Genomic DNA, 72,089 nt, shown 5'->3' with positions numbered 1-72,089 from the left:
AGAGAGCCCCTGTGAAGGTTATCATGACTTTACCAGATCTTGTGTGAACAACTTTAGATTTCTTTGGCAGGGAGGGGGAATTACGATGTTTCAAATGTTGGCTTAGCCGTTTGCTTCTGGGCTTGAAATGGTGGCTTTCATCCCCTATGATAAAACGGGACAGAAACACATACTCTTCCTCGTGGTACTGCTGCAGATCACTCAGACATGACGCCATTCTTTAAACCTTTCGTCCCCCCGTCAATTGATACGGAAACCCTACTTGCAAATTCTGTGGAAATGCAAGGGATCTTTGATAATGGCATGCAGAGAGCCATGGCTAATGCCTCCCTGAACACGAATTTCTTCCTCCATGATTCGTTGGTTCCCCTGGATAAGGCCATCAATCCACCCTATCACATCAGGAATAATGGCTCGATGGGCCTGTCGTGGGTATGCTCGTCATGGACATGCAGTGTTCATCATACACAGCAGACAGTTTCGCGTACTCCAGCGCCCTCAGCCACTAGAAAACGAACCACACTTCTCTGCTCTTCTTTGCTTGCCTCTATTTCTACTGCTTGATCAACACACTACACCAGTCTGAGCACCAACAAAGACATAATCCAACAACTGCGTACACCTGTGATTTGTCTCTATGCAGTTCACCTACAGCTAGTATCGTTATGTAACTACAGTGTTGCCACCTTTCATGCAGAATATGTGTTATGGCGGGAGTTTGGTTTAAATTTGACTGCCCCTTATACTTTCAGTTGAGCAATCAAATGAATGAATTGTCATGTTTCTGAAAATCAAATCCACCAAAAACATTGCAAAAGTGTTCCTTAGACAGTCCTCTGTTGGATAACACCTTCTTAAGTTCGATGTCACAATATTTAAAACTGGTTTCATTCAATTTGCTGAGGGAACTGACTGACTGGTGTAGTAACTCCCCCTCCTCTAAGAGTGCAAGCACTGTTGTGGATGAACCAAGCAGAACACAATCAAATGCCTTCAAAGGCTTGGTTAGAATTGTCAGATGGATCTTTGTAACAAATCTCTCATTAGAGCAACAATCACCACCATCTGTTCTCTTCATAAGTGGAATGTTAAGATAGTCTTTGAATCTCAGCACTTTTCTCCCTAACACAACAATCCCTGTCACCTTCGCTTGAATTCATACATATTCACATGTCTTAATCTTTTTACTTACTCCTCTGCAACCTATTAGACTCCTCTCCTGTGATATTCTGTTGTGCATGTGCAGCAGGTTGTGTAGCTGATGCCGAGGATTCTGTTCGCAACTCTGGTGCCGGCATTGGTTGTTCAGGTAGTGTTGGAATTTCCGATTCGAACCATAGAGTTTGTGTTGGTGGTCTATTTATTACTCGGTCTGCCCGCGACAACCCTGGAAATGGTGTTGGTGGTCTGTTTATTACTCGGTCTGCCCGCGATGACCCTGGAAATGGTGTTGGTGGTCTGTTCATTACTCGGTCTGCCCGCGATGACCCTGGCACTGGTGTTGGTGGTCTGTTTATTACTCCGTCTGCACATGACATCCACGGCACTGGTGGCCGTGGTCTGGATATCGGAAACTCCGGAAACTCGGGCAGCATCCACGGTGGTGGGGTTGGTGGTCTGTTTATTACTGGGCCTGCATACGACATCCACGGCACTCGTGTTGGTCTGGATACTGGAAACTCCGGCATTAACCACGGTGCTGGGGTTGGTGGTCTGTTTATTCCTGAGTCTGCGCCTGGCAACCGTGGTGCTTCTATCCATGGTCTAGATTGTACTGGGCAAGGTCTTGGCAGCTGTCGCACTGCTGCTGGTCTGGATGTTGATGGCCCTGGTCTTGGCTAAACAAGAGAAGAAATCAATGTTAATCCAAATGTGACACGAAGGTCAGATTCTTTCTCCTAGTGATTAGAAATAATAACAATTAGGCTACATTAAATTTACTTAACTATTTGACTATGATACTAGATTTTCCAAAATGTAATATATTCTCTTAAACTTCTGCCAATAGTTCCTGGGCAACATCATTGGTACTGGTATCTTCCATAGTAAATTAAGTCAATAAGTAAAGCAAGTACTCTAAGACAGAAGTTGAGCATCAGTAAATGACTCAACCCTGCTGGGAGTCAACAACTTCAGGATAAGGAGTCTTCTTAGATGGAATGAAGAAAATATACTCGTATTATAATAATAATCCTAGTGAAAGGATTATTCAAACTCAGCCTTTTTACATTGAATTCCAACACATTACTTTGTTCTTAGAATGGTAAATGGTTATACACATGTTATGGAGGAGCCCCCCTTCACATTCTGAGGTGTACCGAATCTCCTGTTCATCAGTTGATGATAGCGGGTTAACCATCTGGCAGGTGCGCATGGGTATAAAATGCAACAGCATAGCCGATTTTATAATATCTCTTGTTATAATTGGCGAAAAAGTGTTTCTGTCATAGTATGTGTAGCCTAAGGGATCGTCTGCCAGATCACCATTGTTTCACAAACTTCGTCACGCCAAGTATAGCTACTACTATCGTGGAAAAAGTTTAGACACCTGAATTAATATGTTAATACATTTTAATCCTTTGTCCCACATAGAAATAAGCTAACCCAAAATTTAGCTTATTCCACATTTAATTACATGGAATACATTTTTCATCATACCCAGTTAAAATTTTAACACAGGTTGAACAAAAAGTTGCTGTTTTTGCCATTTCCAATGGAGAGCTCGATATGAAAATTCATAACTTTAAAAGTATTGATCTGATCATTACAAAACTTCTCATCTGCTCATGGAAGCAAGTAAGTAAATCCGCTCTCCGTTTAAGTGAATTTTGTAGGTGAACGGAAGCAGTGTGTGGTGTGGAAAAGTGCAGATCTGTGGAACTTGTGCCAGGGTTCAAGTTGAGACCAGTTTTTAATTGATTTTGTTGTGTATATCAGCATAATATTAAAAATGGGTCGTCATCCTAATCAAGCTAGCAGCGGTAGTGCCAGCAGTGGTGCCAACGAAATCGAACAGGTGGTGAGAAAGGTACTGGACGAGGCCGTGCTCTCCGAACGCTTCGTGGAAAGTATTGTAAGTGCAGTGGCGAGGCAGGTGACGGAAATTGTGGTGAAAGAACTTGAGCGTAGTCTCCAGTTCAATGCCGAATTGGTGAATGACCTAAACAAAAAACTCGAGTACCGCGAAAGAGATATAAAACATCTCAAAGAAGAAGTTGAGGCAAAGTGCGACTCCCTGGAACAGTACCAAAGGAGGTCAAGTTTACGTCTGTTTGGTATTGATGAAAGTGAGGGTGAGAATACACATGACATTTTTGTGAGCCTCTGCAATAAACTGGACGCCAAGGTAACCAAAACTGACATTGACAGGAGCCACAGAGTAGGACCAAAGGTGCCTGAAAAACCTCGGCCCATCATTGTGAAGTTCACGTCCTTCCGCTCCAGGCAAGAGGTTTTCACATGGAAGCGCCAACTGAAAGGAACACCTACCACGATACAAGAACACTTGACTGCAACTCGTCTAGCAATTCTGAAGGCAGCCATCACTGTTCATGGGCTAAGGAACACTTGGACTGATCACGGGGATATCATAATTAAGTTGGCAGATGGTACAAGGCGTCATATCAACCGCATGTGTGATATTCCTAGATTGTAATCTGCAAACATCACCACATCAATACCGAACTACATTTGCTTTTAATGTGAGTACCGAAATATTGTCTTCCCTTGCTTTCATGGTAGGAATTCACTACAGTTAACTTTTACTTTCTCTTTCTCCTCTCTCTCTCTCTCTCCCTCCCTCCCATTCACTCAATCTCCCATAACACACTTCCTATCACATCTTTTACTATACCAGGTATCTGTTTTCCAAGTATAATATCGCTAATTAGAACCCTCTAATTTAAAATCAGATTCATTTGTGTTTACCTTGTATAATCTGTTTGTAGTGTGTTCTGTCATTGTTATTAGCTTTGCACTGTCTTTTATTTCTCCAGTAATCAGTATTGCTTGAACTATATTTAACCGTAGTCTTCTCGTTAGTACTGTTTTATATTTAATTTTCTGTTCTGAAGATGGCATACCTTTTAACACAACAAGGACATGCTTCTGACGACAGCAGGCCTAAGTTCATTCCTGTAATTCCATCCCCTTCCCGCCCTGTTCTGTTAACAACTCCCTTCACTCACATAGGTGCTACAGCAAACCCAGGTCCTATTTCAGCCACTACTATCTTGAAGGAAACCGTGGAACAATTTCCAAGAGCTCTTAATGTTTGTCACTGTAATGTGCAGTCTCTGCTCTCCCGAACGCACATGGATGAAATGCATAACCTGTTTTCTTTGCGCCAGTTCCATGCAGTTCTTATGTCTGAAATGTGCCTGAGCAGCAAATGCCCCAGTTCAGCTGTTGACATAGACGGGTACGTCCTTCTACGAAATGACCGCGAGGGGAAAGGCAGTGGGGGGGGTAGCTGCTTATGTTGCCAGAGACCTCAACCCTCAAGTAATTAGCCATTCATCTTCACACTATGAACGTAAACCACAGATTTTGTTTGTAGAGATAACACTGTCTAGAACGAAATGCTTGCTAGGAGTGGTTTACAACCCTCAGAAAGTAGGGTATTTGACCGACCTTGAGACTGAAATACTAAACCTTCTGCCAGACTATGAACACGTTATTGTAATGGGCGACTTCAACACAAATTTGTTAGACAGTACCGCATCTTCAACTCGACAGTTTCGTAACATTTTCGAAGCATCTAACATGACAATTTTACCTCTTGGACCAACCTACCACACTAATAGCAGTTACACCCTTCTCGATCTAATAATAACAAACAATTCAGCATAAGTCCTGCAACATGGACAGACATCAGCCCCGGGTCTATATGGACATGACATAATCTACCTGTCCTACCAATTACAAACTCCGAAACCAAGGTCGAAAGTATTATCATTCAGGGACCTCAGATTAATTGACGCAGATAAATTAGAAGAAGATGCTCTTTCCGTGCCATGGATGGAGAAAAATCGCGCCAATAATCTACAGGAAATGGTCTCAACATTTAATAACCTAGTAATGCAACTCTACGATCAGCACGCCCCAGTGCGTACGGGAAAAGGTTCCAGAGCTCCTAAACCATGGATAGATGACGAAATTCGCCACTTAATGGCTAAACGAAACGATGCTCATAGACGATACAAGCACTACCCAACGGAAGTGAACCATCAGACTTATAAAACACTGCGTAATAATACGACCTCTAAAATTCTAAGTGCTAGACTACGTTACGCCCACAACTTGATTAGACCTGACGTACACCCTGCAACGATGTGGAAATCTATGAAATATTTTGGCATCAATAACCAGAAATCTAACGATGAACTAAATGTTAACGTAGATGAATTAAACGACCATTTCATTTCGCCAATGGGAATTAATCCAGTCATAAAGGAGAAAACTATTAATACATATGATAATATGCCATCTCTACAAAGAGACCAATTTTACTTCAGTCACGTCACACCGCAAGAAGTGATTGACTCAATAAAACGCATCAAGACCAGGGCTAGGGACATAGATAATATAGGCCATGAAATGCTCATGAAAATTCTCCACCACATCATTTATCCATTGGTGAAAAAATAAATTACTCACTGCAACAGGGGACTTATCCAGAAATATGGAAAATGGCCATAGTTCGCCCGCTTCCGAAAATAAAACTGGCGAAGGACGTTGGTGACTATTGGCCGATTAGCATCTTATGTATATTGTCAAAAGCTTTAAAATTCATAGTTCACAAGCAAATTACCGACTATCTTATTCAACACAATCTTGTGATATCCACCAGTCTGGCTTTAGACCGAGACACAGCACTTGCAGTGCATTAACACATGTGACTGATGACATAAGGCAAGCTATGGACAACAAACAACTGACAGTTCTAGCATTATTGGACTTTAGTAAAGCTTTTGACACTGTTGACAGGGACATACTTATATCCAAATTAAATAGTTTAAATTTCTCCGCGAGTGCACTCCAGTGGATCAGATCCTATCTCACAGGTCGCCAGCAGTGTGTGCTTAATAACAACAATGAATATTCAAATTGGCGTACGGTCAACGTAGGAATACAGCAAGGATCTGTACTGGGCCCCGTATTTTTCTCTTTGTATATAAATGGCATATCTTCTGGATTAAAACACTGTAAATACCACTTATACACTGATGACCTACAGATATATATATACACAGCAAACCCGAAAACCTACACTCAGAAACACATCACCTGAATGAAGACTTGATGACCATAGATATATGGGCCAGAAATCACGGATTAAAGTTAAACCCATCAAAATCCCAGGCAATAATTATTGGTTACCCTAAATTACGTTGCAAACTCAATCAAACAGCGTTACCACAGTTGTCCATAAGTGATACTCCGATACAGTATAGCCAAAATGTAAGAAATCTTGGTATAATATTTGACAAACATCTGTCCTGGTCTGCCCAAACTATATCTGTGTGTAGAAAAATATACGGAACGCTACGCTGTCTCAGTAAATTCAAATTCACTTTCCCTTTTAAACTAAAGAAAATTCTTGTTGAATCACTCGCATTACCTCATTTTGATTATTGCGATATAGTTTACAACAACCTAGGGGAAGGAAATTACAGTTTGCTCAGAATGCTTGTGTAAGATTTATCTGTGGACTTCGTTACGCTGACCATGTCACACCGTCTTACACGCAGCTCGGGTGGCTTCGCTTGCAAGAACTTTGCCAGGATAAATAAAACATATTACTTACTTACTATGTCTTAATGTAACTTACTGTTGACCTGTATACCAAGTTTTCATTCCAACTGATATTTGTGAAGAAGGTTGATGTTAAGTTTTTGGAACATTTTCTCATTAGTGGGTGAAAATAGCTGTAAAAAATCAACTTGTTATGAAGCTCATGAGAATGTCTAACTAAAAGTAAAACTGCTTACTTACAATGTTGACTGGTTAGGAGTTTTAATACAGTCCTTTTTTTTCAAATGAAACTGGGAAATCAGTATGGATAATGAAAATTATAAACTCTAATGAGAAACCTCCCAACTTCTTAGCACTTCTTTTCTCTTTTAGCCTGTTCCCAGAAAAAGAGGAAGAAAGATATATGTTATCTTTAAAACTGAAGTTTATTTTAGAGAATGCAAAGCCAAAGGTAAAGGTTCTACTCATCTGTGTAAATGATATGCAAGTTTCAATCCGTTCTTCAAAATTGCCATATCACCCCATTATCAGTATGTATATATTGAGTACCTTGAAGCATACCTACATACATACATACTGCACCAGGTAAAATTAAGGATATGGGCATGAGAATCTTGCAAAGGAGTGTATGGTCCTTACGGAACAGATACAGAGAGAGGTAGATGCTGAGCGAAATAATGGATAGATTTTAAAACTTAATTTATTCAGCTTGAGAATTTGATGAATAAGTTCCATACTATTTCTGACTTGTAGCATTAAATCAAATTACAATATTTTCTAAACAAGTTAACATCGCCTGGCTAATTGAAATAAAATCAATATTTATGATTGTCTATGTCTATCTTTTAACATGAAACAATGATCTTTCATTGAAAATCAATAAGTTCTTTCCTGATAAAATTCTTCAAGTATTTGTTGAAATTACAAAAAATGAAATTCAAAATAACATCTTTTCACTTGAAAATATCTCTTGTTGTAATTGGCGAAAAAGTGTTTCTGTCATAGCATGTGTAGCCTAAGGGATCTTCCACCAGATCACCATTGTTTCACAATATAGCATTTCTAGCTATAGCCCAACAATGTAATTTCCACTGCAATTCGTAATACCACTCCTCCCAACAGGGTTTCCAGAGGCCACTGATAGTGGGTGGACATCTTTCGTGAGGCCCTTTTCAGAAGTTCAAACGCACAAAAGTCCATAGATGATCAATTGGGTGTCTTCACATATTTTAACACCTCAAAATATCGGACATTTTATCGTCTTCTAAAGTTCTGTGCTATAGTCTATTTTTAGCATTGTCATTTAACACTTATAAAATGTAATGTGAATTCCAATGAGTGAAATAGTTCATTGAATTATGAATAAAATCACTGATTCTAAAGTTCAACTTGTAATAAAGTTAGTCTGTTTAAATCTCAAGTTTGTTTAGAGAGGCACTCATATCACCTGAATTATCTAGATATCAGGACTGGAAACGCAGAGAAATGCAGTTCAACGAACAGCATATGAAGTCCTTGGCAGCTGGTGTTGTGATGCCATCCCCATTGTACCATGTTTGATTCCCGCATAGTAACCACGTTCCAAATCCAGCGTCGAACCACGTTCCATTCCCATGTAGTAACCACATTTAAATTTCATGAAGTCACTACGTTCCAATTCCCACATAGTCAAAATTATAGCAAGTTGGTATGACAAAATAGGCACTCGGTCAGGGTTTCAACGTGTCACTTCTAAACTTTATAAACACGAGAAAGTTCAACTGACAAGATTAACTTGCAAGTGTCCTATGCCTGTAATTCATAAAATTGGCACTGTATTTAATGAGGTACATTTCCTCTAATGTTTAATCACTGGTAGAAAATTGTTATTGCTCATTAGATTGGATTCACTGTTCATGTTGAGGCACAGTATAACATATTTACACACGAAAATCAAAGTCTTATTCGCCAAAACGAAATACTTAATTCGCAGATATTTACAAGGTCCTATGACGGCAGTGTCAAATACTGTTCACTTGTGATGAAGGTTTAGCCTTATTAAAACTTCAACCAATAGTTATTACTAGGGCTCGGATGTTTAAGACCTAAAACTAGCCCAAATAAGCAAGCAAATATGACCTCAAAAGTGATGAAATATGACATAAACATTACAAAATATGATCCAAAAATGATTAATTAAAATACGGCCATTTTAAAATAAATTATAAATCGAAACATTTGTTAACTAAATTCTTTATTCTTACTCAAATATTAGTTTTATGAATATACATGTTCAGCAATTAATCACAGCCTATTATCCTTGATTCACTAATCAAACTTTTGTGAATACATACTAATAAGTACGAACTTCACTAAGATTATCAGATCACACAACATTTTAAAAGTCAAAACATGTTTGCACTCTGCATTGGTGGTTTGGAAGATGAGAAAACTAGAAATCAATCTATTTAAAAAATATATATTTTGGAACATTTACATCCAGATTTCATTAACATTATTCAAATGCATTAAGTTTAAATTGAGAACCACGAAACGAATTAACTAGGTGTCTTTCAATACATTGTGGTAGGGCATCAGGGCCTATAGTGCAAACTCACATACCTTTTTCATTCTTCTCCGCGGATGGAATTGAAGTGTATGACAAGATTCGTTTTAAAAGCATCAGGTGCGAAAGACCTCCGATTATCACTTAACACATTCTTACAAGAAGAGAAGCTGCTTTCTACTTCACAAGATGTTATTGGTGCATATTTAAATAATGTTAAATCACTGATGTCGAGTATGCACTCATCTTGAAGTGTACTGGTACCTTCTCCTCTAAGAACATCATTTATCTTGCACACGAGGTGAAAACCATCATTTCAATTAAGTACATTACGAAGTTTCCACTTTACACTGTCACTAACTATGATAGGGTAAAGATTAAAGTGAAGGAAAAGAAAATGGCATGGAAAGCATGGAAAACATCTAAGACTGAAGAAAATAGAAGAAAATATGTGGAGGCAAAGAATTTGGCCAAGAAAGTAGTGGAGGAAGAAAAGAGGAAAAGCTGGGCCTTATTCACACAGACATTGAGAGATGATATGCAGGGCAGCAAGAAATTACTGTATGGTATCTTAAGAAACAAAAAGAGAGATCAAGTAAACACCAGATTTGTGAAGGATGAAGGTGGCATAATTTTAACAAAGCCAGAAGAAATAAGAAATAGATGGAGAGAATATTTTCAGAAGCTGCTGAACATAAGAACGGATGACAGTCAGTCAATGGACGACCAGGAAAGGCAATTAGTTGACGAAGAAATGGATAAAGAAATTACAATGAATGAAATTTAAATGGCAGTAAGAAAGATGAAGAATGGAAAAACTGCTGAAATAGATGAAATTTCAGTGGAGATGATAAAGGCAGCTGGAGCTGTAGGTCTGCAGTGGACATATCGGGTTCTCAGGAATGTCTGGGAGAATAAGGAGGTCCCTGAGGATTGGCAAAAAGGAATAATCATCCCAATTTTCAAGAAAGGTGATAAGAAAGTTTTGAAGAACTACAGGGGAATTACTCTAATATCCCATGTTGCTAAGATAATGGAAAGGATACTGGAAAGTAGAATAAGGTTGAGGGTTGAGAAGCAGATACAGGAAAATCAGTTTGGTTTCAGAAGTGGAAGGTCAACAATAGAGCCCATTTTTATTATGAGACAACTAATGGAAAAGCATTGGGAGTACGGGAATGATATGGTGATGACATTCATTGATATTGAAAAGGCATATGACAGTGTCCCTAGGACAAAAGTTTGGGACAGTCTGGTGCAAAAAGGAATTGGACAGGGATTAATAAAAATGATCATGGCATTGTATAAGGAATGTTGTAGTTGCGTGCAAACACAAGTTGGCAGGACAAGTTGGTTCAAAATCACTAGCGGGCTGAGACAGGGAAGTGTTCTATCACCAATCCTGTTTACAATAGTAATGGATGACATCATGAGAACGGCAAAAGCAGCATATGGAGGAAGAGAAATGAACATGATGTTATTTGCAGATGATATTGTGATTTGGGGAGAAGACGACAGGAAGGTTCAAGAACAGTTGAATGTGGTGAATGGGAAGATTGAAGAATGTGGATTGAAAATAAGTGTAGAAAAGAGTAAAACTCTTGTTATGACTAGAGGGGAGAAAGAAGGGAAAGGTCAGATTAGACTTGCAGACAAGCCCTTGGAAGTAGTGGAAACGTTTAAATACCTGGGGAGTGAATTAATGGAGAATGCTCGACTGGATGCTGAGATTAGTAAAAGGATTCAAGCTGGAAGTTGTTTCTATCATAGTGTAAGAAATATGTTATGGGACAAAGATGTGCCAATGGAAGCAAAGGATACTATGTACAAGATGTATTACATACCCATAACAACTTACGGAGCAGAAACTTGGACAGTGACAAAGAAGGATGAGAGTCGAATACAGGCAGCCGAAATGAAATTCTTGAGGAGTATGATACAGAAGAGTAGAAGAGACAAAATAAGGAATGAGAAAATCCGGGAAGAAATTGGAGTGGAAAAAATTAATGATAGAATAGAGAAGAGCCGACTAAGATGGTTTGGGCACATAAAGCGAATGAGCGACGAAAGAATGACGTAGAAGGTGATGGAAATGCAAATCCAAGGAAGGAGAGGCCGTGGACGACCACGATTGAGATGGAAGGATACCATCCAACGCAGCATTATAGAAAGAAACCTGGACTGGGACACAGTGTTGGAGGAGGAGTGGTGGAAAGACCGAAGAAAGTGGAGAGGAACCATATTTGCCCCTACCCGGCTACAGCTGGATAAAGGGAAATGATGATGATGATGATGATGATGATGATGATGATGATGATGATGATGATGACAATGACTAACTATTCCATGTGATTGTTGTACTGAATGTTCAACACTTCTCACAATGTCAATACTTGCATGAATGTCTAAGCTAGCAGCTTCTAAACGATTAATTGCACTCTACATAATTCCAAAGTTTGACTTTCTGCTAAACTGTTGGGAAACAATTCCTGCGCAATCTTGATAAAAGAGGCATCATCTTTGTTGAAGCCGTTAACAATGTTTTTGATAGTGGAGTAGTTTTTGCAATACGTGGGAGCATCGAGCCACATCCCCCACCTAGTAAGAACTGGCTGTGGAGAGAGTGGTGTCAAAGGAACTAACTCCTTGAAAGTCGCAACCCATAGTGGTGCTTTAAAAAAAATTACGTTAGATATTGATTTATCGACTTCAGAAAAATTTCCACGAATTTCTTCTCCCACAATATGCACAGCATGCGGAACGCAAGTGAGGTGAATCATTCTTGGATAAAACATTGTGAGACCTTCAGCAGCTTTCACTATGTATGGAACAGCATCAGTAACAAAGTGAAGAACTTTTTTCTGCTTAATTTCTTCCTTCCACAACATTTTAGTGCATTATCAAAAAGAAGTGCAATCGTTGAATGATTTGCTCTCTCTAAAACTTCTGAGGTTATTAGAAAAATATCCTCAAGGCGATCAGCATGGAGTGTTTCAATAATTACATTCCCTATATATCTACCTGCAGTGTCCGTCGTGTCATCAATAGATATCCAAATCTTATTGTCTGCTTCACTGTGTCGTATTTGATTTAGTGTATCTTCATAGCAATGTGATAAATAGTTTTTTCACAGTGTTGATTCTGTAGGAGCATATTTTTTTAGTGTATTTCTCCAGAAAATCCTTGAAATGGGGATTGTTCACCTTATTTAGAGGAATGTTTGCAGACACCATGATCTCACAAAGTTCCTTTGAAAAATCCGAACATCTGTCCGTCGCTGAAGATGTAACAGCCTTATCGAATATCAATTGCTGCCTCTTCTTATCGACATGTTTTTTTTGACATTGCTGCTGTGTTTTGCTGTGTTACAATGTTGTTGCATGTTATTCAGCCACGACTTTCACTTCACACAACTTGCAAAATATAACTAATCCGTATGTACATAAATAATACTCTTCTCCAAATTCCTTAACAAAGCTTCGTAACTTAACACTAGTAGAAGACTCTTCCTTAGGCATACTGGAAAGTGTGTTGGGATACGATTTACTGTAAAATGACATTTGTATAAGTGAAAGGTGGTTGAAGTACTAATACCTGAACAAAGACAAGTGAGCAATTGCCAGAAGTAATTAGCTCACTGCTGGGATGGGATTTTCCGGATTATTTCTGCCTCTAAGTGAGAGACCAGGTTGCCGAGTACAGCGGGTTGGGTAGGGTGAGGTCTATGACCTTCACTGCATACAAAGGGTATTCCACTTTTATTAACTGCGTGATACCGAGAAGCAGTTTTGTGAAAACTAGTTCGCATTTGGTAAGTTGAAGATGATTTTGTACAACTCCAGCTGTCGTCAGACCGCCGAAATATGACCGAAATATGATGTTTCTACTAAAATACAGTAGTTCAAAATTATGACCTTATGGCAAAAATAGCCAAAATATGCATTTATATGACATATGAAAATCACTTAATTTTGACGATAATCACCTGATTTGTACCAAAATCTAATCAGACAGGAAAATAGAGACAAAGAAAAAAATATAACTTTTCCTAAACATCCGAGCCCTAGTTATTACACACGTATCTAAGGTAATGTTATGAATTGATTAAAAGTTTAATTATTTCACTTGAAAATCATCTTAATATTCACACGCTTATTTCGCATGAATGTTTAAAGTCAGTTTCATTCAAACATGAACACAAGTTTTAGTCAATTAAATTTGTTCGATTTGCAGTTGAAAATACTAAGTCCGAAAAGTGATTAAATATCATAAGTCTTTGACAACACTTTGAAATTATTAAGTTAGTATCATATCACTCAAAAAGTTTCTAAGTTCCAACACGAGTTATTAAAAACTTTACCATAGAGTTTGTACGATGTGATGTTTTGAGTTCAAACCTCGTGGACCCGTTCACATGAGACAGCATGACTACACGACGGCAGTGAGTTGAGAATTGAACTGCCTTTGACCTAGCAGAACCCCGTTCTTTTATATCAATCTGTCGAGGTTAGCTTCCTCCTCTCGTGGCAAAATCAAGTTTCTTTACGCCTGAATTACTCTTAAGTCCATAGGCCGATATTAATGAAATTACAATATGTTTGCCTCTAAATAATGGGCTATATAATGATGTATCTCATTAATTAATAACTCAGTGGGTTCCAAAGTTAGTAAAATTTCTTCTAGCATGTTCGACAATATCAGATGGTGTACACGTGATAGTTGCATCACCCTCCTGCGTGACGTAACTTGCTTGCTGTATGCATGCCTGAGCCATTCCATACATACATACGTACGTACATACTGTAGTCAACAAGGACATGAAGCAAGGACTAGGGATCAAGAGAAAGCACATTTATTTGTCGGGAAACAAGTAAGCGGTAACTCGAAGAGTGGAACGCCAAGCGTGAAGCCAGGGTGTGTCTCCACCAAGCTGAGCTGCGGAACCCCAGAATGAAGAGAGGGGACGGGGTTATCCCGACTACAAGTCATTTGTGAGTGGGAGAGCTAAAACTTTTCATCATCGTAATCATGGAACCATCTTTAAAACAGCATGATCAACTTCGTTTTTTATATAAAGGAAATTAATGATTTTAATATTATTGCATTGTACAGGGATCCAAAAAGCTGTTCGACATCAGTGAATTTTATTAGGGTTTGTGATGTTTTTTATGTTGATAATTTCCTGCAAAAGAAAGTGGTTATGTAAGAGTGGAAATTTACAGAAGGCATGTGTTTATTTTCTCAACATCAACTTGACAGGGAGATGTCCCTTGAGTGAGCTGAAAATGACAGATATTTATTTATTATTCAGGATTGTGCAATCAGATTTCATCTGGGCAAGTCTTAATCATCTTATAAGATAACTGGTCACCTGATTATTGCACCCCATAAATAGGGTGTATGGAACTTTTGAGAGGGGGGAATCTTCCTAGTTGATATAAGATGCGGGAAGCGTTGCCCTAGAGCATTCTTCACGTTCATCTCGTGAGGGACAGATGTGTGTCAGTCCCAGGCTACAGTTTTCTTTGTGTGTGAACTTTTAATTTAGAGAATAGTTGAAATGATTTAAAACAAGTGGTGTCTGAGAAGAGCTAATGATGGTGAAATAACAGAGTTTGCGTTCGGGTTATTTGACCGTCATTGAAAGCATGAACTAGAATTGATATTATTATTACCTTCATCATCCAAAACAAAGAAGGCACTATTAGAACCATTACAGTAATTAGTATAGTGAGCAGAGATACAGACGTGTCACTACTATACTACACATGGGTGTTTAATTAATAATTCTGTATTAGTATTTCTGATCCCAGGACATTGGCATGTTTAAAGCAGACATGTGTAACAGGCTTAACTGTGTGTGTATGTTGTGTGCCATAGTTACCAAAGGAGATTCCTGTGTCAAGGTTTATGGAGTTTCATCCTAGGACTTCCAGTTTGCACCTGATCATCATAGTCATGGAGAATGAGGCTGAGTACATCCATTTTATTAGCATGACTCGTATAATAATGGAATTTCTATTTAAAGTTCAATAATATGTAAATAATAATTGATAGGATCTGTTTTGTTTAAAATGTAAATGTGCTAATTAAGGGTACAGTGTTCAGTCAGTATCAAGTCTGAGTGAATTCGATTTTTGTAAATACGGGAAGATTTGTTCTGAGAATTTATTTTTTATTTTATTCTTGAGAATTTTCTCAGATCTGTTTTTTGTAGTTTACTTTGTGTAAAATGGTGAGCACCAGTATTCCACAGGAATGTTCATTTAAGTTGATTGGTACTCAACCAGTTGTACTATCATGCATACGAGTTATATTTATTGGAGGTTAGTTATCGTGGATGAAAGGGGTGCTGTAGTGAATCTTCAGAGATCCGAACCGTTATCCTGCATTGAATAATAGTTAGGCCCCTGTTTCTTTGGATTTTAGAGGTGACCACACATTTGTATTTGTCTATGTAGTAATATTTGATTCTGTATTTGTTAAGAATTAGTTGTAAAGATGGATTTGCATTATTATGTAGGAGTGGTATCATGCTGGCCAATGATCTAGATTTTAGGCCCCTTTTGAATAACATACAAGATGGTATTTGCTGTTGTATATTTTGTTCCTTTTTGAGTTACTCAGTTGCCATCTTATGTGAGAGCTGAAGAGAAAGAACCATCTCGTCAGCTGAAAAATGGGTTAGTCCTTGATGACAGAAGGTATTGAAGACTGGACTCACATGGTGGGTCGAGATATTCAGGGTCTTATTAATCAGATGAAATGATTGATGAATTGTGTGTTGCCACAATGAAATGAGTGAGCAAATTAAGTTACATGACTGAAGTCTAGAAAGTGTCATTAGAGATTTAAGGAGACGACACATTAAGGAAGGTGTGGAGAGACTCCCCAAGAAACTGTGAATTATGTGACTGGGAACGCCAATCGGCTATATAAGGCGAGGGGGAGAAGGCTCTGGGTCAGTCGCAAGCTGGGACAGGAGGCAGAGCCAACTAAGAAGTGTCAGGTGCGGAACGTCGGGCACTCCCACGCACCAACCCAGCATTCACTACAGCACCCCTTCCATCCACGATAACTAATCTCCAATAAATATAAATCGTATGCATGATAGTACAACTGGTTGAGTACCAATCAACTTAAATGAACATTCCTGTGGAATACTGGTGCTCACCATTTTACACAAAGTCAAACTACAAAAAACAGATCTGAGAAAATTCCCAAGTATAAAATAAAAAATAAATTCCCAGAACAAATCTTCCCGTATTTACAAAAATCGAATTCACTCAGACTTGATACTGACTGAACACTGTACCCTTAATTAGCACATTTACATTTTAAACAAAACAGATCCTATCAATTATTATTTACATATTATTGAACTTTAAATAGAAATTCCATTATTATACGAGTCATGCTAATAAAATGGATGTACTCAGCCTCATTCTCCATGACTATGATGATCAGGTGCAAAATGGAAGTCCTAGGATGAAACTCCATATCATAAAAAGAAAGAAAGATTCCACCTAATCAATACTTATTTATTATCACATGTATGATGGAATATCACATGTATAATAGGACCAGTTTCGACCTCTTACAAGGTCATCCTCAGCTGCATTAGAATCCTATGTTTGCATTTTGTATGAATTCATAATAATTCATGAAATAGCCAGAAAAAATTGTTATAAAAAAGAAATGGTTAACTCCATTATTCAAAAGATCAAATCCCAACCCAAAACTACACTGGTGAAACTAGATCAACCCAAGAAAGTTTATGCAACTTTCACTTTTAATAACACATGTATATATTCTCTAACTAATATCTTTAAAAAGCATAATCTTAAAATAGCTTTCAGAACTACACATAATAGTAGGCACAGCATACATAACACCAAGACAGTTAACAGTAATAATAAATATCTGCAGTCAGGAGTTTATCGAATTAGTTGTAATAACTGCTTTACAAGTTACATAGGGCGTACTGGTAGAAATTTTATGATCAGATATAATGAACATGTCAATGCCATCAAGCATAATCATTTTTCTGCAATAGGTCAGCACATGCCTGAATACAAGCCTAAATTCACGGATATAGGTAATGATTTGAAAATATTAAATACAAATCCTAAAGGTCCTTTTCTTAATATAAACGAAGAACTGTACATAACATTTGATCAATATACAAACCCCAATTACAATATTAATGAAATAACTGAGAAAACTAATATTTTATTTAATAAGATTATTCCCATCATAAAGAATGATTACCTCAGATTAGTCAACAAACAACGTCATACGCAAGCTATAGCGCAGACAGCGGACATACATGGCTCCGCACATACACATGCCCAAGCTTCCCCCACTCACCCCTCCACCCCCCTCACAACAGGCGACACCAACACCAGAAGTATGAGATACAATATGCGACAGACAGCCAAGCAGCATACATCTCAACCACTCCACAACAGTAAGTAGATTATTACAGAACTCATACAATAGTACGCAACTTATATTCAAAATTTCTAATTCGTTTATTACGACTTACAGACATTTATCAACACCAACATCATAAGAAAGGAAAGAGCCACCAACAATTACGACCTTGTCATTCAAATTGAACAATTTCCAGAACTTCAGCCAAGTCAAACAAGCCAGGTTCAAGTCATGAAAACAAAATTAGAAAGATAAAGTGGTTGAGTTTTACACAAAGTGTATCGGCTAAGGCTTATGCAAATTCAGACTTTTAACTCGCATGTTCATCAGTCCTTTTCTTAAACAACATAAGAATGTGCTGTCACTTGTTAATTTAGACTACAAATAGACATTGCATCTAAGGCACACCTTGCAATCTTTTAAATACTTTAATGTGTTTATATGTTTGTATAATGGGCAAATTTCACATTATTTCAATGTAATATGTAACGCAAAACAACGCAAGATTTATTGTTATCAACTGTTTTAGACTCTCAAAAGAGCATTTAAGCACGTTCAACCATGTTTGCTAATATTTTAATGTAGATATGTAATATATTTTATTGAGCCATCAGCATATAATTACACTTGACTGGCATATTTTACTGCTATAATATTCACAAATATCAACAAAGCTCGCCTCATATATGACTAAACATTTATAAGAATGGAACTTGTTTTAACTGAATAGGCTAAAGCCTATGGTAAATTATTCTTACATTATGCATTAGAAAGAAAAGACGAATCCATTTTATTATAATTACATGTGTATATTGAGTCATTATATTATGTAATAAGAGTATTTAACTTGTTATAATTTTAGCTATATTGAAATATTGGAACTCTTAGCAAAAGTGTAATCAACATAAATGTTGTTAAATTTTTAATTTGTCATAAAGCTTTTAGGAATGACGCATAATACAAAATGCAAACATAGGATTCTAATGCAGCTGAGGATGACCTTGTAAGAGGTCGAAACTGGTCCTATTATACATGTGATATTCCATCATACATGTGATAATAAATAAGTATTGATTAGGTGGAACATTTCTTTCTTTTTATGATGATCTCAGCAGGAACCGTTTCTAAGTAGAATCTGTGAAAATGCTCTTAATGGTTCAATATAATCTAAAGGAATTTACATGTGTATCTTCTTATAAGTACATGTTAGACATGCCAAAACTGAAGGCAATTGAATCTTCATAAAAGTACCAGCAAGGCATGTAAATTAATTTCATTGTTTAAATTTTGTAAGAATTTACTGTATGATATAGAAATGGATACATTTTGTTTATGTATGTCAACATTAGAATATGTAAGTCTAAATTCATTTATGTATGAGAAAATTAGGATGTATAAGCCCAAGTTCAGACACACAATGCATGATTTTTTGTCCTCTTTTTTTTTCTGGCAATATCCTCCATTTTAAATAGCTTTGTCCTCTTTCCTTTTTATCTATTTGTATCTGGTCACCCTACATACATACATATATACATACATACATACATACATACTGACTCCACCATCATTATAAGGAACAAGTGAGCTGGGGTACACATGTAATTTAATCCCATGCAAACTAAGTTGGTAATATATTGTCTCGTGTGGTAGCGAAGTGGAAACCAAGGTTTTTCTGCAATCGAAGGTATTATCTTACAAGTGACGACCCTTAATTGCAGAACTACTCCAGTTGGCTTGCCACATCTGCCAAAAAGAAGTAAGTATAAATAACCACCTAATCGATTACGTGGTTATTTATACTTACTTCTTGATTAAACATCGATACGGTCATGAAATGGACAACTTGTAATACATCTGCCAAATACGTATTTTGCAAACATTCCAGTAATTGGTGTATGCTAGAGCTGAATTAAAAGTTAATCTGTGGCCCTTTGCTGCTAAGTTTGCTAGAGAATCGGCATGACAATCACCAGTGATGCCAGGGTGGCCAGGAACCCACATTAGTATTACCGTACCTCCTGATAAATGTATGTCAAAACAAATCTTATGAATATTCTGAATATACCAGTTCTGGCTAACACAAGGGTTCTCGAATGCCCGGGAAGGGAGTCAGTTTCAATATAGGCTTGTTTGAGATGAGAATGCTTTATTATTAAGAATGCTTGTCTAAGGGCAAAAGGGTCAGCAGTGAAAGAGAAATGATTTAGAAATATTTAATTCTGGTGTGTACACGGCCGCACCCACTCCCAGTGGATTGAAGTATCGGTATAGAGGACTGGAGAAAGATAATGGACATCCTGTAACAATGACAACCATATGGTTTTGGATAGGATAGACAAATTTCTAGGGGCTAATGGGTTATTTGTACCCATAGGGGGAAGGATAAACAGAAGGACATAGAAATGAGCACAAAGCATGTGGATATATTAGAAAGCGATTGAATAATTGATGTACGAGGTACATAATTCTGAAAATGTTTTAAATGCCTATAAAATCACAGGTAACATTACAGGATACTCCATTCCTGGTAGTATCACAATAAAATAATTAGTTTCGGGAGTAAGGGGTGGGATACAACTGAGAGTAACTTCAGAATACATTTTGGAGCTATAAATTTCCTTCTGAAACATAGAGAGGAAATTCAGCTGCTTCCACAAGTATGGCATTATTTGGGGAAGAATGCAGAGCACCCAGAATAGTTTTAACATACTCAGACTGAATGGAATCAAGTTTAAACCTATAGTTGTTTTTGCTGCCATGTCTAAAAACATAGAACCGTAATCTGATACAGAGCGAATTATATTCTGGTATAACATTAATATTATGCACAGGTCTGAACCCCAATTTCTCCTCGTTAACAAAGTAAATAATTTTCTTGTAGAGAGAAATTTGGCTTCTAAGTTGTTTCCATAAAAATTCCCTATCCAGAAGAATGCCCAGATACAAAGTATTTAGAAGATGTAGTGACCAGTATAGAAAAACCACTGACATGAAACGGACGATAACTGGTACGGTAAGCCCAAGAAAAACACACAGCCTTAAATTTTTTGTGTGTCACTTCTAACCCATGTTCCTGAAGCCAACCAGCCATTGTCAGTAAAGTAGAGTTCAAGGAGTTGTATATATTTTCGATAGACAAATGACTAAAAGTATACCACTAAGTCATCCGCAAATTGTAAGAAACGAGCCTGATGCGTTATAATTTCCTCCAGTGATAGAGAATAAAGGTTGAAAAAAATAGGGCTTAAAATATCGCTCTGAGGCAAACCTTGTGAAGTATGTTCCTGGATGTTCGGAAGATGTTTCGGTTTTAACACCCTCTCAGAGAGCATGTTGAAAAGGAGTGCGATAAAAGGAGGGGGAAAATTATAAAAATAATTTTTGTAGCAATAAGTGAATTTCCACATTATCATAGGCCCTTCTCAGACTGAAGAAAATAGCCATCAGAGACATTTTACGACACCAAGCTAATACGATGCCCGTTAGCAAGATATTAATAGCATCCATTGTGGATTTACCTGGTAAAAAAGCAAATTGGAATTTTGGAACTAAGTTGTAATATTTGGATTCCATTTTAATCTCTCTAAAATGATTTTCTGAAAGATTGTACAGAAACATTGACCTAGGTAATTACCCTTGTAAATGTCAGATAGTAATGGATTTTTCCTCTTTCGATTGATGAGGTACCTTAGTCGATAATAATGTACTATTATATATACAGGGAAGAATAGCCATGATGGGTAGTTGTTATAAACCTATATGATATGTCATCTATTTATAATATGAGTAAGCAACTGGCATCACAGATAAGGCTTTTTACAGAGTACAAAATAAAGCTACAATATTGTGAGCGACTACAAAAAGACCTGGACAAAGTTGTTTGAAGGACTGCAGACAATGGTACAATAATTAACGGGGTGAAAAATCTAGTTGCAAGTTTCACAAAGAGATCTCCTCTCAGTTGTAACTACTGTGTGGATGGCATGACAGTAATTCATGTGGTTCACTGTAAGTACAGAACCTAGGAAAGATCTTCAATGAGGTAATCACATAAATGGAATTGTAAATAAAGCTTACAGATCACTTCATATGGTTATAATGGTATTAAGGGATTGTATAAAGATGTAAAGATAGAGCGTAGAGTATGGTTCTAGTGTATGGGACCCTCACCAGGATTACTTGATATGAGAACTGGAAAAGATTCAAAGGAAAGCAGCAAGATTTGTTCTGGCTGATTTCCGATGAAAGAGTATGTTACAAAAATTTCACAAACTTTGAGCTGGGAAGACTTGGGAGATGAGGCACATTTTAGATTTGAAGACTAGAGAAAACATAAATTTAACACTGGATTTTAATGTCAATTGTTCAAACTGCAGCTTCAATTGAGTGCATTACAATAAATATTGTAAAAGAATTAAAATCATGAAACATAAATTAATTTAGAACAGTTAAAATCACAATCAAAGGGTAGGAAGGGTCCACCTATTCAATACTATTAGTTTGTAATTGTCTTATAACACTGGGACTAGTTTCGACCCCATATATATTGGGTTGTCTTCAGCCATGCTCCAGTTGGAAGACACAAGCACACATATAACCAATAATGTTATAAACACTGATATGACACAATTTATAGTCTTAATTTAAACCATTGATGAAGTCTGAATAACATATCCAGACTTTAAACTAAGTAACACATCAAGAGTGTTGTGCTTGATGGAGAACTATTTTGTCATTTCTACCGCAGCCATTGTTTTTGAGTTGATCTGGGAGTTAGTATCCTTTTCTGTGTAGATGAGCAATTTGACTGATATTCATGTTTGCTCCATAGAAAAATGGGTCAAGACTTATGTAGCTTTAAGGGGAAAATTCATACTTTGAATTTTTCCTTATCAATGTAGTGATCTATTGTTTAATTTATTTGGAGGTGAATGTCCCTATGTTGTTTGTAAGTTTTTTGTTTTTTTTTAGCTAGGGGCTTTACGTCGCACCGACACAGATAGGTCTTATGGCGACGATGGAATAGGAATGGCCTAGGAGTTGGAAGGAAGTGGCCGTGGCCTTAATTAAGGTACAGCCCCAGCATTTGCCTGGTGTGAAAATGGGAAACCACGGAAAACCATCTTCAGGGCTGCCGACAGTGGGATTCGAACCCCCTATCTCCCGGATGCAAGCTCACAGCCGCGCGCCTCTATGCGCACGGCCAACTCGCCCGGTTGGTTTGTAAGTTACGTGCACTTGGTACGGATACCAACACCAGACTGATTGTTGAGAGGGAGCAGGAGAATAGCTTATGATGGCAGGAATTGTAGGAGGGATCCCTCCAATTGGAAGACATAAGCACACATATAACCAATAATGATATAAACACTGATATGACACAATTTATAGTCTTAATTTAAACCATTGATGAAGTCTGAATAACATATCCCTGCCATCATAAGCTATTCTCCTGCTCCCTCTCAACAATCAGTCTGGTGTTGGTATCCGTACCAAGTGCGCGTAACTTACGAACGACATAGGGACATTCACCTCCAAATAAATTAAACAATAGATCACTACATTGATAAGGAAAACTTATTCAAAGTACGAATGTTCCCCTTAAAGCTACATAAGTCTTGACCCATATTACTATTGAACAAACATGAATATCAGTCAAGTTGCTCATCTACACAGAAAAGGATACCAACTCCCAGATCAACTCAAAAACAATGGCTGCTGTAGAAACAACAAAATAGTTCACCATCAAGCACAACATTTTTGATGTGTTATTTAGTTTAAAGTGTAGATATGTTATTCAGACTTAATCAGTGCTTTAAATTAAGACTATAAATTGTGTCATATCAGTGTTTATATCATTATTCGTTATGTGTGTGCTTATGTCTTCCAATTGGAGCATGGCTGAAGTTGACCCAATATATATGGGGTAGAAACTAGTCCCAGTGTTATAAGACAATATACAAACTAATAGACTAATATTGAATAGGTGGACCCTTCCTACGCTTTGATAGTGATCAATTGTTGATATGGACCATAATGAAATTCATAACTCATGAGTTAAAATCACATAGAATCAATATTAAACAAGTTAAAAAAGCATAACTACAAGAGGGCAGGCAAGTGAAAAACAGTGAGAATCCTACTGGTATGAGGTGTGCGATAAAAATTTTCATGAACTGAAAAATTTGAGAAACAGTAAGTTTCCTAAGAGCACTATTTATTTAAATAACATATTTATAACATAAAATTTAAAACAATGACAAAGGAAGACTTACATAACATCAGGGTGAGATATCCTGAAATGATTATTTAAATTTACAAGAAAACAAATGTAAGAGCATCCTTCTCAGTCTGACAGACTGAGGAATAACAAATGATGCAAAGAGCACCAACCTACAACTTGGGTTATAAAAGAGAAACCACATTTAAAGAAGGCTAAAAATATTACAGCATGTGCACAAAGTCTATTATTATCAACTTCGATTGTTGACAGCAGTTGGTGCCAAGATATTGAAACAATGGCTGATACGATTGAGGAACGTTTGCTGGCTGCTGTGTGGATTCATAAGCATAAAATTAGTGGCAAATCAATTAAGAATGTAAGGGACAATTTTGTTGTGCAGTTTGTGAAAGCAGTACCAACAAAGAAGACATTGGTAGCATGGGAAAAGAATGCTTTTTAATGGGCAGTGTTCGTGACGCGCCGAGAAGTGGAAGGCCATGCACCAGACTTGAACTTTATGCTGATGTGGAAAAATCTATCAAACAATCTCTGGTCAAATCTATACAGAAACGTGCATCAGAGTTGGGAATACTGGAATCAACCATGAGGAAACACATCAAAATGGATCTGAAAATGAGGTGTTGGCATCCACTGGTGTCAATGAATTATCAGATGATGATTTGGAGAGATGTGTTGATGCTTGAGGTCAGATGCTGCAAAAATTCCAAACAATGGCTCAGAAGGCAGAAGTTGTGTTCACTGACAAAGGGTGATTTATCACAGTTCCCGTAGTTGCAATGTTTATTTCTGATTGCTCTGTTAATCAGAACAGTTACCTACAGATGATTAATGTCTGGCTCATCCCGAAGCTGCAAAATGCGGGAATCTTAGACGTTGTTTGGTTTCAACACAATGGGGTGCTGGCTCACTTCGCAGTGGCTGTTCGACAAAGTCTGAACGTAGTCTTTGGGAATTGCTGGATCGGTCGAGGATCGGACAATTAGGAAGCTCCTCTTCCATGGCCACCAAGGAGCTCTGATCTAACACCCAATAACACACTCTGGGGTTACATCAAGGAACAGGTGAGGAAGCAGCTGTATGATGGAATTGCTGATCTGAAACATTCAATGCACGAAGCTTTCTAGACAGTGACCCCACGGATGTTGCTTAATATGTGCCATCAGAACATGGTGACATACTGAGCTGTGCAGAGACCATGGAGGGATACATGCATACCTGCCAATCCTTCCGATTTACCCGGAAACTTTCCGTTTTTTAACTCATCTTCCGATTTTCCGATTTATTTAAAATCTTCCTACTTTTTTTACCAATATAACCTCCAGTACCGTCAATCCCTACTCGTACCCTAGGATAAAGGATAAATTCTTATGTGCTTGTGTAATTTACCCAACTTCATTTTCAAGCGTTTTTATTTGATGCTTTATTTCGCGAGTGTATCGTCCGTCGCCTTCGTGTTCGTGTGTCGTGTTTCCTGCTCGCTACAGCAGCATGTGTGCTTTATGGCTGGGGATTCGGAACGGCAATCATCCTACAAGCAAGAGATGCTAGCGAGCGCTATCGACTCAGTTCATCGGGACGAAAGAATGAGTTTCATATTGTGTGGTTCGCGCACTGTTAACATTGTTTCTGTGGGGTATGCCGCGTGTTTTTTTTCTAGCGGTTCCGTGGTTTTTCCCCGTGTCAAAGTCGTATGTTAATAATGTATGAGACATAGCGATCTGTTTTGTATGTGGTAATTTAACGCATTTCAGTGCATTTTTTTTATTCTTACTTCATTATTTTAATGAGTTGAATGTATTTCAGGGAGTTGTGTCGGTGACAGTTTATGGTATTTTCTCTTCACGTTATCGCCAAAAAACATAACAAACGTTACCTTCAAGAGTTCAGGGATACCTATAAAATTAAATTTCCGTTATTTTACAGTCTAATAAAGGAAACTATTATGCGAATCGCCTTGGGAGATAAATTTTATTTCAAGTTTTCGAAATTTCGAGATATAGAAAATAACTTACAGTTTTTGAGCATGTATAGCACATAATTGAATCATGTATGTACAGGCTTTTACTGAATGTATTATGTTTAACGGTACTTAAAAATATACAAAGCAACTCTATTTTACGGCATCACTTTAATTATAACACTTATTATAGTAACTTTTTAGGAGACAGGACACAGTACATAAAGTAGGTACCGTAGTGAAACAATAAACATAGTTCCGTTAACACATTTGGAAAAAAATCCGTTAGTCACTCTAGTTAGTCTCATCTGTTTGTTGCGGTTAACCTTTCCTCCCTTCATGTTGAAACTTCTTGCTAATACACGCAGCCGAGTTTCGTAAATGGAGCTCTTATCATCCGCGACTTCTGGGCTTGCTTTCGTACGTGACCGGTAATTAATTGACACCCGAGACATGGCGAGGATTTGCCGATCACTAGAAGTTTGCGTTTTTGGTTGCCGTCATATTAGCTTCCAGCTTCACTGGAACCCTTTCTTTACTTGTTAACTGTTCATCACAAACCGCGAATGCCGTATTGTACCAGTACAGTTAATGTTGCACACAGTTCGAGTTACAGAGTAATTTTTGCTTCAAGGGAGGAAATGTTTGCTTCGAGAAATCGAGAAATTCGTATAACCGAATTTCGAGAATAGAGAAATAAATACACGTCAAGAATAGGACAAACGGCCGGAAAATCTTAGTTTGAGATAATGAAAATTCTAGTTATGGAGGTTAGAGATATCGAGGTTCGATTGTATTATTATTCGTGAGAGTGATTAGGTATATTTTCTTGTAACCATTTAAATGTGTTTTTAGTTTAAGATTTTAAATTTAATGGTCAGTTCACATTGTAACTGTAGATATGTATGCTTTCTATTCTGTCCTTTTTTTCACTTAGACCGTGATGCAATATGGGTGATGAAATCCAAGAATTAAAAATCTTCCTATTTTTGATTTCTAAAAGTTGGCAGCTATGCATATGGATGTTTTAGATTCCTAAGATGTAAGTAGAAGTAAATAAATAATGAGTCTATGTACTTTTATACCGTGTCAGTTTTAGGGGTATATGGACTTTGTGCACACTCTGTACATTTGTTTGAGCAAGATGGCTATGTAGGTTGCATTCAGTAGATGGTGGGTTCAAGCTCCACTCTCAATAGTCCTGAAGGTAGTTTCCTGTGGTTTCCCATTTTTATATCTGGCAAATCCTGGGGCTGTGTCACAGTTGCTTCCTTCCTAATCCTAGCTCTCTCCTATCCCATCATCTGCCTGTTGAGTGCGACAAAACAAATAGCATAAAATACACTTAAAATTTTTACTGCACCTCATTTGTTTACAATTAATCAAATTTTGTTAGCAAGCAGCAATTTCTCATAGGTGTTTTTTTTTTTTCTGTTAATGCCTTGTACTTTTTGTTTTTGTTTTGAAAGATTGGTATTTTAGTGTGTAGTTTCTTTTATGTGCATTGTTATTTAACCCTCAATGGTCACACTGGGGTCCGTCAGACCCTGGCGATTTTTGTTTTCATAACGAATTGGATAGCACGGGAATTGTGGCCTTGCCATTCTACGTAAATTAAGTTGGCCACATTGTGGAGCCAAGGCCAAACCAGCAGCTTCATTGTTTAACTGCGTTCCAGTTAGTAGGGGGTTGAATCGAGCGTGGGGTTGGTCGGACCCCAGTGTGACTTTTGTGGGTGAGTTTATATATTATGTGAGTTGGAAATTTACTCGATTTATTCCTGTTTTGCTATCTGTTTTCGTTACTAGATTGGAGCGAAATATTTCTAACGAGTGTTGTTCAAGATTAGTGAAACTGAATATTGAAGATGGCGTCTTCGTTTCAAGGTGTGGCTCTTATGTCAGATGAAGATATCCGTAAGGTGCTTTTAGAAGATAACGATGAAAATGTGAGTGATTTTGGAACAGACTATTCTGATGCTCATGTTGATTTTGTAGTTGTGCAATGGAGTTTGGAGAGTGAAATGAGTGTGGTAGAGGATGAAGAAGTACCAGCGAGAATAAGAAATACTTCTGTCTTGAAGGGCAAGAATGGTTATTTGTGGAGTGCAGATGAACCAGGTAGACAAGGAAGTGTTGTTGCAAGGAAAATTGTCACTCATTTTCCTGGGAGCAGGGGACCTGCGAGACATGTAAAAACACCCTTACAAGCATGGGAACTTTTGATAGACGATTACGTAATAAAGAAACTGGCTTCGGGACTGATTGAACCTTTCCTAAAAGAATGTCTGGTTGTACCCACACTCAGCAGGTCTCTTCGGTTGTCAATCAGTGATATTTTGAAGATGAATCCCAAAACTCCACCACGTGACGAACTAGCTCGTAAGCAGAGGCGCTCCTTCTGTCCACGGGTAAAAGATCGGAAAACAAAACTCATGTGCTCGTCTTGCCGACGAGTGATATGCGACGAACATCGGGCAGTGTTGTGCATTGATTGTAGTGAATAAACGCTCAAATTTGAACACCCCTGTAACATTATGTAATAACCTAATTACGCGCATTGCTACTTTTACTAGACCAGTGGTGATTGTTAGCAAAGTGCATACAAGTGAATTGTTTATTACTGAGGAAAACCGCAAAAAATTAGAATGTTTTCAGTATTCTTCATTAGACATGAGATTATTTCAGTGTTATAATTATTTTTATTGTAGTATTGATTTCATATTAAAAACAATGACACAAATCACTAAGAACATTCTTAATTAGTCTCTGAATCCATCCATGCATTCTATTTTGCAATATGTTGCAAATTTTTTTATTTAGAATTCATTAAAATATTGGGGTTCGTCAGACCCCAATGTGACCTTTGAGTTTCATTTAAGGAAGTGTGACCAGCAAGGGTTAATAGTGGTGTAGCAACAAGTGAAATGAGGACTCTCTGGGAAGCTTTTATAAGTTGTAACTTGTAAGTTGAAATGTGTTTTTAAGTTATGTAGTAAAACACCATCGATGTGATAATTGTTTTGTTATTGATGAACAGTAACCTGCAAGGACTGTTAATTCATCCAACTAACAGGTTTTGGGCCCAGGAGTACGTGAAAGTAAAACCGGAGAAGTACTAAACAGTGAAATAAGTTCCAAGTAGGATATAAAAGAACATGGTGCATCTTTGTAGTTCAATATAGATTATGAAAAAATTACAAGATTCCCAATTTTCGATGGGAAAGTCTATGACGAGTGGAAATACCGAATAGAAGCATTTGTACAGGAAAAAGTCTTGGGGCAACATGTACAAACATCCCTTGAAGAACCACTGCAAGTCTTTGAAGTCATAGAAGGTGACAATGAAGCTATGTGAAAATGAAAGGAAAAAGGAACAGCCGAGGTGTCACAAACTGAGAGAAAGTGCAAACAGTTTTTGGTACACTCATCATCATCCTAAACCAACTCCAGTTTCCCAGGTGTGGTATATGAGCCTCCTCCATCTGCCTAGCCAAATCGCAATTTCCCTTAGTGAGGAGCAAACAAACTGTCAATGAGATATGGACATGTTTAGAAACGAAGTATGAGAAGAAGACACCAGTTCCCCGAATAGCTCTGAAGAAGAAGCTGGCGAATATGAAATTTAAGCCTAATTTAGAAACAGTTGACGATTTCTGCATGAAGTATGACTCGCTCATTCTTGATCTGGCCAGGATTGGGGATGAAATGGATGATGAAGGGAATGTTTGTTATTTTCTAATGGCAATGTCAGATGAGTATGACAATGTTGTGTCTGCGCTAGAAAATCTGGCATCAGAAAATTAGAAAATGGATTTTTGCCAACTTTGAGTTAGTGAAGAAGAAGCCAAAAGGAAAAGCAGAAAGGGAAAACAGAAGCAGAGTCAGTTACAAGAAGTTCTAGTGGCATTCGAAGGAGCTCAATACCACCGAAGATCTCAACAATGGGCAAACAACTCCCAGCAAAGGCAACCGGGTCAAGGACAAGTGCAAAAAGAAGAGAAGGAAAAGTTCCTGTTTTCCTGTAATAACTGCATATTGATTGGGCATAAGTTTTCGGAATGCTGGCGACCAGGACGAGGCAAGTATCAGGGTCCACAGCAAGCAGACAGTATAGTGTGAACAATGTGTCCCAGGTGTGTTTTGAAAGTGGTGGTCATGATGACAGTGAAATCCCGGCATACAGCTTTGTAGCTATGGTGTAAGGAGAAAGTCTTGCCGCAACAGCTGATTGTTTAGGTTCATGGATTTTGGATAGTGGAGCATCAGATCATCTTGTTAAGTCTGATATGCCTGTAACTAACAGAAGAGAATTGTCTGAGCCTGTTCAAATCCGAATACCTAAATCAGAAATGTTCTTGTTTTCTAAGGAAACTGGAACTGTAATTTGAACCACCTATATGAATGGTGAGATTAGGAAGATAGAGATTAAGGAATTACTTTTGATTGCCAGTTTGGATTTTAACTTGAATTCACATTCAACATTGGAACAAAAAGTATTTAAGGTAATAGTGAAGGAGGGTGAATGTTGAATTCAAAAGGGGAATGACTTGGTAGTCATATAGGAGGTGATGGGCTAAAAATGCTAAGTGAGGCTGTAGATGGGTGTGGGGATATCAAGAGCCTTGGCAAGGTCATGTGTCGTATTTGTGTTCAAGTGAAGCAGACATGTCTTCCTCACAAAAGGACCAGGGAAACGGCTCACAGACCCTTGGAGAGAGTGCATAGTGATGTGTATAGGCCAATCTCATCTGTCGCCTACAATGGAATTAAATATATATTGACCTTAATAATGATTACACCCATTTAATGGTAATGTGTAGTTTAAAAGAAGAGTTTGTTGTATATATTAAAAATTGTGAAGCAATGGCAACTAAGAGATTTTGAACAAAAATCTGTCAGTTTAGGTGTGATAATGAGACAGAGTATGTAAATTATGAAGTGAAGCAATGTTTTACGGAAAAGGGTATTCCGTTTGAGTTAAATATGTTGCATACACCATCATTTAATGTGGTCTCAGAGAGCATGAACCAGTCAATACTGGACAAAACCAGAGCCTATCAGAGAGATAGATACCTCACAACCTAATGTAATAGGAATTAGACCCTATCGTGAACTTGTTGGAGCATTAATGTATGCTCACCTGACCACAGTCAATTGCAACAATGTGCGACTGAAGTTCAATGGGATGGATTGAAAAGGATTGTGAGGTATATTCAGGGTACAGTACATCAAATTGGGGTCAACGGTATAAAATAAATTCTGATGTATAAGTTGTTTGTATGCAGATGCTCAGTTTACTAACAATTTGGATAGAAAGTCTGTGTCAGGATTTATGTTTGAAGTGTATGGGGATACTGTAGTGTGGGCCTCAAGGAAACATAAAACTGTCTTTGTCATCAACTGAAGTGGAATTTCTTGCACTGGCTTCGGCTGTAGCAGAACTACTTTGGTTGAAACAACTACTCAAGGAGATGACGATTGCAGTAAACTTTCCAGTTTGAGGACAACCAGTCGTGTATCAGTTCTTTATCTGTTTGGGACCAGAAAAGACTTAAACATGTAGATATAAGGTATAACTTTGTGGGAGACCTGTGCAACACGAAATGTATTGAGGTTATGTTTTTTTTTTTTTTTTTTTTTTTTCACTATTTGCTTTATGTTGCACTGACACAGATAGGTCTTATGGCAATGATGGTTATGTATATTCCATCTGAAAATCAGAAGGCAGATATTTTCACAAAGGGACTTACCTTTTGAGTTGTTCTGGAAGCACAGGAAGAATTTGGGTATGTGTGAAGTAACATATAATAAGTAGGTAAGAGAAATTGAGGAGGAGTGTTAGCAAGCAGTAATTCCTCATAGGTGAATTTTTCTGTTTATTTGTTGTATTTTTGTTTTTGATTTGGTAGATTAGGCATATGGTGTGTTGTTTGTTTTATGTGCATTGTTATTTAACAGTGGTGTAACAAGTGAAATGAGGACTTTCTGGGAAGCTTTGTAGAAGTTGTAACTTATGAATTGAAATGTGGTTTACCCAACTATCAAATTTCAATCTCTTCTATTTCTTACCTTATTTCTTTTATTTAGGCCTAAATAATTTACCTTAGTGAAACTAATTTCAAAGGAAATTTGTGACAGTCTTTATCGTTTACAATTTTTTTACGTCACACTGACACAGGTAGGTTTTATGGCGACAGGATAGGAAAGGGATAGGTGTGGGAAGGAAGCTACCATTAGGTTCAGCCACAGAAAACACAGAAAACCCTCTACAGGGCTCCGAGAGTAGGTTTCGAACCACTGTCTCCCGAATGTGACATTCTACACTAATGTGACTTTAAAACCCAGCAAGAACTCTATTTTCACCATATAATTAGGATGATCTGGTATGTGTAACATTTAAAGGTCTATACAATGAAACTATTAGTTGTTTACTTACTTCAGTTGGATCACTTGGCGGATGAATCCTGAAAGAGGAAAATTAACATTTAATTATACACAGTATAATGATTCTCCAAACCCCCAATGGTTGGAGCGGATATATCTATGTCTTTCAGCATTATTCCAAGGGTCAAACCTTAACAACTGATTGTAAATCTTTTCCTGCAAATATGGAGATGAAGCAGGCACTTTCACTGTCATGCTCACTTAATTGCTGGGAGAAACATGAGATTTTAGATAGGAGTTATCTTATTACTTAAAATTGTTAAATATTATTCTAATAAGTGTAACAAATGAAAGATTTCAGACAACTTCAGTTAATCTCTTTATTTTTAGGATGCTGCAGTTGTATTAACCTACACTTGGAGCAAGAAGAGTGTTGAAATCTTAATATTCACAAGTAGAGTAAGTAAGACAAAATGAATTCATTCTTTATCCATCACAGTGATTGCGACATCCAGAACATTACCTCAGGTCAAAATATTACAGGGAGATTTTAAATTGTTATAAATTAATAAAATGCAGATATATTATTAAATTCTATGCTGTTTATCGCAAAGGCTTGATATCAGCTGCATATACTACTGCTCATTAAGAATGAGTCAGCTAAGATCCACGTTTTCCTTGACGAAAATTGCAAGAAAAATCAACAGTTCTACTTCAGGTCTTGTTTATGCCAACACAGAATCAGTTGCCTTACTATAAGAAATATAAATTTTTCTACCTCTATACCACAACCTACTGTACTGCCTCGGAATTTACTACAAATGGTTAATACCCCATCATCTCCTGAATTCACTTACAGTTCACTCAGTGCAGAGAGGCTGAAACATTTCTGTTTGGAATGAGTAACATACACTATATAGAGAGACCTCTGTGTTCTTGAGATTATCAACTGCCATGGTATGAGTGATCCTCAAAGAGGAAAATTAAACGTAAAAGAGGATAGATGTTTATTAAGTACGATTCAAAAGAGGAAAACAAAGTTCCCTGGACACGAACTGAGACATGACTGTCTTCTATAAAACATCATTGAAGGCTCAGAAGAGGACCCAGGGGACAACCAAGGATGTCGCACATCTAGAACTCCGTCGATGAACTGGTATGTGGTTCATTTAGCAACATGAAGAGGCTATCAGGAGATGTGGTTACAGCAACACCCATTGCCTTTAGCAGATGATGGTGGTGATGGTATTCCAAGCCCGTCATAAAAGGTGGTTAAAATAGGGTGTCTGTTGATATGAAACCAGTACATTTAAATATTTTTGGAAGAAACCTGGTGCAATGTTAAGAAATGTGGACAAAAATTTCATAAACAAAATTGAGTGAATATTTCAACTTTACCTTTGTATCATGCATACAAAGGGTCCCAATAAACTTGCTCTGCAGTAATTTTTACTTTTCACTAAATGTAATTTTTACTCTTAATTTACTCCTTGAAATAAGATTGTTACTGTTAAAATTGATGCTTCCCTGGCCAATACTAGTAGACATGAAATGGGCTTACGCCATGTCAAGGAAACAAGGTGAAACTTTTTATATTTCACAGAGAACTTTGCTCCTTGCCTTCAGAAGAATATCTCGACTGTTCACGAGGAAGACTTCTGTAATAACGAGGTTTTGAATTTAGAATGCTTTTCCGTGGGTGATGTAGTGGTTCAAACCTTCGTCACCAGGTGGCTCGTTGTACACTGACAAAGCATGCCAAGCGGCAGTTGACAACAATATTATGCTCACCGTGTGTGCGTGAGAAGAAGCAGAGAGGACATCAGACAAATCAAAATGTGTGTAGACCGGTTATGCCCCCCTCCCACACCGTCTAACATCATTAAACCATTATCATCCTCTGGTCCTCTCCACATATTTTCTTTCCATTCTTCAACTCTGTTCTATTCTGTTCTGTGTCTTTCATTGAATTTTATTTTTTTAAGAGTTTCCATTTATTTCTTCTACCACAATCGTCCCTCATTTATCTTGTATAGACTCTGTCCGTGGTCCCGTGGAAATGGAATTTTATTCCGGGAAAGTTTTATGTATATATGGTAATACAAATATAATGTCAGTAATAGTCAAATTGACAACTGTTTTAATTGGGACATTAAGTACAGAATGAAATTACAGATAAATGGAATAATAGTATCACGTAGATATTTTTATGTCGATATTTGTAAATGATATGATGGCATAGTCATAACGGATTTACTTAGTGAAGTAAATATAACATTGGTACAACCTACGTAGCACGAAGCCAGCAATACAGGGAATCACCTATGGTTGGTTTTGAACCCCATTATTATTTACCAAGAATAACGTTCGTTCAGTGCAATATCTACTCTTTGTATCACGTACCATTGTATAAAGTGTTACCACAAGGATCTAACAAGACGAGACGTGAACTATTGTACATTGTTTGAATTGGTCATCAACTTTATTTTCAGCCGGAGGAAAGACTCTCCTTGAGCTTAACTGAATGCATATTCGGAACAGTGTGCTATTTTGATGGAATACAATTTAACATGTGGTTAGAAATTGTGTTTTTTTCAAAGGTGATTAACGAAGTAACAATAGACTTACATAGATTTGCTTTGAAACTGTGCATAATGAATGCCCTACATTTCAGAGTGCCAGAGAAACAGTGAAAGTGATCGAAGGCAATTATGATGTATCGTCAAGCCGTCAGCATGACGTGAGCAACGAGGAAAAGGATGTCACCATGAAGGGTGCAATACGACACCTGATCCAGGAGGAGGTCCAATTTCCCAATAAGTCTTTGTTTCATTTTACTTCTTTATTATTCTTAGTTTTCTTTTCAGGATGTAGTGTTTTAGTTTGGGGTGTTTGCCCTTTCTTCTTTTATTTCAGTGAGTGCAGAACTCAGTTTTCATTACTGCGTAAGTTCATTTTGGGGATAATTGTAAGTACCTAGGTGTTAATATAAAGAAAAATCTTATTTGGGGTAATCACATAAATGTGATTGTAAATAAAGGGTACAGATCTCTGCACATGGTTATGAGGTTATAGGTACTTTAAGGCAGAAAATGTTTCCAAGAAGGACATTCCAGGAATCATTAATGAACAATGGGAGTGTGTATGCAAGGATCTTCAAAAGGCCTAAGTGTTCAGTCAGCAGTATGTAAAGATTGTAGGTTATAAGGATAATGTCCAGATAGAGGAGGTGACTAATACTAAAGAAGTATTAAAGTTTACCTATTAAAACGACATTTACAATAAGATACAAAGATTGAAATCTAGAAAAGCAGCTGGAATTGATAAGGTTCGGGGGGATGTACTGAAGACAATGGGTTAGGTATAGTACCGTATCTGAAGTACTCATTTGATTATTGTTTGCATGAAGGAGCTATACTAAATGTATAGAGAGCTGCTATAGTAGCACTGTGTATGAAGGAAAGGGTATAGACATAAAGCTGAAAATTACAGGCCAGTCAGTTTGACAAGCTTTTAGAAACATTCTTTCTGATTGCATTAGACACGTTTGAAAAATTCATAACTGGGTCGATAGAAGGCAGTTTGGTTTTAGGAAAGGTTATTCCACTGAAGCTTAACTTGTAGGATTCCAGCAAGATATAGCAGATATCTTGGATTCAGGAAGTCAAATGGAAATGGGACACTGTTGGCAATGAGTGCAATTGGACTAGACACACGAGTGACTGAATGGGCAGCTATATTTCTAGAAAATAGCCTCAGAAAATTAGAGTAGGCGAAGTTGTACCTGACCCTCTAATAATTAAGAGGGGAATTTCTGAAGGCAGTATTATTGGATCTTTATGTTTTCTTATATAAATATGTAAATGATATGAGCAAAGAAGTGGAATCAGATATAAGGTTTTTTGCTGATGATATTATTCTGTACAGTGTAATAAATAAGTCACAAGATTATGAGCAACTGAAAAATGACCCCGATAGTGTTGTGAGATGGACAGTAGGTAATGGTATGATGATAAACGAGGTTAAAAGGTTGTGATTTTCACAAATAGGAGAAAAACTGCATTGATAGGGTGAAAGTTTCTTATGGGGATCATTGTAAGAACCTAGGTGTTAATAAAAGAAAAGATCTTCTTGGGGGTAATCACATAAATGGTATTGTAACTAAAGGGTACAGATCTCTGCGCATGGTTATGAGGGTATTTAGGGGTTGTAGTAAGGATATAAAGGACAGGGCATGTAAGTCTCCAGTAAGACCCCAACTAGAGAATGGTTCCAGTGTATGGGACCCTCTCCAGGATTACTTGATTCGGGAACTGGAAAAAATACAAAGAAAAGGAGTTCTGGATGATTTCCAACAAAAGAGTAGTGTTACAAAAATGTTGCAAAGTTTGGGATGTGAAAACTTGGAAGAGAGGGATGAGCTGCTCGACTAAGTGGTATGTATATACATACATTATCATTATAGACTGTTATGCCTTTCAGTGTTCAGTCTGCAAGCCTCTGTGAATTTATAAACTTCGCCACAATCCTCAATTTGCAACTAGTGTTGTGGCCTCGTTTAGTTCTATACCTCTTATCTTTAAATCGTTAGAAACCGAATCTAACCATCATCATCTTGGTCTACCTCTACTTCACTTACCCTCCATAGCAGAGTCCATTATTCTCCTAGGTAACCTATCCTCCTCCATTCGCCTCACATGACCCCACCACCGAAGCCGGTTTATGCGTACAGCTTCATCCATCGACTTCATTCCTAAATTAGCCTTTATCTCCTCATTCCAATTACCCTCCTGCCATTGTTCCCACATGTTTGTACCAGCAATCATTCTTGCTACTTTCATGTCTGTTACTTCTAACTTATGAATAAGATATCCTGAGTCCACCCAGCTTTTGCTCCCGTAAAGCAAAGTTGGTCTGAAAACAGACCGATGTAAAGATAGTTTCGTCTGGGAGCTGACTTCCTTCTTACAGAATACTGTTGATCGCAGCTGCGAGCTCACTGCATTAGCTTTACGACACCTTGATTCAATCTCACTTACTATATTACCATCCTGGGAGAACACACAACCTGAATACTTGAAATTATCAACCTGTTCTAGCTTTGTATCACCCACCTGACATTCAATTCTGTTGAATTTCTTACCTACTGACATCAATTTAGTTTTCGAGAGGCTAAATTTCATACCATACCCATTGCACCTATTTTCTAGTTCCAAGATATTAGACTGTAGGCTTTCGGCACAATCTGCCATTAGGACCAAATCGTCAGCATAGGCCAGACTGCTTACTACATTTCCACCTAACTGAATCCCTCTCTGCCATTTTATACCTTTCAGCAGATGATCCATGTAAACTACGAACAGCAAAGGTGAAAGATTACAGCCTTGTGTAACCCCTGTAAGTACCCTGAACCAAGAACTCATTCTACCATTAATTCTCACTGAAGCCCATTGTCAATATAAATGCCTTTGATTGCTTTTAATAATCTGCCTTTAATTCCATAGTCCCCCAGTATGGCAAACATCTTTTCCCTCGGTACCCTGTCATATGCTTTCTCTAGATCTACGAAACATAAACACAACTGCCTATTCCTCTCATAGCATTTTTCAATTACCTGGCGCATACTGAAAATCTGATCCTGACAGCCTCTCTGTGGTCTGAAACCACACTGGTTTTCATCCAACGTCCTCTCAAACACTGATCGCACCCTCCCTTCTAAGATGCCAGTGAATACTTTGCCTGGTACACTAATCAATGAGATACCTCGATAGTTGTTGCAATCCTTCCTGTTCCCTTGCTTATAGATAGGTGCAATTACTGCTTTTGCTCAATCTGAAGGTACCTTACCAACACTCCATGCTAATTTTACTAATGAAGCCATTTCATCCCTGCCTTCCCACTATACTTCACCATTTCAGGTCTAATTTCATCTATTCCTGCTGCCTTATGACAATGGAGTTTATTTACCATCCTTTCCACTTCCTCAAGCATAATTTCACCAACATTATTTTCCTCCTCCCCATGAGCTTGGCTGTTGACAACACCACCAGGGTGATTTCCTTTTACATTGAGAAGATGTTCAAAATATTCCCTCCACCTCTCCAGTGATTCCCTGGGATCTGTTATGAGTTCACCTGAGTTACTCAAAACACTGTTCATTTCCTTTTTCCCTCCCTTCCTAAGATTCTTTATTACTGTCCAGAAAGGTTTCCCTGCTGCTTGACCTAGCCTTTCCAGGTTGTTACCAAAATTCTTCCCATGACTTCTTTTTGGATTCAACAACTATTTGTTTCGCTCTGTTTCTTTCATCTACGTACAACTCCCTGTCTGCCTCGGCCCTTGTTTGGAGCCGTTTCTGATAAGCCTTCTTTTTACATTTACAAGCTGCTCTCACTTCATTATTCCACCAAGATGTTCGCCTTTTCGGATCTTTCCACACAGTTGTTCCTAGGCATTCCCTTGCTGTTTCTACTACAGCATCCCTGTATGCCACCCATTCACTTTCTATATCCAGAACCTGCTTACTGTCTACTGTTCGATACTTCTCACTAATCATATCCATGTACTTCCGTCTAATTTCCTCGTCCTGGAGATATTCTACCCTTATTCGTTTGCAGACAGATTTTACTTTCTCTACCCTAGGGCTAGAGATACTTAGTTCACTACAGATCAGATAGTGGTCTGTATCATTGAAAAATCCCCGGAAAATTCGTACATTCCTAACAGATTTCCTGAATTCAAAGTCTGTTAAGATATAGTCTATTATGGATCTGGTACCCCTAGCCTCCCATGTGTAGCGGTGAATAGCCTTATGCTTGAAGAATGTATTCGTAATAGCTAAACCCATACTAACACAGAAGTCCAGCAAATGCTTCCCATTCCCGTTAGCTTCCATATCTTCCCCACATTTACCAATCACCCTTTCGTATCCTTCAGTTCTATTCCTAACTCTCGCATTGAAATTGCCCATTAGCACTATTCTATCCTTGCTGTTAACCCTGACCACGATGTCACTCAACGCTTCATAAAACTTGTCAACTTCATCCTCATCTGCACCCTCACATGGTAAATACACAGACACAATTCTAATTCCTCCAACTGACAAATCTACCCATATCATTCACTCATTTACGTGCTTAACAGAAACTATGTTCCGTGCAATGGTATTCCTGATAAAGAGCCCTACCCCAGAATCTGCCCTTACCTTTCTAACACCCGTCAAGTACACTTTATAATCTCCTATATCTTCCTCGTTATCTCCCCTTACCCGAATAAAATCATAAAATCAAGGTTTAATCCTCATTAAAATATGAAATGGTACATGTTTTAAAGTGCATCATCAGCCATATCATCACCTCAAAATTGAACCAGGTATGACTATTAAAAGAACTGATAGGAACCTTTAAGAATTTCACTTAATATGGAGGCATTATGTGAGGAACTAGATTGGATAAGAGAAGAAATAACATATTGATTGCCAAGGCCATAGTCAAATGTAGGATATGACTTAATTAAACTAAATGGTACAAAATGGCCGTGATGAGTAATGCTCCAAGTTAAAATATTTTATAAGACCTAATGAGGAAATACATTCCAACGCAATGAAGTTTTGGAATAATGTTTAATCATATACTACTTTTTTGTGTTAGTTCTTATTTCAAAGGAAATTAATAAAAGTTCCAGTGTTTTTAGCTTGCAACTTGTAGAGATAGAAGTGACTTTTTTGTCGCAGTTATAATTAAAAAATATTATTGAAGTTTAAAATGATGAATTTGTTATGGTGTCATTGGGCCATACTCTATTCCTATGTTGTTGGTGTGCCTTGCAGTTAGCTTGTTGGTCAAAAAGGGGGAATTATGCTGTGGTGCAAGTTGTAAAATATCACCCTGTCAGCTCTTTAACTATGGTGGAATGTTATCTTGTAATGTGAAGGGTTTTTAGAGGACTATTTATACTATTTAATGTAAATTACTTTCAATACGGATTTCACAATGATTCTTATAACTTGTAAATGAGTGGTACGTTCCGAGCTGTCAGTGGAGAGGTGGCATGGAATGACATTAGCAGATACTGAGTCTTCGATATGTGCCATATGGAATAAAATAAAATAGGAGTTTCGTCCTAGTCTTTTTCACATGTTACAGGTACTTGTATCATGAGATCCCGAGATCATGGTAATTTTTATATGAGTAGAATAATGCATGGTAGTGTAGTCAATTACAAGTGATCCCGAGGTGACATGAGATTTGATATATGGCTATGGAGTTGAAAGTGATTTATTTTGGGAATGTCATTTTATCCATTCTAGGAAGTTATTCGATCCAAGCCATTAGGTTGACTGTATTCAGCAAGCATATCTATGATATGCAAATTTATTGGTTTCATGGTTATATGATTTCTTATTTATGTTGTGCATTTTTGAGATGATTCATATTTTTGGCGGTTACAGGGTCCATAAGAATGGCATCTAGGTAATGGGAAATTCTTTTCATATTTCAATGAATTTCTTTGTGTTACCGCCACATTTTATATATTTTAATGTAATTTTCATTATTGAAAGGAAAGAAGACTACTTAATTGTGAGACTTATCGCCGGACTACAGTATACGGGAGAAGGTGAATGGATCTCTTCCACCAAACCAATTGCAGACTATTCCCATTTTATTTTGTAAACACACTTGTCTTAGTGGTGTCATTGTCACTCTAAATGAAATATTTAATTGGATAAAGTATGAACAGGTGAACTAACAGAATACCAATTAATAATAATAAAATGTCATACTACAAGATTTGATATCTATCAGTTGTTGTGTCTCAAACTGTATATCGTTATATTTTGTGACTGAAAGTAGGAAGAACGTTATTATTGTCGGGATAGCCTCATAATAATTAAATGTGATGATTGTATCTCCTTCACGTTTTGAATAATGTAAATAAACCAGCCATCTATATTTACTCTTTTAATGATAAATGGTTATAATCCTTTCCAATCTTTATATTAGTGTAGTCTTATTCATTGCATGAGATGCCTGTCTGTCTTTAGTTTAGGTGATTTTAAACAGTCGTGGAACCTACCAATCTGTACATGAGAGACATCTGACTAGCTGGTGCCACTGAGGAAGTACTCTATATCTGTATTGCAATTTATCATGCACTTGAACCATATATGAATCATATTCAGGTGACATACCCTTAATAGTCGATGCATTGTCTTTGTTAAGGCTGATAAAAATTATTGTAACGTACTGATTTAACCCATGTTGATGATGATTGATACTGTATGTGCCGGTTATATTTTATAAGTTGTTCATGATTATTATTCTCCCTTTATGTAACGTCGATCAAGGCACTCACCTCCCTTACATATTGCGGTACCCATATCCATCACTAATTAGGGTGTTATAATACATCTTCCTTATAGCTGAATCAGCCAAATGATTGGAATGTGAATTTTACACAGTTAAAGGAGATAAGAGAAGGAGGGCTAATTATTAGTCTTAAATGGCTGGGTTCTAAGCTCAATCAGTGCATATGGGCAACATAGAACCTGTTTCCTCTAGGCTACTAATTAAATATTTTTCAATACCATGTATTCGGTAGCCTTCTTTTCTTTTTGCCTTGCAAGATATGTCGCTGCTCAGAGGTTTGAGCTTGTCTTCACAGATATTAAGACATCAGATGTATGAAGTTGAGTGAAAGGTTATGTTTGGTCTTTCAGCTCAAACTACATTCACTACTGACCAAGAATACCTTTTTATTCTAGTTGCAGTACAGTTGTTAAGATTTTCATACAAGTACATAACTTCAGACGTCACAGTCATGGGCAATGCTCTCGCTCGAGACTGACGTCACAGATCTCGAGAATGTTGCAAGAAATTCAAGACTGATTCCCATGTGCTACGATCTGTGTGATGTCCTAGTAACTACTAGCGTAAACCTGGAAAAGTACTACATGTTCGAGCATGAGACCCTTAATACGATTAACGAAAGTGTAAACAGGATATCAGTATCTAAAATGGTTGACAAGTTATTTGAGGTGGATATCTTAGCCGAAAATTTGTTAAGCATGTACACGACCTGGATACCTCGCAATAGTTGTCGACAGGGTAGCTTATTGTGATGCAGAGCAGGCCAGAGGTATTCTCTGTGATGATTCCTCTTCAATGATATGTGTTTGTAAGAGCCAGATCATCCCAGAAGTATTTCTGCTGATGTCTTCTTTTGAACGAACAACACAGCAACTGTGCAATGTGATATCTCATCTAAGTAATCCCACATTTGACCTAGTTGCGTTTCGGACATCATCTTAAAGTTTCACATTGTACCGTCGTATACCATAGTACCTACTTAATAACACTATAAAGAAAAATTTCCTTCGTCACCATAATTCCGGTAATTACAAGCACTACTCAAATGGATACTGAATGTGGGATCTGATAAATTATGGGTGATAATGATGTATGCCTACAGTAGCCATCAGTTTCTGTGCTCATTTGTGTACATATCGCTGCATACAATGCCAGAATGCAAATCCTTTATAATTATGTTATAGTCAACTGCGTCAAAATACATCTCAATAGAAATGAACGCCCTAGTAGCTTTTTGACGTGTATTTACGGAATGGAGAAAGCCCGTGATTGACTATTCACATATTCAGCATATACAATGTTCATCTCTGTCTACCTGTAGGTCTATGACACACTGCTTGCCGCACAATGCTGTGACAACATTCTCGAGATTTCTCAAAATTTCTTGCGAGAAACAGAGTTTGCACTAGTCTCGAGAAATTTCGAGACCCAGTCTTAGATTGCTCATCACTAGTTATAACCAAGATGCACTCCAACACTAAGTTATTACCTTTTTACTACATATATTATAAATAAAAGAATATGATACTTACTGTGAAGTCGTCCTATTATGGTCCTCCACAGCTGAAACAAACACACAAACGGTGTTAACAATAAAACCTTTCAGTTGCCACCAACTCTTTACCATTTCTTAATTATAGCCAAAGGAACGACAGTTTATATTTATGATTTTTCCGCAACTGTGAATCAAGTATAATCCAGAAATTAAGAAATGACAAAGAAAAAGAAGAGCTGCAAAATGTGGGGTGCATAATCAATGGAGGCCCGTGGTTGTAGTAAAGTTAGTGCCAGCAAATTCAATGTTTGTAAACCTATCTTTCAAGGTTGTAAGTACAAAGAGTGCATATAATTACCTATGCTATACATTACATGAAGTCACATTGTGTCATTGTACAAGACCGTTCTTTAAATGAAGTAGATATCAGGTGAAACAAATGTATAAAGTAAGGAATTATATTAAATATTTACTTTAATCAACAAGCATTTTTATTAAAATAACAGTTTTAAGAATATTATTGACAAATTAAAAGCCTTGCCTTCATGGTGTGGGTTACTGTAGTCAAGTCCTAGTTTGTGAACCATGGGCAAAGGCTGAGTGGCCTAGTAACTGGTCCTGAGAGTCGGGATACCAGTTGCTATGGAATGGGAGTGGGCATGTTAGATGTCGGTCATATTGTGAGTCGTGGTCCTCTTTGTGCTCAGATGGCTTGGACTATACAATCCACTGGTGGTCCCTAATGCATTAGAGGAGAGATCCTCACTTGGACTATGTGCAAGGAGGGTAGCATCCTGCTTCATGAATTTACCGAGCTCAGAACATTTTAAGCAAGCCTCAGACCTATGGGAGAATGGAGTCCCAAACCCACTTGACAGGCGAGGGCCTCCTTGGAAATAACTTGGTGAACGAAATGGAATTAGATGGAGAGCTATCAATATTAATGGGGCTTATGGAAGAAAGAAAGTATAACTGGTTGAGTCGGCAAATCACTGTAACCATTACCCTTGAACATGACTTTGAGCGAATCCATCTCCACCTGGATATTTGATGGTTCACAAATTTGTCTCGCCCTCTTGGCGAGTGTCGTGAGAATGCCTTGTTTTTGTGCTGGATGCTGGCGAGAATCTGCATGAAGATAACGATTTGTGTGGGTAGGCTTACAAAAATAAGGCATTCTCACGACACTCGCCAAGAGGACGAGACAAATTTGTGAGCCATCATATATCCAGGTGGAGATGGACACGCTCAAAGTCACGTTCAAGGGTAATGGTTACAGCGATTTGCAGATTCATAGAGCCCTGCATCCCAGAGAAACGACCAAGCAAAACTCACAGAAGGAAGAAGTGAAGACAACTGCCTACTTGCCTTACATTCATAACACCACAGATCGAATTGCCAAGGTCCTCTGCAAACACAATATAAAAACAGTGTTTGGCACCACCACTAAAATTGCTTACAGTCTGAGTAAAACCAAGGACAAATTGTCCCCACTTTTACATCTTGGGGTTTACGAAATTCCCTGTACTTGCAGTAAGGTATACATTGGCTAAACATGGTGGTCCATTGGTACTCGTATCAAGGAACATGAACGTAATATTCATCTTAACCAGCCAGACAAATCGGCAATAGCTGATCACGCTCTATCGTCAGGTCATGTTGTCACGTTCCAAGATGCTGGAGCTCTTACCCTCACTAGACACTACAGGTCCAGGATTACACGGGAAGCTGCGGAAATATGTAGAAATCCTAACAATTTCAACAGTGACACTGGCTCTCACTGTCCCTTCACTATTGTTATTTCATCTCGGTGTTTTCCAAATTCATATGTTCCTCATCACCGGATGTTTCATTCCCGACTTGTGTCAATGTCATACACCTGTCAATGTCATATGTTGCATACACTGTTATGTGACCCTCTTAAATGATTCTGATGGTTCTGTCAGCTTCCGCTTCAAACGCTTGCGCTGTCCCACGTCCAGAGAGCCATCTGGTGATGAATGAACGTACCATTTCCACTTCTATTATAACATCTAAATTTCAAAAAGTCATTGTTTAAGAAGCCTTTCTTGTGGACAGTCAAGATTTCCTTCTGATGATGCAGAGCACAGTTCTCTGCAAAACGTAAAGAATTTCACCTTATTTTCCTGACATGGCATAAGCCTAAAAGCTTATACAGTATCATGTATAGCATTACAATTATTTGTTAAAATTCATATAATTAATATGAATGTTCAGACGCCTTCAAGATCTAGACAGAAGTTAGGCAAGGAGGGACTATCACCTCTACTCTTCAACTGTGTCCTCGGAAAGGTCATCCAGGAGTGGCGCAAAGAACTGAATAATCAAGGAGTTCAAAACAGAATCAAGCTAGGGTGCAAAAGCTAAAATGTTCATGTTGATTGCCTAGTCTTTGCAGATGATATTGCAATTTTTTTCCAGTTCCTTAAACATGGCCATGGAACAGGTTTTTCAGCTTAAAATGTAAGTAGTGAAGGCAGGCCTACAATTCTCTTAACTAATGTCAAGCTGACACCCAGAGTCTAGTAGATAAGATCAAGTATCTGCGAGAACTGAAAACACCAAACTTGTCATTACATTACTGGCGAACAAAATAAAAATGGTGTACTATTTAACCAAGGGCATCTACAAGAAAAGGTCCATACCTTTCAAACCATTTACTGTATTGTCATTTGTCCAGAGGTCTTATACGCTTCAGAATGTCTTGCCATCAACTAAAAAGGCCTGATCGAGAAAATGGAGGCCAAAGGAAGGAACATTTTGAGGAAGATCTTAGGTCCCATCAAAGACAATGGGGAGTATGCTAGACAGCATAACGACGAACTACAAACCCACTTTGAGAGGATTACCAATAATGTACCAGGAACTGCCAGCGTTCTGGAACATAATTTAATTCTGCATGAGGTACTGCGACGTAAACAAAATCACAGCTGGAACTTGTGTTGAGAGAGCTAGCAACTATGACACAAGCTCCATGCAAGGAACTGACCTTGCTGTGACATGCCAATCACATGTACAGTGCGTGATTGCATGGAATGCAATGGAACATATTTTTATGTTATTTTGATCCAGATAAGCTATCAAATAATGGAATACATCATTCTGTAGCCCATCATTTAAAGGCAGACATATCAAAATTTGAAGTAAATCATACCAGGGATTTACAAGTATTTCCACCGCAAAGGAGATCAATTCTGCCATGAGGTGATTGAGTCAGACTCGGCAGAATGGTATAAAAGAACATCGATTCACCAAGTAAAAATCAGTTCATAACTTGCAGCTGAAGGAACAACATTATGTTGTATGTGGGTGACTACACCAAAGTTTGAACATAGCCGCTGTGTGTGAGGTTCGCTGGTAAGAACACTGCCGTAAAGTCTTGTATTCAAAATGCTACTTTTTGACTTAGAAATTTTTCAAAAATTAACATACGAACTTAGTCTGAATGTGTGACAGTAACTTAAATTGTGGAATAATGTATTTGAACTTGAAACTCAGTTCAAAGCCAGAGTGTAGAACTTGTACTCACACCAGATTTATTTTTAACTTGAAACATTTGTAATTTAAAAGTGTGTGCATATTAACACAATTTTCCAGTGAAATACATAAATACTTATTCTTTTAAAGCAATTAATGCAATAAAAGTGCTTAAATATTTGTATTTAATAAAAGTGTGATTAACTCTAAACAGCATTAAAACATTCGTACTGAGCTCAATAGCTGCAGTCGCTTAAGTGGGTTTGAGCCCTGCTGTCGGCAGCCCTGAAGATGGTGTTCCATGGTTTCCCATTTTCACACCAGGCAAATGCCGCAGCTGTACCCCTTAATTAAGGCCACGGCCGCTTCCTTCCACTTCCTAGGCCTTTCCTATCCCACGATCGCCATAAGACCTATCTGTGTCGGTGCGACGTAAAGCAAATAGCAAAAAAAAAAAAAAAAAAAGGAAAACCATTCGTCGCGGGTGAACAAGACAGTGCCGCATTAGATGATTTCTTCTTCGTAAACATTCATGAGTTTAGAACACTTCTACTGTTGTAAATTGACCTTTTCTTCATGTGTCATATCAATGATTATATTAGAACTGTGATTTATCTCTGAATAGTTATTCCAATAAATGAGCTTTCGTAATTTTGCTGCCAGTGTTAAGAACAGTGAACAGATGCACATAACACAATACCACGCATATTTTATGAAGTGCAAATATGAGTTATTTTGAATAGGATACTACTAAGCAATCATAGTCAGTTGAACTTTCTCGTATTCGCTACACTACACAATGATGCATGAAACCCTGACGAGTGCATATTTCTCGTAATTATCATATCTGCCTGCCGCTACACAAGCTGAATCTTGAGTCAACGTGGGACGTGTCAACGAGGGACTGGAACTGTGGTATCAAAGTGGGATATGGAGCGTGGTGCTATGGTGATGACTTCACGACATCAGCTGCCTATGGCAACAACTTGCTGTTCACTGACCAGTAGCTGTCTACATTTCAGTCCTGAGTTCCAGTAAAAATGGTGATATGAAGTGCATTTCAAACCATTTTTAAAACAAGTGCATAAAATTCCACCAAAACTAACTTTCTTCTTGCCAAGTGGAATAGTAAAATCAATGACTTCGTTTAGCAGCTTTTTGAACAATTATTACAATGCTCATTGGAAACTAGACTTTTACTAAATTCTAGTGTGCATTATTTTTGAAGTGTTTTCCATACTTATAAAAACTTTTAGGAAGAACTTCACAAACTTTGAAAGTGAAAGAGTATTTATTTTAAAGCGAAGGAATATTTGTTATTATTTAAAAAGACTGTAGGGAACACGTGAAATTTATTCTTTTATAAGACTGTAGGGAAAACAGTTCTGATATTTTGAATGTTGAATTTTGAATTTGATCTTAAAAAGAAAGACACTCATTTCAGTTAATTTATGGTGACTTAAAAAACAAAACAAATTATTTTCAAAACATCAAGATAAAGACAATCTTTTGCGGATATCGCGTTATTAAATCAGGCAAACGTCAAGATGAATTGTATTTGTTTTTACATAGGAAAGTTTAGTAAAATGACTTGCTTTAATGTTTAAATAATTTGCCAAAAAACAAATATTTTGTCAAATGGATCAGGAATAATAGGAAACATTGCCCATAAATTCACGGTGATGAATAAATTGAGTTTTAAGCCCAACTATTATTTTGCTCTGTATAAGCCTCTCTGTACCTGCTCCATAAGAGCCATTCACCCTTAAGGGAAGTTTCTCATGCCCAGATCCCTGATCATTTCCCGGCACAATACCATCCAGAAATGAGGAATTATCTTTAATCGACATGTGACAAGAATGCACCGAACAAGGCTGACCTCCTTTCAGCAGAAGGAAACCACCTTGAAAAAGCGGGAATCACACATAATGACATCCAGGAGCTTGACGCACTTCAAGCATTCCAGGGTTTCTGAGACAACCCAACATTAAAAAAGGAAAGGCATGGACACAGGAGAAGAAAGAATGACACCAAGAACGCATGTGGAAATACTGGGCAGATTTTGAAGCCTGTTGAAATGATGTGGTCCAAAGTTGGCCAGTACAGCATGAATAAAAATTAATAACATGAATGTTCTATGTCTTTCATCTCTGAATTAAATCTATTTCTGTAAGCTGTTTTGTTCTATGACCATCCTCATGTCCGACTCGTTGGCTGAACGGTCAGCGTACTGGCCTTCGGTTCAGAGGGTCCCGGGTTCGATTCCTGGCTGGGTCGGGGATTTTAACCTTAATTGGTTAATTCCAATGGCCCGGGGGCTGGGTGTATGTGTTGTCTTCGTCATCATTTCATCCTCATCACGATGCGCAGGTCGCCTACAGGCGTCAAATAGAAAGACCTGCACCTGGCGAGCCGAACCCGTTCTGGGATATCCCGGCACTAAAAGCCATACGACATTTCATTTCATAATACCATCCTCATCACCTCCCTGTTGTCTATTAATTTCCATTGTTTGGAATGGTTTGTTCATTAATACATCTTATAATCACATAGGAACCTACGGTCAGTCTATGATATTAAATAAGGTAAAAACTGACCGCCTTCTACTGTAAAATGAGATAAATGGGACTTGGAACAACATGGTTATAGACCAGTGTTTTCCAAACTCTTTGTCTTTGAGGTCTCTCAGTCTATCGCATGCATGTCCAAGGACCCCTTAGCCACTGCATTCAGTAAACAAAATATAGAATTTTGTAATGATACTATGTTTGACTTTAGGGCTATCTAACTGATGTACCTATGCTTCACTACAGATTTCTACACTGAATTCTACTATAATTCTGTCTCATTTCACTAACCCATTTAACCACCACATTGCTTTTAATTCATTTTAATTCAATTTATATTTACATAGTATTTAAGAACAAGGTACCTGATTATAATGTATTCAAAAAGATAAACACTTAGTGATTCACCTAAGCTATGTAAACAGCAGATGTTGTTCTAAAAAAGAACGAAACATGTACTGTGTGTAATTAATTAATTTGCTAAATCTGTATAAATAAAATTGTAACGACCGTGTGTCTGTACATTGATTATTTTGGCGAAATTTCTGTACAGTTATCCGTTTTAGGTGTAATAATGACCATCTGCATAAGTTTTAGCTTTGGTGTCTGTCTGTTTGTTTGTCTGTTTGTCTGTCCTTCTATAACTTGAAAACTACTGGATATATTTCCACCAAACTTCATATTTAGAATCCACCTGTCCTTGGGTAGGTTTTAGCACAAATATTGTTTCTAAATCCCTGAACTGAGTGGCGATTTTTACGAAACCAGAACCGTGATTTTGCACTCCCTCAGAGTATACACAACTGAACTTAATGGAAATCTACCTGCCTTAATGAAAATTAATTTCTAAACATTTTTTTCTCATGTGCATCATTTCGATAACAGGATTTAATAAGGGAGATATCATTAATGGACCGTTTTTCGGTACAAATTCCAGTGGACTTAATGCAAGAGTGGGTGCGTGCAAACCGTATTTCTTACAACTTGAAAACTACTGAGATATTTGAACCAAACTTTATATTTAGCATCCACCCCTCCAAGGGTAGGTTTTAAGGTTTATACCATTTCAAATTCCCGGAATGGACTGGGTATTTATAGGGGACCAAAATGGGGATTTTTACTCTCCCACAATATATAAAGTACAAGACCAACCTGACTGGAAATCGATCAAACTGTTTGGAAATCCAATTCTAATTTCTTTTTCTCATGTGCATTCTTCAACGGGAGGATTAATAAGGCAGATAACGTGAAAGGTCGGTTTTCAGGCTAAGTCTAGCAGACATAGCCCAAAAGGTGTTATACGTGGAGCAAATTCCTTATCTATCCAGATAAATCACATCGTAACGACCGTGTGTCTGTGCATTGACTATTTTGGCGAAATTTTCGTACAGCTTTCCGTTTAAGGGGTAATAATGACCACCTGCATATTTTTTAGCTATAGTTTCTTGGAAGTCCTAAATTAACCCCCCCCCTCCTCATCCAAAATCAAGATTGCCTCACAATCTGCCACACGAGCTGAATAATTGAAATTAAGCAAATTTATACGTTTTAGCCGGTAACCTATGAAAAACTTTCAAGATCATTAAATATTTCACTTTTTATGACAAATAATATCGAAATATAGGCAATTTAATGACTGTGCATACCTTCGTTTCAAGGTATTTCATGGCTAAACAGTAAGTCCTATCACAAAACGGATGGAACGATCTCCGTTCAATTTCGAGTGATCTACAACTTTGGTCCTGTGATATTTTGTCGTCTCCCTCTCCCTTATAGGGTAGATTTGGCTGTATATTTCGATTGTTCGTAGATTTTGTGCTTTTTACACGTGTATTACTTAGTTTGACACACTTATAGGAAAGGTAGAGTCATCGAATTTGGCACGCACATTGACACGACCAATGGCTATTTGCGAACCCAATTTCATGATTCTAGCTTCCACATAAGTATGTGAAAAATAATGTAAAATGATGAAAATGTACCCAAATTTCACCCCATTCAAATATCGTAACTCAATCGAACCCATAAATATGTGAGATACGAGAAAATGTTTTAACACCAAACATGTAGAGCGATAAAAGGGACGTCTGAGGGTGCAAACCGTTTGTTGGTATGATGTACCGTTTAGGAGCAGTAAATCTCGAAATGAAGGTTTGCACTTTCAAACGTGCTCATGCTTACCTGTCATCTATCGCAATGACCGTCTGTACATTGGCTATTTTGCCGGAATTTCCGTACAGTTATCCGTTTCAGTTGTAATAATGACCATCTGCATATTTCTTAACTTTGGAGTCTGTTTGTCGGTTTGATTGTATGAAGTTTTATAACTTGAAAACTACTGAATATATTTCTAGCAAACTTGATATTTAGAATCCACCTGTCCTTGTGTAGGTTTTAGGGCCAATATTATTTCTGAATACCTAAATTTACTGGGGATTTATCCGAAACCAGAACCATGATTTTGCACTTCCTCAAAATATGCACATCTGAAATTAATCGAAATCTACAATCCTTAATGGAAATCCATTTCTAAAACTTTTGTTCTCATGTGAATTTTTCGACAGGAGGATTAATAAGTGAGACATCATGAACGGTTGGTTTTGCAGGTTAAGTCCAGCGGACGTAGCCAAAATGTGTTGTACGTGGAGCAGATTCCTTATCTCTCTATATAAATAAAATGTTAACGACTGTGTATGCCTGTATATTGACTATTTTGGTGAAATTTTCGTACAGATACCCGTTTGAGGGGTAATAATGATCGTCTGCATATTTTTTGGTTTAATTTCCTGAAAGTCATAATTTTTACCCCCTCACCCAAAATCCAGATTGCAGCATAATCTGCCAGACAAGCAAGAAAATTGAAATTTGGCAAAATTGTACGTTTCAGCCTGTAACGAACGAAAAACTTCACAGATCTTTAATTTTTTCATTTTTTATCCCCGAAGAATATTGAAATGTTAATGATGGTGCAGATCTTCGTTTTGAGATATTTCGTGGGATAAACGGGAAGTCCTATCACATAACGGATGGCACAATCTTCGTTCAATTTGGAGTGATCTTCAACCTTGGTCTTATGACTTTTTGTCGTATCTGTATCGCTAATACGTTAGATTCGTCTCTATTTCTCGATTTTAAGTAAATTTGGACTCTTTACCTATATAATTCATACTTTCAATCACTTACAGGACAGATAGTATAATCAAACTCTACACGAACATTGGCCCACCCAGTACCCATATTTGAGCCAAATGCTATGTCACATAATTATCCGAAGAGTAATGCAATGTAAGATAATCTTACACAAATTTCACCCTATTCATTGCTTCTAACTCAATCTGACCCATGAATAGATGAGATGCGAGAAAATATCATAGGACCAGCCATTTAGATCGCTAAATACTGCCCCTTACGGTACAATCCTTTGTCAATATGATGTACCGTTTAGCAGCAGTTAATCTGTAAATGAATGTCTGCAATATTGTTAACATGTATATACTTTCGAATGTCCATCTATATATATTCATTGATGTCGATTTGTAGCGACCGAGAAAGGGGTGTCTGCTATTGTAATCAGTACTCCCTACACCGACTTTGACTGCTGACAGTAGGAATGGGGTCCTTCTCCAACTCCTGTGTAACTGGCATTAGTAAGAAGGGCCTACCATTTTAATGAATAATTCACTTCTTGATTTGTCTTGCAGAAGGCAAGGGATCATGCAGTTTTGTTCGAAAGTCCCCTACCCTGTTGTGTTTGGCTCTAGGCCAGGGTGCCTGCCATTATAAACAAATGTTCCAATCTAAAATTTGACTAGCATTAGGCATAGTGGCCTGCTATTTTCATGGAAACTCACTAATTCTGTGTGACTGGCAATAAGCTGGCTGGCAGCAGAAAAAAGGGCCTGTCATTATAATGATAACTGCACAACTCAGTTTTGACTGGTGGTAGGGAAGTTGCCTGCTATTATAAAAACTCCTCAACAGTAATCTGTCTGAAAGTAGGAAATGGGTCTGCCATTGTAACTAAAACTCCCCAAATCGATTGTGACCGCGCAGTAGGCATTAGGCCTGCAATTATAATGTAAACTTGCCAACTCGATTGTGAATGGCAGTAGGCAAGTGAACCTGCCGTTATCATCACAACTCCGCAACCGTCACTTTACATTGGAAACAACATATGGGGACCTCCCCATGCTATTTCTCAGATAAGGCTAAGAGACATGCAATTTTAAAACAATCTCATTTACTGCAGGCACAGTCTTCACGTCGATATCCGTATACAATGTAGAATACCGTAGCAAAGCACGGGTACATTTGCTAGTTTCAAATATAAGTATCAAAAAGGTGGAAGATTTTTATTGTTATAAGTCTTTGTAAATAGGATTTGATACGGAAAATGAAGCTGATTTCTTGCAGTACTATGCTTCCCATCTAACAGTCCAAAGTTCCAGAGCTGGAATGACTAAGCCGCAGACAGCCACGATCCGTGAAAACTCTTGTCTTTTTTCAGCGTGGAGTGGGGGTTCGAATAGTGGAGAGTCCCAGGGCATTAACTATGCCCTTTTACTAATCTGTTTCGTAGGAGTACCCGATGAGTCGGAATATCTCAATTCCCTACATTGGCGACGGAAAAGTCTATCTGATTGGGAGGCAAATTTTTCCTCCAAGTCAGAAGAGAAACCTCCTCTTCACTGCTAATTTGGAACGAAATGAATCTAGAATTTAATAGAAGTGAAGAGGAAGAAGCTTTTCTTAAGAAACGGCTCTTTTCAGGGTTGAATTTTGAGTTATTTAATGAATTATGGTGCTATAATTTGTATTAGGCCTAAATTGTAATTCTAGACCAGGTACTACTACTACTACTATTATTAAGTGAGTCTCTGCCTTAAGTGTGCACACTGCTCATTCAAAACAGTGCATCAGAGTAGGGATTGAATAGCTGGAATACTATGATGAACCAGTGTGTTATGTACCGGCAGTATCAGAAAATGCAAGAACCAATGGAATGGCATGCTAAAGAAGAAAGTTTACCAATTCCCCAGCTATTTCCCGCATGTATTCAGTCAGACTGTTATACTCAGTACGCAGCAGTAATCCCATCTATCGGAGTTGAGTGGCAGCATAAAAGACAAAGAACATCACAAAAAACAATGGTCAGTGTAATGTTATTGTTGATCAATGTTATGCGCTTTCAATATTGTAGGCCTTCACCTTTAGTTTTCTTCCAACTCTGAAAGACCACTCTTATCATAGTCAGTACGGTAAAACTGAATAAAACATAAATGATCGGAAATTGTATTCTCTATAACTTTTGTTATGTAGTACTTTTCGATAGGACCAATAATACAGTATAGGTACCGGTATTTAAAAATTAAATTTTAGGTGCCTTCCCCTAAACTGCCATTTCATCCATCGTGAATAAAATTGTTTATAGCTTAGACTGTAGTTTCTTATTCCGCAACTCCATATACCGATTTTCATTAAATTCTGTTATCCCATTTTCTCGTGGCTCGGCATGGATATGGACTTAGCAACAAAAATACAAATTCATGAATATCTGTGTTATCATAGCTGGTACGGAAAAAATGTATAAGATATAAATGATCAGAAATTTACTTCTATATAACTTTAGTCATGTAGTATTTATCGATAGGACTATTAACCCCTTAAGCGGGAGCTCGGTACACACTAGCTCACTCCCAAGTGGGGAGCAATTTCCCTGATTGAAGAAAATATTTAATAACTTGATCAAAAACAATCTCAGACTAAAATAAACTATTGAAGGGCCAAAAGAGAAATATTTACTTGAATATAATGTATTTAATTGTTGAAAAATTTTATTATTTCAATTTTTCAATAGTTTGTGCAAAAACGTACTAAGTGCTTTCACACTGTGAAATCGAGATTGCTTCTTCCTAACAGCAAAGCTCTGTTTTTTGTTTATACAGTAACTTTCACCCGAATATTTTAGGCAGTTTACTATCAATCTCTGCCTGTAAATAAATGTTTCTGCGTATGTAAATTGTAGATTTACAAAGTTTACATGTACTTAAAAGATGTACAATGGAATAAATTATAATACTCATTAAATTTTCCGTTATGTTGGTTAGCGCTTTCGAGAGATCAAGTTTACATAGCCTGTCTACAATTCATAAGTGACATGAACAGACTATATTACACTACAATACAGGTAATATTTACAGTATTTATAGTGTTCACAGTGTTATGTCTTTTACAGCTGTTCATTATGATACACACGGAAGCAGGTCATGTTATATAACCTGTCTTGCCTTCGCATAATTTATATAATTCCACTCCGAAACGCGATCGTTTTCTTGTTATGTAAACTTTCCACCCCAGCCACCCTTTCCATAGCAAGTGGTTGTCATCAATTGACATTTTTGCCATCAGGGGTATAAACTCCCGAAAATGTTGCCAACAGGTGGTCAAATACTGGATTTATCTCATATATTTTGGGTGGAAGTTGTGCATTATTCACTTCATTGTCAGAGATATGTAAAAAGCTGTGGAGGAAAATCTAATAATAATAATAATAATAATAATAATAATAATAATAATAATAATAATAATAATAATAATAATAATAATAATAGTGAAGATGCCATGGAGTCTCAAGAATATATAAGGGAAAGCGTGGTTAGAGAGTCATGATGAATGTACCCTTCCTGGGGACAGGGTTCGCAGTACACCACAAACTAGTTGCTAGCATACTTGGCTTCTCTTCGCCCAGTGATAGAACTTCAGTAATATCCTTCAGGTCTAGCAATAGGGGATACCCTTTGGTTAACTTCCATGCTCCTACCAATGACTCTAACAAGAAAAACCCAGAGACTACAGATAAGTATTGGGACACCCTTGAGGAAACCCTAGACCACATCCCACATCATCATACGACAATACTGCTGGGAGATTTCAACGCTCAGATTGGGAGAGAACAGAAATACCGGAAGATTGTAGGAAGATAAGAGAACCAACAAGAATGGGGAATGGCTAATCAGTCTGTGCACCAAATATGGATTACTCTTGAAGTCTACGTCTTTTAAACGCCTACCTAGGAAGCCCATGACGTGGTGCAGCCCAAACAGCATGATGGGCGAGTTCCAAATTGTCCATGTAGCAATAGATAAGAAGCACCACTGCGACATTATGAACGTGAAGGTTTTACGAGGAGCTAATATAGACTTCGATCATTACCTGTCCATGGTTAAGATGAATCTGAAACCACTGTATAAGACCAAGGCTATGCTTATGAAGAAAAAGAAGATTCCTAGGTTTGATATCACCAAACTTAAAGAAGACAATGCAAGTTACCAATACATCAATAGGATTAACACCACTACAAATTGGGACCCACTTCGTGATGCTATAACAGACGCGGCTCAGAAGACGATCCCCAACAGACGTAAAGGAAACAAGCACCCGTGGTGGTCAAACGAATGCAATGAGGCTATAGAAGCCAGGCGACTAGCATGGCTCAAATGGAACCATCATAAAAACGAAACCAACCTACAAGCCTTTATTACACAAAGAAACAACACCTCCAGCATCATAAGAGGGGCGAAAAGAAAATACAACAAAGAACTGATTAAGCAAGCCGAGGAGGATTTTGGAAGAAACAACTCCAGAGACTTATACAAAGGTCTCAAACAACAGACGAACCAGTTCACACCCCAAATTTTACATTTCCAGAGAACAGAGGGATCACTGTGCCTCAATGATGATGACTGCATCAAGACCCTAGCTGATTATTTCCAAGGAATTTTGAATGCTGAAGAACCTGCGCAGTGCCTCCCAGTTAGAGAACCAGCTAACCCTGTCACCAAAGACATCCCACCTCCCACCTTTGAAGAAGTAAGAGAGACCATTCAACTTCTCAAGAACAGCAAAGCTCCTGGAGAAGACGGAATAGTGGCAGAAATGTTGAAACAAGCTGGTGAGCAAACATTCAGGCAGATACAGAAAGTAATCCTGGACATATGGGCTAAGGAAAGGCTCCCAGATGATTGGAAGTCAGCTGTTATCCATCCAATCCACAAGAAGGGAAGCAAAACAGATCCCAGCAACTATAGAGGAATATCACTCCTTTCAGTATCGTATAAAGTCTTTTCCAAGATTCTGTAACAACACATAACAAGACAACTGGATAAAGAATTAGGAGAATATCAAGCAGGGTTTAGAACTGCAAGGTCTTGTGCTGAACAGATACAAAATCTGAAGACCATCCTTCAACATAGCAAGAAAAGATGCCGACAGTGGGTAGCTATCTTTGTCGACTTCCAGAAGGCATACAACTCCGTGGATAGGATCACACTCTTCAACACCTTAAAAGAACTGGGACTAAATGAAAATATTAATAGGTTGGTGCAAGCCACCCTGCACAACACCACTTCCAAATTTAAGTTTAGAGGTCAATTATCAGAGAGCTTCACATTCAATACAGGGGTGAGGCAAGGAGATGGTATCTCATGCATATTATTTAACTGTGTCCTGGAAAAGATCATATGAGAATGGACCAGGTCATTAACTGAGAACACCGGATTAAGGATGGGGTTGAAATCAGACAACCTGAGGATTCCATGCCTGGCCTTTGCTGATGACCTTACTTTATTAGCAAACGACATGCATGAGGCCACAATGCAGCTTCAAACACTGCACTCTATAGCAGCTAAAGCGGGCCTCATGATCAACATTGGAAAGACCGAGTTTATGACCAACATCAAAGATGCCCCTACAACAATGGGAGTCAGTGATACAAAACACATCAAGAGAGCTAAAAATGTGAAGTACCTCGGAGAGTGGATATCGGAGGACCTAAGTGAAACGATGGCTCTTGAACAAAGGAGAATCAAATTAGACAAGGCCTACCATGCCTGCAGAAAACTGTATGCCTCAAAGCATTTATCAAAGAATGTAAAACTGAGACACTATAATGCAGTAGTCAGACTATCAGTCCTCTACGCAGCAGAATGCCTATCCCTAACTAAAAAGACCCCACTGAGAGCCCTGTAAGTGCAAGAACAGAAATTCCTGAGAAGAATAATAGGGCCTACCAGATGGAAAGCGATTGTACAAACCCAACAATGAGCTCTACCAGCATCAAGAAAACCTCATAGATGCCATCAGGAGAAAACGTCTGACTTTCTACGGACACCTATACAGAACGGATCCTAATAGATTATCCCATAAGATCGTCAAGGTTGCTAACAAAGGCAAAGCTACTGGATTCCCCTGGACCAAACAAGTGGACAAAGATCTTGCAGAGCTTAATATTAATCAAACCGCCATTACTGACAGAAATGCATACCATTTAATGGTCAAAACTAAACCTTTCCTAACATCCCTTACATCAGCTAGCCACAAAGGAGCCGGGAATTGGTCAGAGGAGCGCAGGAAAGAATTCAGCAATAAAATGAAGGAATACTGGGCCTACAGGAAGGCTCAAGAGGCCACTAAGAACACAATCCAGTATGCTAAAAGGGGCAGACGACGACAAAAACACAGCTAGAACACAAGCACCATGGTCCACAGATGGCCTAAACGCAAAGGAAAAAAAAATGATAATGATAATAATAATAATGATTATAATAATAATAATAATAATAATAATAATAATAATAATAATAATAATAATAATAATAATAATAATAATAATAATAATAATAATAATAATAATAATAGTGTTATTGTCTTCATGTCCCACTAACTACTTTTACTGTTTTCGGAAACACTGAGGTGCCCAAATTTAGTCCCGCAGGAGTTCTTTTGCATGCCAGTAAATCTACATACAAGAGGCCGATGTATTTGAGCACCTTCAAATACCACCGGTCTGAGCCAGAATCGAACCTGCCAAGTTGGGGTCAGGAGGCTGGTCAGGCCACTCAATCTGGCGAGAAAAAAATCTCTTCTGTGTCATCAGCTCATAGAAAATTGGCGTATTGAACAAGCGATTGCAAGAAATAGTGTCCTAATTTAGATTTCTCTACAATCCCCTGCAGCAACAATATGGCCATAAGAAGCTTTATTTCGTCCTTATTTGTCTGGACATGGTCTTGATCTCGATTCCTTCCTTTCGTCTTACTAAACTGGGTTTTATGTGCGATTTCCTGCTCGTCTTCTTTTGTCTGTTCAGCTATGTTCTGGCATATCTCGTCATAAAAAAGTAATTAAAATATTTTGCTCAGTTTTGTTTTCACTAAAAACACTCTCTTTACATCACGTTGAAAATTTGGATCAAAGCGGGAATTTCTTTGTCCATTTTCAGTATAAGTGACGAAGAACTTGCAATGGTTGGATTGTAATCACTATTATCGTCACAACTGTCACTGTCATGATTGCTACTTGAACTGGAATCGAACACGTATTGTCTCTTTTGCGACTGCTGAACATTCGCATCAGCTATGCTCAAACCCTGTAATATTCCAGCTTACAGTACTTATTCCAGGTAATTTCCTGTCACTTACGAATTCCTCTTCGGCAGAACTTACTTCACTAATATCACAATTCTCCCCGCTAAATTCCAACATTTCGTTTATCATGACCAGTAAATCATCTTCCTCTAACAGTGGGGGCCGGTAATTCGTTATAAATTTTAGCAGAAAATATTGTAAGAAAAAGGATCAAATAGAAACCTGGTCTCAGCAGTTTGGACGGAAATCATGAAATATGACTGTGTTATGGATGCGTACGATAATAATAAAATGTTGTGTAACTCACGATAAACACACACTCCAGTCGTGAAGGAAGAACTCAAGACTGGGGACAATAAATCAGGTCACAGTTCTAAGATGTCATCAGAGAGGTCTGTTCAGTGTCATAATCTCTAGAAATCCCTTATACAGCAATATTATTACATCCAACGGACTATTAGGTGTTGAGCTAAAGCTTCAGTGCGGAGCTATTAGGCCTTAGGTCGTTCTTGTCCGGACTCAGCTGCGTTCTTTATGTTGTAACTCATGGACGACACATTGGTATTGGGAGAACATACTGTAGTTGAAAAAATTCACATCAGAGGGCAGACTGATCCAGAATACGCTGCTGAAAAGGAAATAAACCTCTGCAGGCAGGCAACTGAGAAAAAAAATATAATTTGAATCGGCGGATATATCGGCGTTACCCACCGAGCAAGCGACTTGTAGCCGTGGATCTAGCCGCATCGCCCACCAAACGGGTTAATAATATAAATATTTGAGAATTAAATTTTAGGCCTTCCACTGAACTACCATTTCACTCAGGGTGAATAAAATTATTTATAGCCTACATTGTAGTGGCTCATCCCCCGACAGACAGACAGACATTACGGAAAATGAAAGGTTACTTGTTACTGTGGACATGACCGATACAGAAATAGCATTCTTTTCACATTCTGAGCAATGTACAGACAAAACTGTTATTTTATATTTATAGATATTTACTTTCTTTGAAATTGGAAGTTTAATTTAACTTCATTTACATAAAGACTTGTTGCAGTTGTCGGATCAATGAGACATGTGATGCTGTTTTAAGACCAATCATTTTACAAATGTAGCCACTCGAACCGATCAGTTGTCATGAAAGGCATTAAACGCAGTGTTCCCTTTCTAGAAATTGTAGGGTATAGGGGACGTTATGGACCAAAGAGTCGATGAGAAACATGGAGTTGAGATAATTTCACGCAATTTTCTGAAGCTAAACATGCCTTTCTGATCCATGAGATATTCTCAACCAAAGGCAAAAATTATGGTCTGAGTGCAGATACTAGCAATTCCAAGTGTTTCACAATTATTATATCACTTATACTGCCTTGTATTATTTCTTCTTTTTCCACTGCTATCAGCCAAATAAGAGTTACATATGCTGTGAAAACATAGGCATAGTTCCTAAGTTTAGTATAATCTATGAATTGTGTGTGTACAATAAAAATTCACTTTTCAAATACTTACAACTTACACTATTATTGCGGACCCCTTGGATTATCATCGCAGCCCCCCAATTTGGGAATGGCTGCACTAGACCCTCGAGCATGAATCTTCTAATAAATGAGTGTTGAAGCCTGTCTTCTTGATGAAGCTGGGAGGTAGGAACAAACTCGTCAAGGGCTGAGAAAAGATGGGATTGGTGAGGGGAGAGCCTATTTATTTGTTGACGGCAGTGTATGAAGATGTTGATTTTGTCCTTGTTCTTTTGTGTTTCCATGTTTGTCCTCGTCTACTATTTCTCTTCCCACATTGACCAGTCTTTCTCATTCCTGTCTCTTTCTCTGACTTGATTTACTACTCAAGTGACTTTGAAATCCCTGCTCCATGTTTCATAGATGTAGAAAATGCACTTACCTCTTTTCTTTGACGGATTTCCATCCTCCTCCTCGTTCTGCTGACGTTTCTAAAAGATAAGAGAAAAAAAATACTGCCATATTATGTAGAACAAGAATTGGAAAAAGAAAAAAGTTTTACTTCATTATTAATACATACATTTATAAACAGATTTCATAACATTATAATACTTCCAGTTTCAAAAAATATTTTCTCACAGACATCAAGAATTTTTATTATTACCAGTACTTTTTACAGAATATGGGATTGCAGTGCAGTCAAACAAAGTGAGGTTATGCAGGAAATGTCAGATTAGGGAATGAAGTCTTAAAGGAAGTAAATGAACATCGTTACTTGGGTAGTAAAATAGCTAACAATGGCACAAGTAAGGAGGACATAAAATGCAGACTAGCACAAAAAAAGAAGGCCTTTCTTAAGAAAATAAATTTACTAACTTCAAACTTTGATAAAGGAATCAGAAAGATGTTTTTGAAGACTTTGATATGGAAGTGAAACATGGACGATAACTAGCTCAGAAAGAAAGAGAATAGAACCTTTTGGAATGTGGTGTTACAGAAGAATGCTGAAAGTGAGATGGATAGATTGAATCACAAATAAAGACATACTGATTCGAACTGGTGAGAGGAGATATATTTGGCTGAATTTGATGAGAAGAAGAGGTCATATGATAGGGCGTATCTTAACACACCCAGAACTTATTCTGTTGGTTGTTGAGGGAAGTGTAGGTAGCAATAATGATTGTGGTAGACCAAGGAATGAATATGACAAGCAGATTAGAGCAGATATAGGATGTAGTAGTTACGTAGGAATGAAAAGATTAGCACAAGACAGGGTGGCATGGTCAGTGGCATCAAAGCAGTCTGTGGACTGATGACTCAACAACAATGAGATTGCAAAGAGTTATAGCTATAATTTGAATCTGGGAATAGTAACCACAATCTAAAACATTTTGTGATACTTTTGGAAGAGTTAGGGGGGCATAAAATAATCAGTTATTTCCAAGTTGATATTTTTAACCTTAGAAATGCTGGTCTACCTATAAGTCAACTGAGGAGTTTACTTTGTAATCATGGAACATCTGTTCACATTATATTAATCCCTAACAAAATATCCTCTAATAATGGCAAAAATGGAAATAAACAATGTTTTGAAAAATCAGGTAAATATCTAGATCTGTTGAAGTTTTGAACAGCAGAATTTAGTGGGAGAACAATGATGGTAACAAAATTGTGCTTTAGGAAGTGGAAAGGACGATAAATGTATTGTAGTCATTGAAATGGAATGGTGTACGGCTTCTAGTGCCAGGAGTGTCCGAGGAACTGTTCGGCTCGCCACGTGCATGTCTTTTGATTTGACGTCCGCAGGCGACTGGCGCGTCATGATGAGGATGAAATGACGATGAAGATGACACATACATCCAGCCCCCATGCCAGTGAAATTAACCAATGATGATTAAAATTCCTAACCCTGCTGGGAATTGAACCTGGGACCCCTGTGACCAAAGGCCAGCACGCTAACCATTTGGCCATGGAGCCGGACATTATAGTCATAAAGCAACAAAAATAGATTAAATTAGACCTGAAATTGTGGAATGTATTTAGAGGGAAGGGATCAAATTGCTAACAGGTTAACAATTTAAAAAAAATGGGTCAAAATGACACACACCTTCAATTTTTCTTTAATAATGTGCACACGCCTACATTGTTTCTGTTCAGATCTCTGAAATTTAATAGTTTTTGTCCTGTTTACTGTGATGTATCCCACCCAGCAAAATATTTACTGTACATTTTTACAGATTTTTGAAATGGTATACCCTGGACAGCAGAAAGTGTCATTTTGACACCTGTATAATTTCTGGGACTGTTGCCAGATTACTGTCAGCTATGAAGTCTCACCATCTCAGAAGGATAGTGGGAGCAGCGGACGGGGTAACCTATTCCATCCGCGGACAGACTAACCTAACTAACGTCTCAGTGATTCACAACCTGATAACTGACATCATATTAGGCCTTGATGTTTTGGTAAAATACAAGGTGATCGTAGACTATGCAGCTCATGAAGTCTTTTTGGGAAAAGACAGACGTCTGAGGGTCGCCTGGCATGATGGAAATCTCGGGACTCGCAAGGATGCGGAAGTCGACGTAGACCTGGGAGATATCCAATTAATGTATCTTCAAGATAAGGCATCTTCTAGGCACCTGCTGATGGAACCTGAAACTAGGAGCACCATTTCAAGAGGGAGTTCCCTCAAAAACACCAGAGTGAGCCCAAGAAACCTGTTCTTATGTCCATCAAGAAGGAACTTTTTACTGAAGAGAAACATGATGACAAACAGATCCTTCACATCGCTCCAACTTGCTAAGAAGCTCCAAGACAACAACAAAATTGTTGGTACGAACAATCAACCTCATTCACCATGAAATCCCTATTGAGGTGAAGAAGGCCAAGTCTGAATTGAAGGGCTGAGAACCATCATTTATAAAGTGTGTTATGATTATTTCTTTACTGAAGAGGTATCTGGTATGCTAGAAAATCTGAAAGTGAACTATCCGATTCAGATGACAATGTTTTGCTAGTGACAAGTGAGACTAGTCAGGATGAAGATCATAATGAGACAGAGGGATGAAACAGGAGCAGATGGAAGTGCTAATCTGCCTCTGACTCACCTCAAATGTCTCAATCTCAGTTTGGTATTTTATCAGTGAAAATGGTCACTTGAGATGGAACCAAGTGGCATTTGAACTCTTCATCAGGAAGGCTGGGCTGCAGTTAACATCCTGAAAGAGTGGGTAGATCCCTCAACATATACTTACCACCGAGTTGAAAACTCTGTCAATTAGTGTCTTTCGTCAAGTCTTTGATGAATCGATGCATTGTGTAATAACAAAACAACACACAGAATCAATCGTTCAGAAAGAACTCAAGAAAACAGACTTGAGCGTGTCACTCGAGGAGATGGAGGCTGTGACTGCTATCATGTATACCCGGGGTGTTCTGTGTTTGACACGATGCCAAGAGTTAGATTTCGAGAGCTTCTCAGATTCATCCATTTCGATGAGGAATCAGCTCTAACAAGTTTGCTCTTTTCTCTGAAATCTGGGACACATTTTTGGAAAATTGTCCTTCCCGTTATTGTCTAACTGAAAATATAACAGTTGATGAGCAGTTACTTCCCAGCAAAAGCAGGTTCAGATTTACCCAGTTCATGACAAGCAAGTCTGACAAATATGGACTCAAATTCTGGATTGCTGCATGTGTAGTCAAAATACATCCGCAATCCTTTTCCATACCATGGTAAGGTTGACTCACATCTGGATAAGCAGCCAACAGGAGAGTACATTGTACTTTGCCTTGTGGAGTTGTTTCTAAATCAGGGAGAAAAATGATGACAGACAGATTCTTCACATCCCTCCAACTTGCTAAGAAGCTCCAAGTCAACAAAAACATTGCTGGTATTAATATCAAAAAATTATTTCCTATTATTGAAAATAACTTAAATACATATAGTTGCTTAAGCAAACTTGAAATTAATGATTTTATGACCCTCTTAAAATTAGTAGTTACTAACAACTTCTTCATCTTCGACAATATAATTTATCAACAAGATGGTTTGGCTATGGGTTCTCCAGCCTCGGGGATCCTTGCAGAAATATACCTAGACTTTTTAGAACACATTTTCATTGATAACAATGACGAATTTAAACATGTATTATTTTGGGCTAGATACGTGGATGACACATTTGTTATACTGGATGATAGAGTTTTCAATGCAGCTTCTACTCTTAATAGCCTTAATAAAATTGATCCACATATTAAATTCACTCTTGAAACAGAATCAAACAAATCAATTCATTTTCTAGACATAACAATAAACAGATTACCTTCCTCATTATCATATATGATTTATAGAAAACCCACACATACAGCTAATACCATAAAACAAGACTCTTTTCACCCACAGTCACATAAACGTGCTTCATACAACAGTATGGTTAACCGCGCCTTCAAAATTCCGCTATCAAAGGAAAACTTAAATAAAGAACTAAACATCATCCGCTCTATTGCCAAATTTAACGGTTATAACTCTTATTTTATTGAACAAATCATTAACAAATTTAGACACCGCCCTAACACAACACTCTTAAAAGATATTCCCAAACCAGCTGGTTACACCACATTCACATTCAATACAAATACCTATAGTATAGCTAATGTCTTCAAAAAACATAATACCATGATTTCTTTTTGAACTAATAATAGAAACCTTGAATTATTACATAACTCCCACTCTTTAAATAGAACAAGTGTCTTTTCTAAATCAGGCATATACCGTTTTAAGTGCCACAACTGTAATTCTTCTTACATAGGTCAAACTGGTCGCAACTTCAAAATTAGGTACTTTGAACACGTTAATGCAATAAAGCACAACAGATTTTCGGCAGTGGGACAACACATACATGACACAAAACATGCTTTCACTACAATAAACCAGGATATTGAAATTCTCAGCACTCTAAATAAAGGCCCTCTCCTAGACATCACCGAAAACTGTTTTATACACCTTGACCAGTTTTTCAATCCAAATCTTAATCTGAATGATATTTCTGAGAAACCCAATGCCCTTTTCGATTTTCTCATCTCCTTTTTAAATAACCTGAAGTCAACAAATAAGGAATCAATCTTTCACAATTTACACAATACCCTCTCATGCCACTTCCCCCTTCTGCAACACCCCGCTTGATCCTCCTTAGTTCCCCCCTCCCCACCCAAGGGGCTCTGAACTTCGGAGCATGGGTTGGCGACCACGGCGCCCTTAGCTGAGTCCTGGCATTGCTTCCACTTACTTGTGCCAGGCACCTCACTTTCATCTATCCTGTCCGACCTCCCTTGGTCAACTCTTGTTCCTTTCCGACCCCGACGCTTTTAGGTTTCCGAGGGCTAGGGAGTCTTTCATTTTCACGCCCTTCGTGGCCCTTGTCTTCCTTTGGCTGATATCTTCATTTTTCGAAGTATCGGATCCCTTCCATTTTTCTTTCCTTCCCACCCTCCATCCCCCAGGGGCTCTGAACTTCGGAGCATGGGTTGGCGACCACGGGGCCCTTAGCTGAGTCCTGGCATTGCTTCCACTTACTTGTGCCAGGCTCCTCACTTTCATCTATCCTGTCCGACCTCCCTTGGTCAACTCTTGTTCCTTTCCGACCCTGACGCTATTAGGTTTCCGAGGGCTAGGGAGTCTTTCATTTTCATGCCCTTCATGGCCCTTGTCTTCCTTTGGCTGATATCTTCATTTTTTGAAGTATCGGATCCCTTCCATTTTTCTTTCCTTCCCACCCTCCATCCCCCAGGGGCTCTGAACTTCGGAGCGTGGGTTGGCGACCACGGGGCCCTTAGCTGAGTCCTGGCATTGCTTCCACTTACTTGTGCCAGGCTCCTCACTTTCATCTATCCTGTCCGACCTCCCTTGGTCACTTTACAATGGCGAAAAATGAAAGTATCCTCCTATTCAATACATCATATATTCCGTCATGTGCTACCATTATTCCGACCCCTCTATAATAAGGCAAAACACCAGCCAACATTATGAAACAATAATGAAGAAAGGGACCGCTAGATTGAGAAGATATTAAGAATGCTGCTATTTCTGAAGCCTTAAATTTAAGGTGTTTTTTCTCCTTATCACAGACTTTTCGTCTGCAGGTTAATTCAGGCTTGGTTTCTCTCAAAATGTTTGCTCCCGCTCTCCTCCTGACCAATTTTATGTGATGGGTTTCCACTAGGATTTTGACAGCGATTTCAAACTGTTTTGTCGTTTTTATAAACTAATAATTTGTAAACTATGAGGTCCACAACCTCACCATGTGCTACCATTATTCATTTCCATCTGCATCATTTGTTTTCTCATTCCCTTGTCTGCAGTTTTTAGTATCAATTATTATTTCAAATTAACACCTGTTTCACTGAATTTTGTCACAATAAGTTGTTTTTTTGCTCTGCATATTGATGTAAATATTGTATATTTGTGCTATTTTGTTTCCGTCTAGGCTCTCTTTTGTTTGTTTTTTCATTTGCGCTTTCATTATGTTTTTTAGCATTTTTTCAACTCATATTATGTAAATTATTCCAACCCCCCTAATTTTTTCACTGAAGATGGCTCAAACGAGCCGAAACATGTCTGAACTTGTTTACTCCGTCTAATGACGGAATATATGATGTATTGAATAGGAGGATACTTTCATTTTTCGCCATTGTAAAGTGAAAACCGTCAATACGGAATGATTCTAATATCTTGTAACTCCCTTGGTCAACTCTTGTTCTTTTCCGACCCCGATGCTATTAGGTTTGCGAGGGCTAGGGAGTCTTTCATTTTCACGCCCTTTGTGGCCCTTGTCTTCCTTTAACCGATATCTTCATTTTTCGAAGTGTCGGTTCTCTTCCTCTTTTTTCCTCGAATTAGTGTTATATAAAGGATTGTTGCCCAATTGTATTTCCTCTAATAACAATAACCACCATCACCACCCTCTAATAAACGTTCCCCACCCCCTTTCTCTATTTATCATTTCTTTATCAATTACTACGGCAAGTTGTTTTGAGTTGAACCTCGTATTTCTTTCATTATTTCTTCCTATTTTTTAATATATTTTTATTTGGCTTTATTCTTTTTTAACGTTTTAAATTATTTTAAAACCTATATATCCACTTTGAATTTGACGAAATTAAATCCTACACTGTTTTCCTAAGACTTCATTCACGTCACCTTTTACTCTTCGGCCGGAGAAACAAATGCCTACAAGACCTGCCTAGCAACGACTTTACATAAGTGCATACTTGATCTGCTTATGGACTTCAACTATATTTGTTTTCGGCGCAAGATAGTGATGTTCTGTTTACTCTCTTGACTGTGATTATTGTGTTTTGAACATTAACTGAATTGCTACGATATGATACAATGTTAATATTTTGCTTGTGTTCAATATATTAGTTGTTTTAAGATCTTCGCTAATTGGCTGATGATGACACTTGAAATGTGTTGAAACCGGTCCCAATAAACAGGTTGTAACTACTTTTTAGTTCAACTTACGACGGAGTATTGAAAGGTGGATCCTTCCCTATAATATTGTACATCTTCTTATTTCTCTATTCAATACGGAACAATCATGAAGTTTTTAACTTTAAATGAGTTAACCTCATTCGCCATGAAATACCTATTGAGCTGAAGGCCAAGTCTGAGTTGAAGGGCTGAGAACCATAATGGGGCATGTGCCACTTTTTAAAAATTGGAACAAATTAAGGTTAAAGTTTAGTCACTGCTATAATTCACAGACAAAGATTACAGAAACTACAACATTTCCATATTATAGTTCATAGATGAATTAATTACTACAAACCAAATACAAAGATTATCTGGCATTTGAATACAAATAATTAAATAAATACCGTAATTTTTCACTGGAGTGGATTTGGCCCAAATTGACTCCAAACAGAAAGTATAAATTTTGATAATATCCCAGTGGACCAACTCCACATGTCATTGTTAGGTACTTAATTTTGCCGTTGCTACATCACATTATTGCAAATACTTCAAAACTTATGAAATAGTGAAATGAATGGAAGCATGGCAATTAAATCATCATATTTAGCTTTTGGCAGCTTAAATGGTGCTCTTTGAGCAGGGCTCAGTCCCCGTGGTGAAAATACTGAAATGGTTACCTTTGCGGATGGGCTGCCCGTACGAGAAGGTGAAATATGAAGGATTTTGCTTTCTTCCATTTTTGTTGAGGGTGTACCTGAACTTAATCTTAAGAGGTTCATTAGACTGGCAATTCAACCACCTAATTTTGATCCACTGAATCTTATCACCATCTACTGTTTCCTTATGAATCACAAACTTTTTTGAGAGCTCCTAATGTTAATACTTTCTTTCTATGCCATATTCAAACTAAAGGGCTTATTTTCCCTACATTCCTTAACTAAGGTCAGATAATCTCCTACCACAACTGTCTGAATAGGCTATTAAGTGATTTGCTGTTGTGCTGACATTTCTCAGGTAATACAGAATACATGAACCTACTTCTGTTAGACTCCACATATACATGTACCCTTTATCATTCTCACAGTTATGTATTCCTACATAGTACACCCAAAACGTCCTCTTGTAAAATTAAACGCTCTTTCTTTTCTTCGAATTGGTATCACAGTTTATGTTCTCCTCATGCCGGATGTTTGTCCTGATACTACGCGTATCACGTGACTCAGAAAAAGAGAGGGATTGGTCATGAGGACTTGGCCCACTATGGAAATACCTTCAGTGGCTAGTTCTATTTGGTTGATTTTTTGTGACCCTGTAGCACATAAATGGGAAGACATGGAGACAGCCCAGTTGAAGAGATAATTCCTGACTCAGAAATGAACTGCTGGATGGCATTAACTCAATCTTGACGATTGGTGGATTTGGCCCACTATGGTTTTCAGCCCTTCAATTATACTCTACAACCATCTTGGAACAGGCTGGGAACATGCAGTACACCTTATCTCTCTCTTGCCCATGTGTTCATCTTTTGTGTACTGTTCTATCATCATTCCTAGCGCTCTTTCACTGAGAAGTTAGTTTATATTTAAAATGTTTGAATTTCAAACTCGCTTTAGGTTTTTATCCTATAATGTGTTTCAACTCACTCTCTTTCGTCCTTCTCCTCTTCCTCTTTCTCTTTCCCTGAAACAGAACAGAAGATGTTCACCATAAGTTTGAAAAGTAAAGGAGCTTCAAGAAGGAAACATTCAGTTACTGCTATCTTTTCATATCGGAGACATAACAGACTAATACAAAGAAAAGTTATGTTTTTGTAAAATGTGATTTGCTGGGAAACCATGGAAAACCATCTTCATGGCTGCTGAATACTGGATACTGACCGCACTTAAGAGATCAGTGATTACAAGAATGCATGACTTGCTCTTCAAGCTACCTCGTGGTTATGGTTACTTTCAGTCCTTGAGGTGCCAGACCTCCTGGGCTGAGGTCCACCAAGATAGTGACTCACACTACCATCAGTGAGTCACTTCCTTTCCTTGATTTTCCTTTATTCTGACCCCAAGGGTATCAGAATATCAATCACTTGCATAATTTCTTTTCAAGATCTGCTACATGTTATCCTTATTTCTTGAAGAACTTGTGCTGCTGATCTAGATTTCATTTTTCTGTTCTAGGAGTCTACCCTAAGGTGCCCACAGTGAACTTTTGATCTCATATGACATTAATTTCATTTCTCCATCTTGATGAGACTATAACTCACAAGATATAATGATGGGATGTTATCACCTAATCAATACATTATATATACAAAATTATGCATTATATTTCAAGAACTAGTTTTGGCCTTTTTTATGGGCCTTTATCAGCTAAATATATAATTATAATCCTAAGTTTTAAAATGGCTCAATTCACTGTTATTTAATATCACTGCTGTTGTCTTCAGACACATTTTCATATTAAAATAAGATCATCAAAACCTATTTGTTCCCTTGTTATATACATATAAAATATAAACGTGCTATTTTGAATTGATGCATAGAATGATGTTATACAGGGTCCCTCATATGAATACAGACCGAATGCACGGAGTTTGTACACTGCGCTATGGCAACTACCTCAGTTGAACTTATGATGTGCGCGGCTTCCCTGGTTTAAGCGTCTATACAATCCAATATGTAATCTTAACTTACAAAAGATGCTGGAAGTGTCATCCTTCCTCGGTTATACAGATCAATGTCTCCATCGATGGAGCGAGCCTTCAAGTAGTAAACTCCTTTCCTTACTTTGACAGAATCCTTTCATCAAGCCTAAATATAGATTCAAAAATCCAATTTAGAATTAACCATGCTGGAGCATCCTTTGCCAAACTACGATCCCGAGAATTTGACAGTCGTGATGTCAATGGTGTAACAAAGATCCTCGTATACAATTCAGTTGTAGTTTCCAGCTTACTATATGGATCTGAATCCTGGACATGCTACAGGCATCATATTAAAAAGTTGGGACAATATCACCAGCTACATTTAAGGAGAATTCTGCGTATAACCTGGCAGGATAGACACACAAATGTCGGCATATTGAAGAGGCATATACCACCAGTATAGAAGCCATGGTTTTAAGATGTCAGGTACGATGGACAGGGCATGTAATATGTTTGCCCGATAATCGCATTCCCGAGCAAGTGTTTTACTCCTAGGTAACAGTGGGTAAGCATTGTTTGGGAGGTCAAGGGAAAGCGATTTAAGGATGTACTTAAGGCTAACATGAAGATGTGCCACACTGATGTTAACAACTAGGAGACCTTAGCCGTCACCCGTTCATTCTGGAGATCTTTAGTTCATCGCGGCACACTACTTTTTGAAGATAACCGTAGAAGAATAGCGAACGATAAGAGGCTACGAAGGAAGGAAAAAGAAAAAATAGGAGAACAATGGCTCCTCCACCTGGGTCTATCCATCATCTGTGCCTCCCGTATTGGGCTGTT

The sequence above is a fragment of the Anabrus simplex genome, chromosome 1, assembly GCF_040414725.1.
Source record: "Anabrus simplex isolate iqAnaSimp1 chromosome 1, ASM4041472v1, whole genome shotgun sequence".
In the NCBI taxonomy this organism is placed as follows: domain Eukaryota; kingdom Metazoa; phylum Arthropoda; class Insecta; order Orthoptera; family Tettigoniidae; genus Anabrus; species Anabrus simplex.
This window is presented reverse-complemented; position numbering follows the sequence as displayed.